This window comes from Cupressus sempervirens, chromosome 1, assembly GCF_028749045.1.
Source record: "Cupressus sempervirens isolate cs-2001-9-10 chromosome 1, ASM2874904v1, whole genome shotgun sequence".
In the NCBI taxonomy this organism is placed as follows: domain Eukaryota; kingdom Viridiplantae; phylum Streptophyta; class Pinopsida; order Cupressales; family Cupressaceae; genus Cupressus; species Cupressus sempervirens.
Genome location: NC_143118.1, coordinates 702,603,876 through 702,675,964, shown reverse-complemented (window position 1 = coordinate 702,675,964; position 72,089 = coordinate 702,603,876).

Sequence of the window (72,089 nt, the reverse complement as noted above, 5' to 3'; positions counted from 1 at the left end):
TATAATATATAATATGATCATTGGGACAAGCATGTATTGCTTCATACTCCATTCCAATATCTTTCATAACATCAGATAATTATCAATATGAGTGAGGTAGAATATTTGATGGTGGTAACAAAAACTTACCTATCAATCTACAACAAAAAATATAAGTTGTTAATATAAACAATATTAGTGGTACATTATTCACCCTTTTTCAACTATAAAGACATATATGTCATACCTTAACATACATGATATTGTTATGTTGGACAAACCATTCATAACCTTCAAGTTCAACAACAGTAATACATCAGAGAGAAGAGTTGTTTGGGAGTCTTTGTATAGGGGCTTGTATGCCTTCTCAAGTAGAGGTACATCGAGGCTATCATCATCATCATGATCAGATACGCTTGGACTATATGTGTCATGGATCAATGTATTTATACCATCATCTTCAATTGTGTTTTCTGGCACATGATCGTCATCTTCCATGGGATCATTATCTTCATCTTGGATATTCGCACCTCCATGTTCCTTCATTTCAAAAACCATATTCTTCGGATTGTTGTGGTTCATATCATGTACTTCCCTAGGGAGATCAACCTATATAAAATTTATTAACATAAATAAACCATGATCACCAACTAATCATCAAGTGATTTCATATGTATATAAACTATTAAGATGATATAATAAACAACTTACCAGTGGATGATAGTCATGCCCCCCTTCAATGTGAACATTCTCCCTACAATGTCTCTTAACTGTTTTGATTAGCAGTCTTCTATGGTTTAAGCCCTTACAAATTTTGCAAGGACAATAACATTTTCCATCACCTTTTCTTTTCAAGTTAGACCACAATCTATCAATTTTCTTCCTATTTTGTTCTTCACTTATATTATCTGACATGATTATTCTTCGCAGGAAGCAAAAATTGGGCTATCAAAACTTTGGTCTACAACTTTGACAAACTAAGAAAAACTGTCGAAAGTACACAAATCTTCTTAGACCTAGCTAAATATTTTAATATTTCAAAAATACTTTCTTTGACTTTATTCCTAAGACATTTGACCCAATCACCTTTTATAACATTCAGTCGATTGCTCTAGGGAAATTTGTGAATAAGATTATTTATAAAACTTTGACCAACCACCTAAAGGTCTTATTTCAAGAGACCTTACAACATTAAGCCACTAAAAAAAATTTCAAAACATATAAGCTAAAAGTCTAGTTAAAATATACATTAGATTAAAAATAATACAATTTTCATACTTGAGCGCATGGCTATAACTCATGCAACGGCCTTCTTGCTTAGCTGTAGAAGCTCTCCAGCAATCAAATTGTACAAGCTACAACGCCTAACAGTAATTTCAAAAGATATAAGCTACAAGGCAAGACATATTAAATGACATCATAGTGCTAGAGAGATCACAATTATATGAGTCAAACATAGTCATGAAAAAGCACATAAATTATTTGGTTATTGATTTGTTGACATATTGTTGTTCATAATGCTTTGTTATTATATGGTTAAGAGATTGGATATATACTCATTGCTACTATTTAAAAGCTATTTAAATTCATATATTTAATTACATTATTATTATGATGGTTTAAATGGTGGTTAGATATGAAATGGTCAATGTCCTAAAATTGAATATATAGGAATGATTACGCCGTCCAAATGCCCCTTTATTGGTTTCAATTTTTGGATTATTTGCACAGGTGCTTCGGCTATTTTATACGTATTTATTATTTAATGTCCGCTTCCAAGTGATCTTTAGCAGAGAAGAAATATCTAGCTTTTTCCATTCCCTAAGGCTAGAAAAGTGATTGAATAGTAAGGGAATGAGTGAATAATAAAATATTAGCCCAAAAAGCTAAAGTCTATTTGCAATATATTTAATTTAGCCAATAGGCTATTTGTGAAAGCTTTCCTCCCAAAATTTAAATAGTTGATGGAAAAGTTGTCAATATGCCAAAAATTTCTCAATTTTAAAATTTTTTGGTTGCTAAATCGATTAAATTTAATGCATGGTTAAACTTGAGTAAATCTTTTGTCTACTACATGCAATATTAATATTATAATTAATACTATAATTTTTCTCTGTGTAGAGAAGAGTCGACCATAAGATGACCAAAGTTCTCCTATCGACGAACTCATTGCATGCACAAAAGCATGCAACTGCTAGTTATTCATTATGTCTAATGATGAGGCCACGGTAATTAATAAATATGTAATTGAACCTTGGGAATTGTGCCTAGTTGCCATTCTGAATAATCTAGAAGAATTTAAACTTTTTCAAAGGGATGGGGTTATTATAAGAAATGTTGATACCTTAAAAGAATTATTCATTGATCATTAATGTTATTTTCTCTTCACCAGTAATTGAGTTCTCTGCAATTTTCAGTCTGTCACAGAACGAAACCCGTGTGAGCTGCCTGGATGTAGCCTCAGTAGCCTCAAAATTTAAAGGGCGGTGAATTATGCTAGGAGAGACCCAGATAGCCTTCCCAAGGTGAAAGTCTAAATTTTATAAAAGGGTTTAAGGCTGTCTGCTAATTGCTGGAGTCTTCTCAAAGGAAACTGTTGCACCCTTAATCTGCCATATTGTTCACAATGCAACCCAAAATCAGTTTGTTTTCTAACAACAATGATTCACAACACCATCAGGCCTTAAAAGAAATCACCTTCATCAGGGTGTGTTGATATAAATAAAGCTTTTATGAACTGAGAATTTAATTGTTACTAGATGCCTATTTGTATTAGTGCTTAAGGAAGAAGTTGGATTTGATTAGCATTTATATTGAAACAAAATCTTCATTATCTATGATAAGAAATTAATTTCTAGTTGCTTGTAGCTAAATCATTGGTTAAAAATTGTTTAATTGGTGAGCAACTACACTTAATGTGTGTTGTAGTGATGGCAAGTACCTGATATCAACTCCAACTAGCTTCATAGGTCTACCTATGTCTATATCCCCGACAGTGGTTAGAGGAGATAGTCACATTGGCCCTTCATAATCTATTGCTATTATCATTTCTATTTTGGTCAATGTATCTTTGTTTAACTAATTGCACCTCTGATTATTGTATATAGGTAAAGTCCATATCAGTTTTATTAATTTCTAAAACTAGTTTTAAGCCATGAATGGCATTTTATTAACACTGGATTTTTTGCATTGTGATATGTTATCCCCATGTGGAGCATTGGGTATAATTGTTGTGGAATTTTCATTTCAAGTGCATTGGGATATGAACTCTCAGTATAGAGGTCAATTGAGTGTGCATATGTGCATGATTGGACATTTGTCATTTTGAGGTTATATTCTTTGTGGTAATACACTTAAACTTTACATGTGCTATTATATGGCTATGTGATATGAAATGTACTTTGGATCACTTAGGGATTCATACTCTTGGCTGAGATGCCAATTGAGTATGCTTGTTGCACATTGCCTTTGCTTGTAAAAGGGGATCTATGCAATGTTGTAGATATTGTGATTTGGTATATTAATATATTGGGATATTTCGTGGTAATGTGAAATCTTATTGAGATTCACCCTCTTGGCATGTTGGCCAATGGAGTCATGTTATTATATTGTGTGATCATCTTGGGACCTGCACTCTTGGTGAAGAGAAATCAAGTCTTTTGAGTTTATATTGTTACCTTCTCTAAAAAAATTTAAGCCATAGGATTAGGTGCTTTGACTAGGTATGGAAAATAAAATAATAGAATCCATGAGCACGTTAGCACTTTCACAAGGCTATGATGACTTGTGAGGGTAGCTGTATGATTGAATCTACGAGCATGTCATGGGCAGTTTCTCTAGGCTGTGGATGACTTGTGAGGACAGTACGCATAATAGAATCCCCAAGCATGCCATACATGCTTTTACAAGGCTATGGGTGACTTCTAAGGGCAGTATGCATAATAGAATCCCCGAGCACACCATAAGCAATTTCTCAAGGCTATGGCTGAATTGTGAGGGTAGTTTCACAATTAAATCCCCAAGAATAACAAGAGTGCTACCTCAAGGCAATGGGTGACTTGTGAGGGTAGTTTCATAATTAATCCATGAGTATAATACCATGAGCACTTCCTGAACGCAATGGGTGACTTGTGACGATAGTTGACACATGTATGGGCATGTGATGACATTCCCTATGCACTGTACTCAACCACCGAAGTCCTAGTAGTATGAATAACACCTCTTGGGTATTGGTTGATTGAGTGTGTTTAGATATTGCATTGTGGCCATTGCTTCATGTTGTGTTGCTCCATGTTTTCTCTTAAATAAGCCTATGATTTATTTGCACTCTATATACATTGATTGGTGTGAGTATGCTTATACCTCCTTGTATGCCTTGTGTTCTTGTTTGGGCCATGTGACCATCTCCACAAGCATAGTGAGGTAGACCTGAGAGTACCACATGATTGAGTGGTGTGACAAGGCACTATTGGGGACCAGTGTACAAGTATTAAATCAGATTTAGTAGTACCTACATGATTTCCTTTTGCACCCCCCCCCCCCCCCCTCTCTCTCTCTCTCTCTCTCTCTCTCTCTCTCTCTCTCTCTCTCTCTCTCTCTTCCAATTTTAGTAAGAGTCATGTATGTATTCATGGATATTGTAATGTAGCAAATTGATGTATATGTATGTTGTTATACTCAAGTGATTTTGCCTTAACAATCATATTATTGGACCCTAACTGAAGAGGATGTTATGTATTCAGCCATATGTTGGACTTAGCACAGTCTTGGGTGAATATTAACTCAGCTTGTGGGAAAGTTTGCTAGATTAATGTCTCCACCAATATTTCAACACATACATTAATCAGTGCCTCCAACTGGTAATTAGCACCTTCATCCCTACTAGTCTGATAATAGGCCATTTGTGTTAGAAAAAACAATGGAATGTGGGAATTTCATTACAATTGTTTAGTAGAGTGTCAGGTGACCCTTAGAAGTGTGTCAAGACTTCTACTTGTGCACAAGCACAAAGTGATAGTGATTTTTTGTTCATATCTGTTCATGTTTTTAGCATTGTTGTCCTAATTTAAGTGTGTAATGATGCAATTTCTTTAACAAAATCCCCTGCATGTTTTACACTTAGTTCCAAGGGTTCCTTAGTAGGGCATTGCATAGCTAGTACAACCAAAATACTTTCAAATAGAAACTATTTAGTAACCAGGATAGAAAATTCTTCTAATAGAGAACACTACATAAAACCAGATCTAAGATACTATCATGCATAGAACTGAATGTTATGGTTGTGATCTTCTTTTCAAATCTATGTAGCACAGAACATTATACTTATGTGTATAGATTCACTTCTTGTATGTAATCCAAAGCTTGTATGTTATCAAGTATGTCTAATGATGGGGAGAGACCTTCGTCCAAGTAGAAGATCTGCAATGAAACAAAAGAAAAGCAATTTTTCTTATAGTAAGAACAATTTTGTTGTGCTGCATAGGGTACCAACAAAATAGTGTATAATATCTTTTTCTTTACCTGGCTTTCAATAAGGGCTATCAGTGGCAAGTAATCAAAGAGATCTATAAAATACTTCCATACATTTGCATTTCCATATTTTCTTAGAGATTCATCATAAAATCCATGCCTGAAATTGCAAGAAAACAAAATAATTCTTGAACACAGTCAAAAAATTAAGATAAATTACAAATAGATTGACAAATTTTGGACACCTTTCTAATCTCCCCATTCAGATACTAATATTTTGCCTCCCATAAATTAGATATAGCCTCAAATGGAAAATAATGTACATGTCTTCTTTAATCATGAGCATGAATGTCTTCTGACCTTAATTCCAATAAGCTACGTGGATTTAAGTTCTTCTCACATTGATGCCTTGTGCAGCACAAAAATTTTCTAGCTTCTAAGCCAAAGATCTTTCTTAAAAAATAAAGATTCCATTTGATTCGCAAAAGCCCTTAAAACTGCCAATGTCTAGAGATGTGGGGCATGGATTTCATTGATCACAGAATAATAATAATAATGATTGGAGAAAAAAGGATTCTAAGAGTAATGGGTTTTTTTGTTTTGCACCTTGCCATCATCCTCCTCTAAATGTTTCCTTGGCCCTTTCACCGCAAAGATCCCTGTGTCGATTTCAAATGAGCAATATTTTTTGGTTTTTTTTTTTTTTTCTCTTATATACCATTAGCATTGTAATTGCGATGTTTTCGAGTTATAATTGAAAAAAAAGGCCAAAAACACATAACATTTTTCACCATTGTAAACTTCCCTTGCAATTATCATCCAAATGTATTGGAGATAGCATCGCAATTGTGAGGTCATCAAGCTAAAATTGAAAAAAAAGAGCAAAAAACACATTAAATTTGCCTGGCGTTGCAAATTGACATCACAAATTGACCCCTATTGTATTAGTGTCACATCAGAAGAGTGAAAATTGGTAGCTAGTTACTTGGTGGTTTTTCCCATAGTGTGTTTCCATGTTAAATCTGGTGTCTCTTGTGTTGATGTTATTTCTTTATGCATGCATGTTAAATCTTTGTGAATGCTTAATAAGTTAACATACATCTACTAAGTTACAGTATTTGTCTGTGTGGCTACTGAGTGATAGTAGTAACTAAGTTTATAAGACATCTAAGGGATTTATGGATTTGTTTTTGTGGTAACTAATTCTCCCCTCCCCTCTTAGTTACTCTATCTATATTTCCAACAGTATATACCATATTTCATCTAATGCTCTTCCAAACCCACAAAGAACTTTATCTCTCCAAACATAGAGATTTTAAATTCTTCCTTCATTTCATTTGCAAAAACATTACATGAAGTATCTTGACCTCCAAATATGATATCATCAACAATAATTTTAGATAACAAAATACCTTTTCCTTTCTCTGTCTTTAAGTACATATTGCTTTTATCACCGGTCTTCTCAAATCCAATCTTCATAAGATAATTATGAAGTCTCTCATATGATGTGATTGGTGCTTACTTCAAACCATATAAAGTTTTGTGTAATTTGCATACCATGTTTCTATTGTTGGCATCAAAAAATCCTTCAGATTGTTCTATATAAACTTCTTCCTCTAATATGCCATTCAAAAATGTAGACTTAACATCCATTTGATAATCTTTTAAACCTTTGTATGCAGAGTAAGAAAGTAGAGTTCTTACTCCTTCCAAACTAACAATAGGGGAAAATGCTTCTCCATAGTCAATCCCTTCTTCTTGTGCATATCCTTTACAAACTAATCTTTCTTTGTTCCTTGTGACTTTACCAATTTCATCTAGCTTATTTCTATATAACCACTTAGCACCAATCACATTTTTGTCTTCTAGTCTAAGAAATAGAGTCCATGTCTTGTTCTTCTCAATTTGTTGAATCTCTTCTTCCATGGCTTTAATCTAGTCTACACCTTCTAAGGCATCTTTCACTATTTTGAGTTCTTTCATGCTCAGCAAACATGTATCATTTCTCAACTTGTTCCGTTTCATTGGTCTAGCATCTTTATCTCCAATGATTTGTGTAATAGGATGATGTCTTTGACATACTTAGCCAATCTTGGTTCAACTCTTGCTTCTACATTTGGTCTCTCAATTTATGAATCACTATGTACCTCTCTGTGAGATAGTTCAACATCTCTTTCATGTACACTAATATCAGAATTAGAATGTGCCTCCACTTTATTTTTTATCTTGGCACCTAAATGTAGCTAAACTCCTAAATGCAACTCAATATTCATTGTATGTGACTCAATAGTCACTAAAACTTGCTATTGGTTTGCAATTTGATTTATAGCATCTTGATTAGTATGCATACATTCATAAAAGTATACAATGATTTCTATTCTTTTGGTTCCTTCATAGGTTCAACCTCATATACTTCTATATATTCATCAAATTTCACATTTTCACTTTCCACAACTTTTTTAGTGTTAGTATTTAAACATTTATAAGATTTACTTCTTGTGGAATAACATAGAAATATACCTTTTTCACTTTTTGCATCTAGTTTACCTTTCCTGGGATCTTTGAGAATGTAACACTTGCTTCCAAATATAAAAAAATTATTTTAGATTGGGTGAGTATCCATACTATAGTTCAAAAGGTGTTGAATGAGTATCTTTCTTGACTTTTACATGGTTCATGGTATAAATAAATGTACTTATAGCTTCTATCTAGTATTTTAAAGTAACATTCTTCTCCATCATGAGTGTCCTAGCATTTTCAATTACAAACATGTTTCTCCTTTCGGAAATTCCATTTTGTGGAGAGGTTCTAGGAGTAGAGGTCATTACAAAACATCTCAAACTCATTTGATGCAAATTCTCCTCCTCTGTTAGATCTCATGTACTTCCAATTTTTACCTATTTCCTTTTCAACTGTTCCTAAGTACCACTTAAACATTTTGAAAGCATCAATTTTTGTTTCAAAAACATAACTATCATCATTCTAGAATAATCATCAACAAGAAGCATAAAGTACTTATTTCCTTTTTAGATTTGCACTTTAATTGATCCACACAAGATAGTATGAACAATCTCTAGTATTCCTTTAGAAGTATTAGTTTTACTTTTAAAATTTGACTTTATCATCTTGCCTAACTAACATTGTTTGCACATTATATTGTTAGGTTTCTTCAAATTAGGCAAGCCTCTAACTTTTTCATGTTATTGATACTAATTAGGAACTATGAAAATTAACATGACATAAACTCTTGTGTCATAGCCATGCATCATTAAATTCTACAACTAAACAAGTAGCATCCTCTATATCAAGGTAGAATAGATTACTTCTAGTTTGATCACCCTTTCTAATTATTTTTCCATCAGTGTCATATATTATATAACCATGTTTTCAAACTCAACCTTATATCCCAAATTATTTAGTTGTGACACACTCAACAAATTATAGTTAAGTCCTTCAACATAGTAAGTATTGTCCATTAAATTTACCTTTACTATTAGAATTTTTTAAGAATAACTAAGAGAGGGGGGGGTGTGAATCAGTTATTCAAGGTCCAAAATGTCCCATTCAACCATTCATTCATCTAAGCTTTAACTTTTCTAATCAGAAAGTTACTACAAATCAATATGCAAGTGTAACACACATGAAATCAACACATCCCATGGTGATTTACATGGAAACTCAATTTGGGAAAAACCAACAGTAACATGCTACTCAATTCTCACTCTCCTAAAGTGATGCCCTATGAAAGGCCTACCCTGTTAAAGGCTTACAACACACTGTTAAATGTGACCTTGTTAGAGGATTTAACAACCCTGTTAGAAGTGGGCCTAGTTAGAGGACTTTAGACCATTCACTTGGAATGCCACCCTGTTAAAACATTTACAAATGGCTATTAAACCAGCCTAATTCCCAAGGATTTTCATATCTAATACAATTGCTAGAGAGTATTAGAAAATCTTGACCTAACTACAACATACAACCTAACTTGCAGATCTTAGATCACTTCTTAGCTCATACCATTGCCTAGCCTTCATCCTCTACAACTCTTGATAGCTTTCCCTCATTTCAAGCTCAATCTCCTTGAGTCTCCATGCTCAATGTACCAGTGCAATCATCTCTTCATGATCACTTGTAGAAGAAGAGCCTCTGTGCTCTTCCTTCTCCTAGATTTCTTCTCCTTGGCAGACTTCTAAGCACTTTGCAATTTGGCACTTCAAAATAACACACTGTTAAAGGCTTACAACACACTGTTAAATGTGACCTTGTTAGAGGATTTAACCACCCTGTTAGAAGTGGGCCTAGTTAGAGGACTTTAGACCATTCACTTGAAATGCCACCCTATTATAAGATTTACAAATGACTATTAAACCAGCCTAAGTCCATAGGATTTTCATATCTAATACAATTGCTAGAGAGTATTAGAAAATCTTGACCTGACTACAACATACAACCTAACTTGCAGATCTCAGATCACTTCTCAGCTCATACCATTGCCTAGCCTTCATCCTCTACAAATCTTGATAGCTTTCCCTCATTTCAAGCTCAATCTCCTTGAGTCTCCATGCTCAATGTACCAGTGCAATCATCTCTTCATGATCACTTGTAGAAGCAAAGCCTCTATGCTCTTCCTTCTCCTAGATGTCTTCTCCTTGACACACTTCTAAGCACTTTGCAATTTGGCACTTCAAAATAACATCAGAATCATTTTCTTCTTGGTCTATGACTCCTTAAATAGAAGTCTTGGAGTTCTTTTTCCCAGTCGATTCTTCCATTCTTTAATTTAAATTTGTATGGATTAGGTAAGATTCATTGCATCTAACCCATATTTTGATTCTTCTAGAAAATTATTGAATAATCCTCTTGAATTTTCCTAAAAATGGTTTACATAGAATTATGTGCCACCAGCTCATCAACCTTATCTTCTAACTCATTCACAAAATTCAAGGTAACCACTTTGTCGGTTCAGATTTGGTGAATCTTCATCATTTGAAATAATGTAGTAGCTCAGCACTATTGAAATACTGGTGCTTGACACATACTATGTTACACGAGATCAACTATGTTTTTCCTGATGCTCGGCACCTGAAGATCACTCAGCACCAACTAATATTTTTAGGTGCTTGGTACTTGAACTTCACTCAACACCTAAAAATTAGTCAGCACACACTAGAATTTCTATTACTCAGCTCCAACTAAGAATTTTCTCAGTTTCAACTAACTTGCTCGGCACCCAGTAATAATCTTAGTTTAAGCTTTGCAGTCAACCTTGTTACAACTTCTTCCTTTAATGTTTCTAACTGTGACCAACCTTTGTATCCTTGAGTATGCTATTAGTACATCATTTAACCATTGTCTTTACTTATCCTTGTACTTCATTATAAAATCATAACTCAACCTTTCCCTTAGGTGCTCTTGTTACATCTTGTTGATCAAATTCTCTTCATCAATCAACTAACTGATAGTACTTGGATCTTATAAGAAAATTTCATTCCTACAAATAGTAGGTTTGACGTCAATGATAAAACAATGATTGAAAACAACAATCTTCTTACTTTGCAACAATCTCCCTCTTTGATCTTAAACAATGGGCTTTTCAATTAGATTTCCAAAAATCTCCCTCTTTGGCATTGATGGTAAACCAAACTAATCAACCATTAGACTAAACCATTTAACCATAAGTTAACTAAGTTAGAACAATAAATCAAATGCCAAAAAGTAATTGTAACTTCACATCTCCCTTTACTATTCTGATTGCCTCATTTTTGCTTCTCCCTCTTAGCTGTTGTACCCTTGTTCTTTGTCTTTCTCCCTCTGTATTGCTCATCTTCTATTGTTGTGATCAACTTTTGATTATTTCTATCAATTTCTCCCTCTATCTTCTTTCGGTCAGTATCTCCCTCATACTTCTGATTACTAGATCATTAGCATGTGATTAGTTTCTCACAACTTCTCCCTCTTTGACAACAATGCCAAAGACATATTAGCATCTTAGTATGCAAATGTAGCTTTTGTAGGTTTATTCAATTTCTCCCTTTGTCACCTTGCTCTATGACTGATTTGGGGATTTAGAAAATCTACTACTTCAAACATGAATCCTAAAGTAAACATCTTTTGCATCAATGTGTAAAATCTTTTAATAATTAGCTCATTTGATGAAGAGCAATCTTTCTTTTGCTTCAAGTAGCCCTAGCTAGGGGTATCACCGCTAATTTACCTCTAAGATACTCAAAAGCATCTTTAGGTAGTGCTTTGTGAAGATGTCAGAAATCTGTTCCTTTGAGCTAACATATTCCATCTTCATTTGTTTGTCTTCTACCAACTCTCTTACATAGTGATACTTGATTGCAATATGCTTAGTTTTAGCATGCATTATACGATTCTTTGATATGTTGATAGCACTTGTATTATCAGAATAGAGTATCACAGGCTCAGTTACCTCTTCCTCCATACCTTGTAGAAAATTTTTGATCCATACAATATTGATGCAATGTATAGTAGCTGCAACATATTCAACTTCAGCAATGGACCATGAGGTACAACTTTACTTTTTGCTGGTCCATGTAATCAACTTCTTTCCCAAGAAAAGTGCTCCTCCACTGGTTCTTTTTCTATCATCAATATTACCTCCCCAATTTTTTCACTCCTCTTGTAATATAAACCAAAGTTATAAATTCCTTTTAGGTATCTTAGTATTCTCTTTACTGCCATTAAGTGGTTTTCTCTTAGATTTTCAAAAAATCTTGCCACTATTCCAATAGCTAATGCAATGTCTGGCCTACTATGTACAACATATTACAGCTTTCCAATCATTGATCTATACAATGTCTGATTCACTTTAGCAGACTCATCATTCTTGGATAGCTTATATCCTACAACCATTAGTATGCTAACTGGTTTTGACTCTTCTAATCCAAATGTTTTAAGTATCTCCTTGATGTATTTGGATTGGGTCACAAATATGCCATGTTTCAATTGATGTACTTGTAATCCAACAAAGAGTTTGATTTCTCCAAACATTGACATCTCAAAATCATGTTTCATTTGATCAACAAAATCTTTGCATAGAACATCTTTTCCTCCAAATATTATATCATCAACAAAGATTTCCGATATCAAAATTTCTTTACCTTTTTCTTCTTTGATGTACAAGTTGTTGTTATCATATGTTCTCTCAAATCCTATCTTCACAAGATATTTGTGCAATCTCTCATACCATGCTCTAGGTGCTTGCATCAATCCATAAAGTGCTTTGTGCAGTTTGTAGACCATGTCCTTGTTCTTGTCATCTATAAATCCCTTTGGTTTTTCTATGTAGACTTCCTCTTCTAGTATACCATTTAGAGAAGTAGACTTCACATCCATTTGGTACACTTTGAGACCTTTGTATGCAGCATATGTAAGTAATGTTCTTAATCCTTACATTCTTGCAATAGGGGCAAATGTCTCCCCATAATCCAATCCTTCTTCTTGTGCATAGCCTTTGCAAACTAGTATGGCTTTGTTTCTTGTTATCTCACCATTCTCATCAAATTTTTTTTCTAAACACCCATTTGGTACCAATCACATTCTTATCAGCTGGTCTAGAAACTAGGGTCCATGTTTTGTTCTTCTCAATCTGATCTATCTCCTCTTCCATGGCTTTATACTAATCATCATCTTGTAGGGAATCTTTCATTGTTTTAGGTTCAACCTTGCTCAGTAGACCTGATTCATTCCTGAGTCTATTCCTTGGCATTGGTTTGGCATCCTTGTCACCAATGATTTTTTCTATAGGGTGATGTCTTCTCACATACTTGGCTAATCTTGTTATGTCCTTCTTTCCATTTTTGATCCTTCAGCTTCAGAGTCATTTTCTTCTTCTTCATCTAACACTTCATCATTTCTCTCATGTGCACTAATTTTAGAGTTAGAATGAGCATTCCCTACATTCTATAGCTCAGCTTCTAAATGCAACTTAGCATTCACTAGCTGTGACTTGGCAGATACTAAATTTTGTTGCTAATTCCCAACTTTATTTGCATCCTTGTCTTCAAAAGTCATTCCTTCATTAAAGTATACAAAGGATCTATAATCCTCTAATTTCTTGGACTCATCAACTTGAAGTTCTGCATGCTCATCAAAATTTACATTTGCACTCTCCACAATCTTTTTAGTGTTAGTGTTCAAACACTTATATCTTTGCTTCTAGTGGAGTGTCCAAGGAATATGCATTCATCACTTTTTGCATCAAACTAGCCATTTCTAGTATCTTTAATAATATAGCATTTAAAACCAAATATTTTAAAATATTTAACATTAGGTGAGTGACCATACCACAATTCAAAAGATGTTGCATTTATACCTTTCTTGACTTGGACTCTATTCAATGTGTAGACTGCAGTACTTACAACTTCTCTCTATTATTTTAGTGCAACATTTTTCTCCATCATCAAGGTTCTAGCACAATCAATTTCTGACCTATTCCTCCTTTCAACAATAAAATTCTATGGTGGAGTTCTTGGTGTTGATGTTTGGCTTTTGATGCCTTTGTCATTGCAGAATATTTAAAACTCTTTTGATGTGAACTCACCTCCTCTATTTGAACTTAAACATTTTAGGTTCTTTCCTATTTCCTTCTCAACTCTAGCCAAATACCACTTAAATATTTGGAATGCATCATATTTTTGCTTTAAAAACATAGCAATCATCATCTTGGAATAAATATTTACAAATAGCATTATGTATCTTTCTCCTAGATAGCTTTGCACTTCTATTGGACCACATAAGTCTATATGGACTAACTCTAGTACTTCTTTGAAAGTGTATGCTTTGCTTTTGAAACTAGACTTAGTCATCTTCCCTAGTTGACATTTTTTTCACATTGTGTCTTTAGGTTTCTTTATTTTTGGCAACCCTCTGACCTTCTTCTTCTTGGTAATGCTGATCAGATTATCAAGGTTAACATGACACAACCTTTTATGCCAAAACCACGCATCATCAAGTCTAACAACAAGAAATGTTGCATCTTCCATATCTAGTTAAAATAGATTACTCCTAGTTTGTTCACCTTTTCCTATCAGATTTCTATCAGTGTCATAGATCTTAACAGTTTTGTTTCCAAATTCAACTTTGCAACCTACATTGGCTAATTGTGATACACTCAACAGTTATAGTTCAGTCCTTTAACATAGTATGCATTATGAAATGAAATTTTATCTATGAGTTTAATAGAGCCTTTTCCTTTGATTTTACATGGAGCATCATTGCTAAATCTAACACTATTTCCATTATATTCAGTAAAGGTAATGAACTTACTTTTATCTCCTATCATGTGATGTGAGCATCCACTATCTATGATCCACTTTTCATTCTTGTTCACATAGGTAACCAATGTTGTTGCTTAATCTTCATCTTTATTTGATTCATCCTTCATGACCACATAGACTACTTCATCATCATTCTCATCAGAATCTTCTTCAACAATGTAGCATTTCTTGTCTTTTTCCTTGTAGTCTTCGCTATCATCTTCCCTCTTGTTCCTGTACTTGTTTCCTTCTTTATAGTTCTTCTTCTATGTACATCTTGCAGCAATATGACCTACTTCATTGCAATTGAAACATATGATTGGGAGCTTACCTTTGAATTTACCTTTACCTCTATGGAATCTCCTAGCCAGTAGTGCTTCTAACTATTCCACATCTTTCTCATTTGTGTTGCTATGACTGGATGCATATTTTCCTTTTCTTCTCTTCTTGTTTTATATCTCTTCCTTAGTGTCTTTTATTTTCATATTGGCCTTGAAAGTAGATTCAAGGTTCTTAGGTTTGTAGTTATCAAAATTTGACAATACAAATGCAGTAAGTCTTCCCACTATTCCTTCAAAGGTTAGTGTGTTTCCTTGTACAAACCTTAGCTCTTTGATGGTTGAAACTCTAATAGCATAGATAGGGAGCAGAGTTCTTAAGTATTTGCTGATGATATTTTCTTGTTCCCATTGACCACCTAGACTTCTTATTGCACTTACCACTTCTTTCATTCTTGCAGCATATTGAGCAGCATTTTCACCTTCCTCCATTTTCATCTCATCAAAATTTCCTCTTAAGCTTTCTCCTTTTACTCTCTATAAATTTTGATCTCCTCTATAGATATCTGATAAGGCTTTCCACATCTTGAATGTAATTTCACAATCTTTGTTGTCATCATATTCTTTATAATTAAGTGTAGAAGCAATCTCCAACATTTCTTGATTGTGCTCCTTTTTATTCAAATCATCTGCAGTAAGAGGTCCTACTAGATTTACATGTTTTGTTCCAATTAAGGTTTGTGCATAGTCACCTATTGATCCAAGGTGCAATTTTATCAGACTCTACCATGTAGCAAAGTTTTCTTTGTTAAGCTTGGGAACTTCTCTGTTGGACATCTTGATCTTCCTACTTCTAGTACCTTGAAATTAAATTAGCAGATGGCTCTTATAAAATTTGTTAGAAATGCTTTAGAAAAGGGGTTGGGGGGGGTGAGTGGGGGGGTGGGTGGTGAATTAGTTGTTCAAGGTCCAAAATGTCCTATTCAAAGTTTTCACTAAGTATAGTGGGCCCATTCAACCATTCATTCATCCAAGCTTTAACTTTTCTAATTAGCAAGTTACCATAAATTAATATGCAAGCATAACACACAAGAAATCAACACACAACATAGTGATTTATGTGAAAACCCAATTTGGGAAAACCACCAGTAACATCCTACTCAATTCTCACTCTTCTAAAGTGATGTCCTATAAAAGACCTGCGCTGTTAAAGGCTCACAACACATTGTTAAATGTGGCCTTGTTAGAGGATTTAACTACCCTATTAGAAATGGGCCTAGTTAGAGGACTTTAGACAATTCAATTGGAATGCTACCCTATTAAAGGTTTTATAAATGGCTATTAAACCAACCTAATTCCATAGGATTTTCATAGCTAATACAATTTCTATAGAGTATTAGAAAATCTTGACCTAACTACAACATACAACTTAACTTGCATATCTCAAATCAATTCTTAGCTCATAACATTGTCTGGCCTTTAATCTCTACAACTCTTCATAGCTTGCCCTCCTTTCAAGCTTAGTCTCCTTGAGTCTCCGTGCTTAATGTACTAGTGAAATTATCTTTTCATGATCACTTGTAGAAGTAGAGCCTCTATGCCCTTCCTTCTCCTAGATGTCTTCTCCTTGACACCCTTCTAAGCACTTCACAATTTGGCACTTCAACAACAATAGCATCAGCACCATTTTCTTCTTGTTCTATGACTCCTTAAATAGAATTCTTAGAGTTCCTTTTCTCACATGATTCTTCAATTCTTTAATTTCAATTCATATAGATTAGGTAGGATTCATTGCATCTAACCGATATTTAATTTCCTCTAGAAACTTCTTGAATAATCCTCTTGAATTTTCTTGAAAATGGTTTACATAGAATTTTGCACCACTAGCTCATCATCCTCATCTTCTAACTCATTCACAAAATTCAAGGTAACCACTTTGTTAGCTCAGATTTGGAAAATCTTCATCATTTGAAATAATGCAGTAGCTCGACACTATTGAAATATTGGTGCTTGGCACATAGTGTGTTACTCGACTTCAACTGTGTTTTTCCTAATGCTCGACACTTGAAGATCACTTAGCACCAACTAAGTTTTTCTGATGCTTGGCACCTGAACTTCACTCAGCACCATAAGATCACTTGGCACACACTAGAATCTATGTTACTTGGCTCCAACTAAGAATTTTTTTGGCTTCAACTAACTTGCTCGGCACCCACTAATGATCTTAGTTTAAGCGTTGTAGTCAACCTTGTTACAACTTCTTCCTCTATATCTTTGAGTATGTTATTAATACATCATTTAACCATTGTCTTTACTGATCCTTGTAGTTCATTACAACATCATAACTCAACCTTTCCCTTAGGTGCTCTTGTTACATCTTGTTGATCAAATCCTCTTCATCAATCAAATAACTAATAGTACTTGGATCTTATAAGAAAATGTCATTCCTAAAAATAGTAGGTTTGACATCAATGAAAAATCAATGATTGAAAAAAACAATCTCCCTCTTTGATCTTCAACAGTGAGCTTTTCAATCAGATTTCCAACATTTACCTCTGAGAAATCTCCTTGCCAGTAGTGCTTCAAGTTGATCTACATCTTCCTAATCTGCATCACTATCACTAGATACATATTTCTCCTTTTTATTTTTCCTCTTCTTCTTCTCACCAAGTTCCTTCAATGACAACTTAGCTTTGAAAGTAGATTCCATATTTTTAGGTTTATAATTATCAAAGTTAGAGAGCCCAAAAGTAGTGAGCCTACCTACTAGACATTCAAGACTTAGAGTATCCTCTAGTATACATCTCAATTCTTGTATTCCATAAACTCTAATAGCATATATAGGTAGTAGTGTTCTTGAAACTTTTCTTAGTACTTTATCATAATCTATTGTACTAGTAACTCCTCTTATTGCATTAACAACATATTTTATCCTCAAGAAATATTGAGTAATATTTTCACCTTCTTCCATTCTCATATCATCAGAATTGCTTCTAAGACTCTTAGATTTGACTCTTAAAAGATTCTTATCACCTCCATAGATAGTGTGTAGAGCATCCCACTTTCTTTTTTGCATTGTCAAGACTTTTAATATCATCAAACATAGCATAGCTTAGGGTAGAGAAAATCTCCATCATTGCTTGATTGTGTTCTTTCTTCTTTTTTAGATCTTCAGTAGGTTGGGCTCTAGTAGGATCAATATGTTCAATAGTAATGGTACATTGTGCATGATCTCCAAGTCCTCCAAGGTGTTTCTTCATCAAACTTTTCCATGCATGAAATTTATCTCTATTAAGCTTGAGTACTTATCTTTTTAACATCTTGATCTTTGTGCTTTTAATACCTTCAAACTAGTCCTCTTAAGAAGATGACTCTGATAGCAATTGTTGAAATTCTTTAGAATAACTAGGGGCGTGAATTAGTTATCCAAGTTCTAAATGTATAAATAAAACTTTTCATAGTTTAGTGAACTGATATCCACAAAAAAATTTCATCATGCATGCATCCATTAGATTATGCAATCAGTTAAAAATTGTAGGTTGTACTATCAAATCAATTTGTGGAAATGTAAACATGAAAAATAATATATTTAATAACACATTTGACATAATTATTTAATGTAGAAAGCCAATTTGGGAAAAACCACCAGTAACATGCTACTCATTCTCACTATTTTGAAGTGATGCCCTATGAAAGGCCAACATTGTTAAATGTTACAATGCACACTACTAGATGTGACTGGGTTAAAGGATTTCAATCACCCTATTTGGAGTGAGCCCTATTAGAGGACTTTAGATAATTCACTAGGAATTTCACCACGGTCAAAGGATTTACAAATGACTTACCCTAAATTAAAATAATTATTATAGAGTAACAGTAAGGATTAATTTGAGATCAACTTAGAACTCCATTTTCATATTATAGATCTTTATTCCAATCCTCCATTCTTCTTGGCTTTCAAACACTTAAGCTCTGATGGCTTTTTCACCCTTCAAGCATGCATAAGTTCTTAAGCCTTCTTACTTTGCTAGCCAATGTAGACTCTTATATTAGATCACTAAATGAAGCAATGCCCTAGACTCATTATCTTCCTTAGGTTCTCATGCATCACCAACCTTTCTTCTGACTAGCCATCTATATAAATAGTGAATTAAGATATTGTGTTGTTCATCCTCCATTGTTTAATTTAGGGTTAGGATAGATTAGGTATGATTCAATGAATCTACCCCTTATTTCATTTCATTCGCTTCTATAAACTTCTCCTTCAATCCTCTTTGAGTACACTTAAAATGGTTTACCATAAATTTTGTGCCACTAACTCATCAATTGTATCTTCCACATAGTTCACATAATCCAAGAAATCAAACTTGTCAACTCAAATTCATCAAATTCTCTATCTTTCTCATAATGTTGGCACTTGCCATGAACTAGCTTCTGATGCTCAACACAAATTGCATTGCTCAACATCCAATGTAAAATCACTTGCCATGAACTAAAGTTTACTAGTTCTCAACATCAACTAACCTTTACTTGGCATCAACTATTTCACTCAACTTACACTGAAACTGGCTTTGCTCACCTCCAACTAATTTTTTGCTTAGGTTGCACTAACTTTTCTTGGCATCTACTATCCACTTAGTTAAGCTTAGTAGACAAACTCCCTTTAACTTGTTCTTCTAAGCTTAATTAGTGTAATCAACCTTTGCAACCTCAAGTAGATTATTAGTGCACTATAATATCATTGTCTTAGTTGATTCTTGTACTCCTTTTCCATATCATAACTCAACCTTTCCTCTAGGTTCTATTATTACCCCATTTGACCAAACCCTCTTCATTAGTCAAATAAATGATAGTACTCAAATCATATGAGAAATTGTCTTACCAACAAATAATAGGCTTGACATCAATGACAAAAAAATGATTGAAACATATTTATCATACTTGTATCAATTTATTTTCAATAATTAGGGTTAAAATGTTTGACCATATCCAATGATCTATCATGTGAGGGTCTTCTCTGTGAAAATCTTTTAAGACTATTAGATCTCACCCTCTTATAGGATTTTACACTTATGACAAAGAAAGGACTCTATTAGGATATTTAAAAATATTTGTTAAGACCATTACATTAAGAGATTTACCATGACACAATCTATTAAAATTGATTCAGTACCTAATCCTTAGTCTACTCTAATAAGCTAATATTGGGTCTCCTTTTTCCAAACTGATTTGATCTCTTGATTTGTTATAAAATTTTTGTCTTTCACTACTTGCCTAGGTCACTTGCTCTATTTTGGAATACTATAACTCTTTGTCTCTTCTGCAATGTTCACACATTTACACTTGAATTAGATGAATAGCCTATTCACTCCTTCATATCCCCATATAGTTCATGATATAAAACTATGTCAAGTTGTATCCTATTTAAAGATTTCATAAAGAGTTTTCTAGATGGTTCCTTGTTTTGCCTCTCCATCTGATTGACTCATCGTAGAAAATAGGGATCTATGATCCATATCATAAAATATGTAAAATTTTCTATAAAAAACTCTACAAGTATTAAATATCATGTCCATATCAACCTAAAATAGTTTACCTCAAATTTTATATCATTCCTAACTTGAATATAAAATATCCATTACTTAACACTTACTATATCTGATACTTGACACTCACTATATATGTTGTTGACACTTGATCTCTACTATGCTCGACACCTTTTGTGTATCTTAGGTTCAATGTGTCGAATTTCTTTGTTAAAATTAGACTCAACTTATATTGAAAATACTCAATGAATATATACTTTCTCGGCTCCTATAGAGCTAGGTATATACATGTCTATATATTAAAAAGTATCTCATGACTTGGCCTTTATAGAATATCTTAGTCGTAGTGATGACTGTTTGATTCTATTTAGCATATGACTAAGTGTTTGGAATTATAAGACAACAAAAATTAGATATATCAGTGGGTTAATATAAATTATCATGGTCATTGTATGTTTTCTATCTATATTGCAATTATTGATCAATAAAGACTAAATTACTAATGCTCAACACTTCATAGCAAAACATATTTCATTGCCCAATACTTTTTTCAAATTTTTCCTAATGCATCTTGATTCATATTGATATGTAATTTTAACCATTTTATTGTTAAGAATTAATGTATAATATTTCATTAAGTATATAGTCTCTTACATACCTTCTTTTGTTCAGTTAGATGAGGTGTGATCACCTGATCCATTAGATTTGGTGATCTCAACTTTGCATTCTTCACTACTTCTAGCTTCTATTATCTCTTTCCATGTTTTCTTTACCTCGAATTTCCCTTTCCCTTTATTGTTTCCATTGTTTGATGCTAGTACATAGGTCTTACAATTCTCACTAACATTTCCAACCTTAAGACAACTAAAACAAACTAGGTTTCCTTTCAACCATTTTTTATAGTTATGTCTGAAATGTGTCTTTATGGAATTCTTTGGAATGTGCCCATAGTCTCCACAATAATAACAATTATACCATTTTTTGTAATCCCAATTGTAAGAATTTACTTTCTTATGTAAATGTGTTTGATTAAATTTAGATGTCTAGTTAGATTTTTCCTTGGACCTGCATTCATGAGCTCTATGTCCATATTTTTTACAGTTATAACAATATCCTTCAAATCTAGGTGTAGTGGGCACATCACTTTTCTTTGTTCAACATTCCTATGCTTGGTGAACTTGCTTCTTGTAATTAAAATTGTCACCAATAAACTTAGGTTTAGGGTTTCTCATACCATTTTTTCTCATGCATACAATATCAGTGTGTCTAAGTTTACCAAAATGATGACAAGTATGTTTTCCTTTGGATTATTCATTTCTTTTCTCTCCATTATTTGATGACTTTCCTTCTTTAGTAGATGAAGAGTGCTTGTCATGTCCTAGACCAAAAGTATCATTGGATGACCTTGGTCATCTTATCAGTTATTCAGAGTATATGATAGCTTCACTTGGTTTGTTCATTCTTTCTGATAGTTATTTCTCAGATCTTAACTCATTTCTTAGTTGGTCACTTTGTAATCTCAGATTTGTGATCTCCATGTCCTTTCTATTCAATTCCTAATTTGTAATTAAGAACTAATTCATCATGTCTAAGCGATCGTTTGATAGATTTTGTACCTCAAGTGATCTTTCTTGAAGTTTGGTAGCTATTTTTTCTTTTGTCTTCTTCAACCATTACTTCATCTTCTTCTACTTTCTTTTTTTTTTTAGTCACTTTTCATAATCTTACTAACTAAATTTCTTGCACTCTCTTGAGTTCTTTGACTTCATTGTTCAGAATGTTGCTCTTCTCTAGTAGATATGCTACTACCTAATCCATCTCATATCTCAGATCTAATACCATGTATACATAAACATGTAATGTTAAAATGAAATATATCTAAGCTTCCTATCTATAAATATCATCAACCCATAACATAATGCTTTTGGTTACCCAAAAACACTTCAATATGAAGGTAAAAATTGGGTGGGGATGAAACTTACAAATCTGCATTGTTACAACAACAAAGTTAACCTTTTAGGTTTATAATTTGAAAATATAAGATAATCTACCATATGAATGATCTTCTTTGTAAAAAGTGTTTAAGACTTATAGATCTTACCCTAATAAAGGATTTTACACTTACAATAAATTAAGGACTCTATTAGGAGATTTTAAATAGGCTTGTTAGAACCACCCAATTAAGAGATTTTCCCTGACTCAATATGTTAAAACTGATTGAGTAACTAACCCTTCAGTTTAATCTAAAAGCTTATTATAGATTTCCTCTCTTCAAAATCCCAATTTAATTTCCTTATCTAATATCTTTGTTTTATCCTTCATTACTCTAGTTGCACTATTTGAAGTTCTTCACTCTATAGTTAGCTTGTTCACTCCTTCACTTCACTTCTCTTCACATACATGCTCCTTGTTATAAACCTAGGGTATTAACCCTTCTTAAATAGATAATTCTATAAAGTTCTAGATTAGGATCAATAATCCATATTTCATCCCTTTGTCATTTTCCATTATAATTTTCTAATTAGTTAATTTTCACATCTAGGGATTGATTCCATCTAACAAAATGTGTGATCTCCTCCTTTATTGTCTCTTCAGTCTTTAAATTTCATGTAGATTTCATCCAAATGATTTACATAAGTTTTTGTGTAATTAAAAACTTCTATGTCAATACTATTTTACTCGACACTTGAATATTCTAATGCTCAGTCATAACTAACATTCATGCTATCACTCAGCTTCTACTCACTCAATAGATTTTGTTCACTCATCAATAACTAACTTTTTTCTTGATGGGTCTCAATTGTATTACTTAGGTTATATGCTTGTTCACTATGTGATGACAAATAAATACTTTCTTTGTAGTTCATCCTTTTCTGGATGGATCACTCACAATGATGACCCTCTAATGCTACCTTGGAAATGACTAAGTGTTAGACACTATTAGTCAACTTAGTCTTAAAGATCAATAAATGGATATAGTAGGAGAAATTTATATACTACAAATAATAAAAGGTCACAAAAATATTACACCTTTGATATATTATATGAAATTGTAGACACTTAACCAATTGACTACAAGGCATCTTCCAATTGAGGCTCCTTGACTACCTTGGTAACTATCAAGTAATGAAAATATTGAACAATTATCAACAATTAAAAATGAGGTTGATTTAATAAATTAAATCTTTGGGGGCGGGGGGGGTGGGGTGGTGGTGGGTGAATTAGTGTTCCACACAATTTCACCCAACTATGGACACTATTAAAATTATTTAAGCATGCATAAGTGATCAAACTAAAAATTAAACATAGCCATAATGAAATGCAAAACATAATACCATTTTTTGTTAAGTGGGGAAATGTTGTCCAAGGGAAAAATCCATTGGGCATGGTACCCATAAAATAATCCACTAATCAAAAGTATGTTGGGAAAGATATTGACTATGTTAGGAGTATATTACATTTTTATAGTGTATATAGACTTCTTAGAAGCCTCAACCATGTTAGAATTTGGTATTACAACTTAAAAATTATAAATATGAGACCACTACACAAATATGCATATGCAATAGTATAATCTTTATAAAAGTGTATAGATACTAAAACCTTTATAACTATGTTGATATCTTCAATATCTCATTTTTTTTTTGTATATATTCAAAAAATTATTTATGTACTTGTACAATATTGTACTATCATTAGTTTTGTATCAATACTAATTATACAAAGTGTGCATCACAACATTATAACATTAAATTACTGATGCAAGAACAAGTCTTGCTCCTTATCCCTAGCTTCTCCTAGGGTGTACTCTAGGCCTCTCCTCTAGCCTTTCAGGGTTCTTAGACTAGCCCTAACTTAGGAGGATCACAGTTATAATCCCTTCTCCTTTCAACTTTCCTACACCAATGTAAAAATTAACATCAACCAATTACTACTCCTCAAAGGCCCCACTAGATCATCTACACCAAACACCCACATATGGTCACAAACTATTCATAATGGAGAGAGAGGATTTTTCCTAGGGTTTTGAGTCCATTCCAATACTCATCCAACAAAAAACCATTGAAATGCCTATCTCTTTCAAGAAATTGCTCCAATTTAGGCCTAGAAATATTTAGGCCTCCAAACTCACATTTTGACACTTACAAAAAGGATTAATGGGGTGGAAATATAACTTTGTATCGTGATACCCTTTTTGAAGACCTTCAAGATTCACCTAATCTCACATCCTTAACCTATCCATGTAGTGGGATGTTGATCTTAAGCATAAATTTAAGGGTTTATAGATTTGTCGACAAGATTCATAAGGGTTTGATCAAATCCCTATCTAGGCATGTCACCAAGATTCTTCTTTGGTAAAAAAAATCTCCACTCTTATGTCCATATTCCCATATAGTTAGACTAAACCATTCATTGCAATTGATCCCATTCAATGATATTTCAAACAAAATGATCCCTAACCATGCACACTTGGCTTGCCTAGGGCATCACTACAAAAATAGCCAAACTAAATTTCCATAATCTCTTCCGTGTTTATATTCCAAGGATTCACCTCACACATTCCAAGGTGGTGTAGAGCATCTAACTCTCATTCATCTATATGTTTTTAATAAGGTCTAGAGATAGATCTAATGATCTCTGTATGATCCATCAATTTTTGTAAAGGACACAAGACCCCTTGGTGTGATTATAAACCTTGGGCATCATTTGGTCCTAATGGGTGATATTTTAATCATTTTATGTATTTTAGGGTGTTTCTAGGAGTTTTGAAGCCAAATAAGGTTCCTAAGAGTCAATAAAGTCCAATTGCAACATTTCTTGCAAGTTTTGCAACATTTCTTGCATTTGCACAAAAATTGCTAAAAGTTGTTAGCAACTTTTAGCAATTTTTGTGCTAATGCAAGAAATGTTGCAATTGGACTTTATTGACTCTTAGGAACCTTATTAGGCTTCAAAACTCCTAGAAACACCCTAAAAGACATCAACAAATTTTATAATTTTGCTAAGAAACTTTTTGTTTAGGAAGTCCAATAGTCCAAACCATTTGGTACTTGGGTAAAGTGGATGGAAAAAACCTATATAGGCTTAAGGCATTCAAAAATGGATTAGAGAAGATGATCCAATTGTTATCTTGTTTTCAAACCAATAAAATATTGTTGTTTAAGTGCAATTTTCTAATATTTAGCAAGTACAGTATGGAAACTAAGGGTTGAAGGATGAAATTTGTGAATTGAAAGGTTGATCCTATTTGTTTGAGGGATTTTGGTCATCATTTGAAGTTCCCATCTTTTCTCTTTCAAAAGAAATCAAATTTTCTAACCTACTAGTCTGAGAAATCCCCAATCCTAGGGTTTGGGCATTTAAATGACCCTAACTTGTTAATCCATTGGAGGATTTTCTTCTCCATTATCATGGAGGAAGTTAGGGATGTATATTACAAGATTTTCTTAGTTTTGGGATAAGATTTGAAGGTATGGAATTTTGGAAGCAAGCCCTAGGTAAAATATTACCATGTATTTGACCTAGTTTTGAAGAAATCAGTTCAGTTAGGGAGATGGAGATCAAACAAAGTGCACTTGTTAGAGCTAGTTGAACATCCTAGAGTGGATTTTTGATTCTATGCACCCATTCTTAACCACTTTCTTTGAAACCCAAGCCTAACCTAACTAATTAGGCCCGTGGACTTGGTTAGGGTTATGATATGCTGGAGTGGAGTCAATCTCTACAACTTTGGGGTTTGAAAGGACTTCGAAAAGGGAATTTGAAACTATAATTTTTTCTTCAAATCCCTTGGAAGGTTTTGAAGTTATTAGCAAAAAATAGAGTTTGGAGACCTAATAGGATTCTAGGTCTATTCTTGCAAATTGTGTTATGGGTTGTTTGGAGTGCAACCAATGGTGGATTTGGCTTATTTGGCTGAAGACTAAGTAGTTTGTAGCCTTTTTTAAGAGTAGTAAGGCCTAGAACCATAAACTCCCTATTCTATCCAATTTAAGGAAATTTTTCCTTAAGACTTGATTTGGAATCAAGTCACCTTGTGTTTTACTTGTGTGTTAGAAGTCTTGGAACCTTCTTAGTGGTTTATAGGAGGGATAGACACTTTTAGTAGAAGAAAAAACCATATGATTCAAGCCTTGAAATATCTTCAGTGTTGTTAGGGAATTGGGCCTTTGTATATATGTTTTCATTGTTGTGCTCTCTGCATCACAATGTACCATATGGGTTCCATGGTGTAAAGGTGAGTTATGATCCCATTTTCACAAACTGCCTAGTTTAGGACAACAAAAATTCTCAAACCAAAATATTTATGAAAAGGAAATGAAATAAATTCTACAACCTATCTAGTCACACATAGAACTAGCTAAAAACATATACCAACACATGAAAAAGGTAAAATATATAACTCAATACATCCAATACCCTCAAGAAGCATAAAACCTATACTGTGGTAAAATTAACACTCAAATTGCTCATTACACAAAGTTGTTCCATAAGGCCATCCAACCCTTGTGGAAGGTTAAGGGAGACCTTATATAGGTCTATCATACATGATCCAACCAGCTAGATGTGGTTACACAACCACTTGATTGAATTTGTACATTTTACAATAAAAATTGTCATGACAACTTTTGTAATTTTACAAAATTATCAAGCAACTTTACTTGGTAATTTTTGCCCTAGCTAAGACAGAATTGGTCCAAACCCCATGAAACTCCACCAAGTGCCTAGATATGTCACTTATGACATGAAAACATCATTCCACCCCTTAGTTGACTAATATAGCCCTCTATAAGTAAAATTTCCATTCTTAGCAATAATTGTGCACTAATTTGAACATCACTTACCTACTATAGATGAGTAGATAGTAATGAAAACCTCATTAGACATCCTAATGGCTAATTCCTACTCTAGGACTCTCTATCCCTATTTATTTTACTAGTGTCTTGGCTAAGGCCAATACATGCCGAAACTCAAACAAGAGCCCTAGGTTGTTAGGTACCCTTACCTAGGTGCTCTTGCACCAATTACAATGCCACACTTCTTACAAAAAAAAACATTCTTGCTTTATACTAAATTATTTCATCTTGTTGACCTTGCTTCTTGATAACTCTCTAAATAATTTTATTTAACTTTTTCTAAGAGAGGGTTAAAATCTAGGATTTCATCCTAACCTTGTTAATTCATTGTTTTTGTAAACCAAAATAATCCTTTAACCAATATTCCAATACTTTATTATCTTCTCTCTTCTACCTATATACCTTGTACCTATAAAACTTTCAATAATGGTATTTTTATAATGAATATTCATAACTTCTTTTAGCCATGTGCATATTAAAACATATTCTTCCTTCCCTCAACTGTGCATAACCTCAACTTGTTCTAGTAAACTTTGCAAAATAAAATAATTAAATTGTTCACTATTTTCCTAAATCATACTTAGACAAGCATCCAAAACTTTATATAGTATATTTTCTTCTCCATTTTAGTTATATGTTTCCATAAATTACTACCCTATATCACATGTACATGTCCTCCTATCTAAGTTTTGAACAATATTCCACTTTGACATTCATGAAAACATTAGGGAAATTTGGCTAAGTCACCAAAGTCTTAAAAAAATTAAAATGTGTGAATATTTTCACATGGCCAAATATATTTTGCAAATTGCTAATAACTTAATTTATTTACCATATTTACATCTTATATTAATAATTTACTCAACATTTAACTATACTTTTTCCTAGTTATAACTCCTTACAACAAAATATACAATTTTCCTTAATAATCTCCCCCTTTAACATTAATGCAAAATGTAAATCAAAATTTACATACATATCAAAATTTTGTTACCATTTTCTTAATCAAACTTACTAATTGTTAATAAGTTCCATGCACTTTCGAAATTTCCTCTCCAAGCTAGTGAATTGTTTGTCCCATTTATCATTGACTAGTTTTAATATGTTGATTAGCTTGCATAAGTCATATGATGTCAATTATAATATATTGAGATTAGAAATGAAAAATTAGGAAAGGAATCATGTGGGTTTGTATGCTCCTGAAGTTGCCTCTATACATACTTAATGGTCAAGGTAAGGTGTTCCCTTAATGTGAAATTTTATTTATGGTCCTCTCCTTCCTCAACTCATTTATCCTAAGGTTGTCATGAATATTGTTGATCATTTCTTCTAGATCTATTATTTGTGCATTGTGGTTTCATAATTCATCAACAATACTCTTCAATTTAGATCTATTTTCCTTGATCTCATTTTCAATATCCTTTCTGTACTCAAATGACAAAGTACATTTACCATACAAGTCTTGAACTTCTTGAAAAATATTTCAAATAATGCTAAATAGGTTAGCATCATGAATATCTTGATTCTTTTTTATTGCAACCTATACCAATGTAGAGAAGGTCTTGTAAAAATCATCTATTGTCTTTACTACTCTCTTCTTTGTATTTAATTCATTATTCTATACTTGAATAACATATTGCATGTTTTATGTCATCTTCTCAAGTGTAACCAACCAACTCTTACTCATTATTTGAGATTCTTGTGCTATCATATAATATGAAAATGTCACTACTTATAGATACTTTTGAATATCCATGGTACCATCAAATATATTAGTATCATCTTGTGGTACATCCTCTCTATCCATAGAAGTATACCCATGTAGTTCATCTTCTACTACCATTATTCTTGCTACTAGAGTAGACTCTTTCATAACTTTATTATTGCCCCACTATAACCTTGATTACTTCATCATTTACATCTCCCTTTAAAAACATTATTCTCTTTCTATTTCTTAGTAATGGTGTCATCCTTTTTAGTATATCTTTTATTTCTTCATAACTCTAAATGTCACAGAGCTTCCTAAGTACATTCTCTCTTATTTTCTTATCCTATTCCTTTCTTCTAGGCTTCTTCTCAATCTATCTATTATACAAGTCCTTCAAAATTTTCCCATGTATATTTGTAAAAAATTTCTTTAATTTTATTATATATCTAATGACTACATTATTCAACTACATCTTCTACAAAGGATCATATAGATCATAATACTTGTTTAACTTTAGGTTCCCATCTTTAATTATCATTTGATTCATTCTAGGAATATGCACTAGGATGCTATGCAAAATACGGGACACCATGAAAAAAATTCAAAGTACATGTAACACAATTGTTTTGTGTAGCTTTCATCAAATTTCAAAATGGGTTTTGGCTCCATAACGAGCCAAGAAAAAGCATGAAAATTTTTAACTGAGTATTATTTATTACTGTGAACCATACATAAGAAAGTAATAAAGTAACACTACATAGTAATAATAATCATGTAGAAAGATAACTCATAACACCATATTTTGTTAACTAGGGAAACCTTGGCCAAGGGAAAACCCCAGTGGGGATGATACCCACTATATTTTATGTGTGTGTGTGTGTGTGTGTGTGTGTGTGTGTGTGTGTGTGTGTTCCTTGTTTGAGGATGGACCCTATTATGAGTCAATGCAAAAATTTGGTAGAAAGAGTCCCTATCAGGAGACTTTGAATCCCTATTAGGAGATCCCAACCCTATTAGGAGTTGTAGTATAGTAGATGCAAGATGAGCCACTACCTAAACATGTACTTCCAATTACAAGAAGAGTTCACTACCCAAACAAGTAATCAATCTTCAAGAATATAGATGATGTAACTTCTTTCTTGACTAATCTTTGATCTTTAGCTCAATCTTGGATCACAAAAAATAACTTCTCAAAACTTCACATATATCGCTTTCACAGAAAGTTCACATATCACAATATATCACAAACTACTACACTTCTCTTTGCAAGATTTCCTTTACATAAATACCATGCCTTTTCAAAAATTGCTACTAGGTTAGCTAAGACCATAATTTACTTTCCAAAATTAGAGTAAACTTCTAGGATGTAATGCCTAAGTGGTCAAGTAATTATTTTCTAAACAACATAATTCCTCTCCTTTAATTTTGTTATCCAATTTCACTGGTAAAACTCTAATATCTCTTTTCCTTACAATCTATATAGATGTTTGAAGTTATACACATCATCATTAATATGTATACTATCTCCATCTAACTTTGCTAATTATAATATGATGTGAGTAACAAGTTACATACACAACAATACATTGATATAAACCAAATTCATAATTAGACAATTTTATTAGTACCAAAAGCTAGGTATCTTTATTTTTTATTTTTTTTGCAAGGATGCGCATCATGTGTTTTCATAAATGACAACAATATATCCTCATTAGAGAATTGTCAAAAAACTATCCCTTTGGCATTGATGGTACCAAAATAGGGAGAATTGGCTAAGTATCAAAAACTTATCAAAAATAATAGAGTAATATTACATTAATCATCTATTACACATGCCCATCTTACATATACTCCCCTTACAATATGATTTCATATATATTACAATTTTATCTTATCTGCTTCACCTTTTTTACAATTTTCTTATGCATCTTCTTCCTCTTTGACATCAATGACAAAGGTCAAAAACTATCAAAACTATTATCAAAAACTCGATAAACATCTACCTTAAATTTATAGTATCTTCGTATAGTCATCAAAACTTTCCTTAAGATTGTTCATACCTTTAGTCCATGTATTATTGGCTGATTTAGCAAAGGTGAGAATTGCACATAGGCCATGTGATGTAATCTCAACTACATTAAGATCAGAATACAAAAAGTTTGACTAGGTGTCGTTGGATTTGACACACTCCTCCAACTATCTCTTTGCAATAGATATTTTTAGAGAAATAGATTCTTTGAAATCAAAAAATATTTTCAAAAGTTGTTATTTATGAAGTTCTAACTTTTCCTTCAAAGTTATCAATTTTTCTGAAAGGTTGTTGTGTCTTGTTAGATAGAGCCTCTAGCTCACTCCACTTACCTTCAATATTACTATCAAGATCCTTAGTCAACTTATGAGATAGGGTACACTTAATGTACAATATCTAGCCATCCTATTAATATTTTGAAGTTCCTTGATACAAATATTAAGACTTATCAAATCATTCTTGATATTTTGAAAAATAGTGCTAAATAGATTAGTATCATGTGAAATGTTGGTCTTTGACTCTAACACATTTTTAAAAAAATTAAATTCTTCATCGAAAGACTTCAACACTTCTTGTGCCCTCTATTCAAGATCTACCTCTGTATGTTAGATAGCTAGAGTATTGTGTAATCTATTAGTAACCTCCATCAAGCTTCTTTGTAGGCTCTTCACTTTCTCGTTATTTTCAATAAGCTTGGTTAGAGATGAGATCAAGTCAGTTTGATCATCATCATCACTTGTTAGGATAGTAAGAAAAAGCAGAGTATATGAACTAGATGGTTTAGATTCATCTTTCATTTGTTTCTTCTTAGCTGCCTATTTGACTCTTATATCTTCCTTCTCTTTCTCTTCCTTATCTTTTGTTTTAGTTATTCTTGAATATCCTTCGATGAGATCTAGGCTATTCTAAACTCTGAAAAGGATTACTAGCATCAATGTTAATAGTAACATTGGTTTGATCTATTTGCATTTTGTCACCACTTACTAACACTTTTGAGGTTCTAGATGTAGGTGAACGTGCTACCCTAGACTCTCATCATCTGACTAATAGCTGCAATTATTTCTCTTCTAATCTTATCATTCTCACCCACCATAAAATGAACTGGTCTCATGTTGTATCTCAAGTAAGGTGCTAGACTTCTCAACAAGTTCTTGACTTTTTCTTTTTCATCAACCTTTCTTATGGTCCTTATCATAGACTTCCAAGGTTCTATGTCCTCTTCTCAAGCTAGTTACTACTTTATAATGAGTTTTCCATAGACTTTCTCATTATCGTGTCTTCAATATCTTTGATTTTCAAATTATTAGCTATTATATATCTCATAGTAGAGATATCGATCTGATCTTTCTCAATATTATTATAGAAGTCATTAAAAAAATTTGTTTGAAGGGTAAGTGCACTAAGTTGTGGTGCTAAAATGGGGGTATAAGTGGACAATTTTTTTTTTCTAAAATTAGCAATTTTTAAACTTCAACAAGAATTTGAAGATAGTTATGCTCAAAATTAAAAGATATGACCAAAAAAAAAGTAGTAGTCCTTTGAATCTAGTTTCTAAACTACTAATTGTTTTTTTAAATAGTTTTTTTTAGGTCCTCAAAAAAGGGGGCCATAGAAAGTGCTATTAATTATTAAGAAAAAATATAACACAGTACAAAGTGTGGCCCCCCTAAAATTTTAACCTTTTTTTTGAAATTCTTTAATCGATCTAGTCAAAAGTTATCGAACATTGTGCAGTTTATCCTAGATTTTTTGGCTAATTTTATAATGTGTATTTTTTTAATGAATTTTTTAATTGGACACATCCCAAAAATGTGAAATATCTATGTCCTTCCCCTAGAAATCATTGAAAACTAATCTAAAATCAAAACTTCTTTTTTTCAAAGTCTGTAGAATGAAGTCTAGTTTCTAAAAAACTAGGTTGTTGTAAAATTTGATGAACTAGCTAAAATCTACCCCGGAATTAGTACATGTTGGTTTTTGACAAAAAATGGACATACATTCAAAAGAAATTATAGTTGAAAGGCTTGAAATAGTTCAAATAAAAAATAAATTATATTGTTATATAGCTAACATAGAGACCTACAATGTCATGTAACTTGATTTTATCAATGCTCAGCCAAGAGGAAACTTGAAGGAGAGCACACAAGAAAAATCAATCATTTTTTGTATGTTTGCAACCAAAACATGTCTTAGACTAGTTTAGAGACTCCAAACCTTTGGGTTGGATCCGCAAGGCAAAAACCAAGCCTTATGCTTGGTAGAATGCAAAGTTTTAAATAGCATGTGCACACTATAGTGTGTGAGCACTATAGCGTACATGTGCTATTTAAATATTTTTAAAATTTGGGTCTTAATAACACGTGTGCACTTTAGTGCATACACACTTTAGTGTTCACACACTATTAAGACCTAAATTTCAATAGAGAGGAAAGGAGAGAGGTAGAGCAAGAGTGAGAGAGAGAGTAGAGGGGGGATGGGATTGTGTTTGTGTGTGTGTGTGTGTGTGTGAGAGAGAGAGAGAGAGAGGGGGCAGGGGGGGAGAGAGAGAGTAGGGGATTTGAGAGAGAGGAAGTGAGAGAGAGAGAGAGTAGGGGGTGGCCGAGAGAGAGATGGTAGGGGATGGAAAAGAGAGAGTGTGAGAGTAGGGGATGGGAGAGAGAGAGAGGCAAAGAGTAGATAGTGAGAGAGAGAGTGAGAGAGAGTAGGTGGTGGGAGAGGGAGAGGGGGAGAGAGAGCAAGAAAGAGAGAGGGGGGATGGGAGTGTGTGAGAGAGAGAGTAGGCTATGGGAGAGGGAGTAGAACAAGGAGAGAGAGGGGGGATGGGAGTGTGTGTAAGAGAGAAAGAGTAGGGGATGGGAGAGAGTGTGAGAGTGTGAGAGAGAGTAGGGGATGGGAGACAGAGAGTAGAGAGGGAGATTGAGAGAGAGAGAGAGAGAGAGAGAGAGAGAGAGAGAGAGAGAGAGAGAGAGAGAGAGTAGGTAGTGGGAGAGGGAGTGGGACAGGGAGAGACAAAGGGGGGATGGGAGTGTGTGTGAGAGATCTAGAGAGTAGGGAATGGGAGAGGAGAGAGAAGGGGCAATGGGAGTGTGTATGTGTAAAGGAGAGAGAGTAGTGGATGGGAGAGGGGAGAGAGAGTAGCCCAAGAGAGAGAGAGGAGGGAATTGATGAGAGAGTGTGAGAGAGAGTAGGAAATGGGATACAGAGTGGGAGAGGGAGAGAGAGGGGGATGGGAGTGTAAGAGAGAGAGTAGGGGATGTGATAGAGTGTGAGAGTGTGAGAGAGAGAGAGAGTAGGGGGTGGCAGAGAGAGAGTGCAGGATGGAAGAGAAAGAGTGAGAGTAGGGGATGGGAGAGAGAGAGTAGGTAGTGGGAGAGGAAGAGTGAGAGAAAAAGAGAGAGGAGGATGAGAGTGTGTGTGATAGAGAGAGTAGGGGATGGGAGAGGAGAGAGAGGGGGGATGGGAGTGTGTGTGTGTGTGTGTGTGTGTGTGTGTGAAAGAGGGAGAGTAGGGCATGGAAAAGGGAGAGAGAGAGAGAGAGAGAGAGAGAGAGAGAGAGAGAGAGAGAGAGAGAGAGTAGCCTGAGAGTAATTAGGGGATGGGAGGGAGAGAGTAGGTAGTGGGAGAGGGAGTGGGAGAGGGGGGGATGGGAGTGTGTGTAAGAGAGAGAGATAGTAGGGGATGAGAGAGAGTGTGAGAGTGTGTGTGAGAGAGTAGGGGGTGGCACATAGAGAGAGTATAGGATAGGAGAGAGAGAATGAGAGTAGGCGATGGGAGAGCGAGAGAGTAGAGAGGGAGAGAGTGAGAGTAGAGAATGGGAGAGAGTGAGTGAGAGAGAGAGTAGGCGATGGGAGAGAGAGTGGGAGAGGGAGAGCAAGTGAGAGAGAGAGGGAGTCAGAAAGGGGGAGTGAGAGAGAGTAGGGGATGAGAGAGAGTGAGAGAGAGTAGGTGGCAAGAAAGGGAGTGGGATAGGGAGACTCTGTGTGTGTGTGTGTGTGTGTGTGTGTGTGTGTGTGTGTGAGAGAGAGAGAGAGAGAGAGAGTAGGGGATGGGAGAGAGAGTAGGCAATGGGAGAGAAAGTCGAAGAGGGAGATAGATAGAGAGAGAGTAGCAGTGGGAGTGACAGTGGGATATGGAGAGAGAGGGGGGGATGGGAGTGTGTGTAAGAGATAGAGAGTAGGGGATGGGAGAGAGAGTGAGAGAGAGAGAGTAGGTGGTGGGAGAGGGAGTGGGAGAGGGAGAGAGAGAGAGTATGAGATGGGAGAGATAGTAGGTGATGGGAGAGGGAGTGGGAGAGGGAGAGGGGGAGAGAGAGGGGGGTGCGTTATTTGGGGATATTTTCATAAAAAATTGAAGTATCTCCAAAACTTCAATAATCAGCACCATGCTAGAGTTCTCAAAATTCTTGATCCAATGCAATTCGAATGAGCAAAAATGGGGTTCATATGCTTGAGTTATGGCTAGTAAAAGGTTGGAAAAATCTTAGTTTAGAGGCTATTAGAAAGAAAATAAAATGGACTAGTCAGAATTGGTCAAAGTCAGCATTAGATCGAAGGTCTTGTTGAGAGCTTTCTGACGGTGTTTGTTTCATCGAAAACAAAGCCTGTATGCAAAAGATATGCCCAATCAATGTTTGGGATGATGATGTGGTAAAAAAATTACTAATAAAAAATAAAATTCAAAAAAAAATATATATGTCATGGAAAAATATGTTTTGGTGGTTGGCAAGGTTGAACCTGTGACCTCTGACCCCTAAAACCCAACTGGTGACCCAATGATCTTCACACATAAAATGCTACACTTCTAACTAAACAATTACCTATCATTGATGGATGTATAGAGGGCCACCAACAGCATTGGAACCCCAAACTGACACCCTTACAAAATTTTCAACCACTAATGCACTATTTTAGTGCTTAACAATATATATTTGACATGTTCTATTTAACTTTAAACTTACCTACCAACCTTATTAAATTAAGGTTATTTGTTATGATTTGTACCTCAAATTGGTTATAAAGCCAAAGGTAAAAATGGTTATAGGGGGTTATTTTGAATGTGAATTAGTTAAAGGGCCTATTGTTGAAATGTTTTGCTATAGCCTTATTTTAGCTAATTTTTATTATAACAAGGGGGGTTAGGGACCTTTCTAGGGAGGAAGCGGATGATTCAAAAATTTTGAAAGTTGGAGATTTTTCTATGAGGAAATTTTTTCAGTCCCATACATCAGAGTGATGTTGTTGTACTTTTGAGGGAGTGATTTTTAACACTATACCTAATTTTTGAGTTAATCAAATTGGTCCCTCTATTGGAGCAAGACCTGGAGATGTAGTCCATACCAAACAAACTTTGAGATCAAATGTGTTACGTCCCTATCCCTCATTTCTCATTCTATCATTTAATTTTCTTTTGTTCTTTCTATTCCATTCTATTAATTCGATTCATTGAAAGTTTTAAATTAACTTAATGTAATTAGTTAGGATTCCACTGTAATAGTCCTAGATCCTTAATCAAATCAGGATGGGAGTGTGTGTAAGAGGGAGAGAGTAGGGGATGGGGGGAGGGGCAGAGAGAGAGAGAGAGAGAGAGAGAGAGAGAGAGAGAGAGAGAGAGAGAGAGAGAGAGAGAGAGAGAGAGAGAGAGAGAGTAGGTGGTGGGAGAGGGAGTGGGAGAGGGAGAGTGAGGGAGTGGGAGAGGGAGAGGGGGAGGGGGACAAAGAGAGAGAGAGAGAGAGAGAGTAAGGGGTGAGATAATGAGAGAGAGAGAGATTAGCGGATGGGAGAGAGAGTGAGAGAGAGAATAAACATTGGCAGAGGGGGAGAGAGAGAGAGTAGGGGATGGGGGAGAGAGAGAGAGAGGGAGAGTAGGTAGTCATAGTAAGAGTGGGAGAGGGAGAGAGAGAGAGAGAGAGAGAGAGACTGGGGGGATGGGAGTGTGTGTGTGTGTGTGTTTGTGAGAGAGAGAGACTAGGGGATGGGAGAGAGAGTGAGAGAGAGATAGTAGGTGGTCAAAGAGGGAGTGAGAGAGGGAGAGTGAGAGAAAGTGGGGAGATGGGTGTATGTGTAAGAGAGAGAGAGTGAGAGAGAGTAGGTGGTGGGAGAGTGAGTGGGAGAGGGAGAGTGAGAGAGAGGGTGAATGGAAGTGTTTGTTTGCATGAGAGAGTAGGGGATGGGAGAGTGGAGATAGAGAGAAAGATAGAGATAGTAGGGGATGGGAGATAGATTTTGAGAGAGAGTAGGTGGTGGGAGAGGGAGAGAGAGAGAGAGAGAGAGTAGGCAGTGGGAGAGGGAGAGCGAGAGAGAGTAGGGGATGGGAGAGAGAGTGAGAGCGAGAGTAGGTGGTGGGAGATGGAGTGGGACAGAGAGTAGGTGGTGGGAGATGGAGTGGGAGAGGGAGATAGATAAAGAGAGTAGCCTGAGAGAGAGAAAGAGTAGGGAATTCGAGAGGACAGAGAGCGAGAGAGAGTAGAGGATGGGAGAGGAGAGAATGAGAGAGAGAGAGTAGGGGATGGAAGAGAGAGAGTGAGAGAAAGTAGGAAATAGGAGACAGAGATAGATAGATAGAGATTAGGGGATGGGAGATGAGAGAGAGCAAGAGAGAGTAGGGGATGGGAGAGGAGAGAGAGTGAGAGAGAGTAGGTAGAGAGAGAGAGAGAGAGACTAGGAGATGGGGGACGGTGGGATAGGGAGATGCTGGGATAGAGAGAGATTATTTTTTACATAGTACATATGCACTATATGAAAACACCAAAAAATGGTCATAACGAAAGTTTGGGTCCTTGTTGATCCATATTTTACTTTTTTTCTATTGTGTATTATATTGTTCCAAAAAAACATAGGTTTCAAGTTGTTGGAAGCTAGCAAACACTATTTGAAGTTTTTTGAACATTCTTTCATTCTATCAATCATTGGACACACTATTTGAAAGCTTTTTGAATATTTTTTCTATAGAAAAGGTTAGTATAGTCCTTTTTAAATATTCTTTTTTATTATATAGAGACAAATTTGATTATAATTTGAGATTTTGTTTAATATATAGTTAATTCATTGAAATTTGTATGTTTGAATGAATTATTATTTTGAAATCATTAGAAATTTGACAAGTTTAATATATATTGTGTATTCATTGAAATAATTGTTATTTGTATATGTATTTGAATGATTTTTAATTTACAAATTATAAGTAATTCAGATGTTTTGAATAATTTGACATATAGAAATCGTCATCATGCCAAGGAAGAAACCAAAACCTTAAATGAAAAAAGAGAGGGAGAGAGATTTGGCAATTAAAGGAGATAAAATGAAACTACTACATGAACAAAGGAAATTGCAAAGCAATAATGAAGAATTGACTTTCGAAGAGGAACAAGAACCACTGATACAAAGAAACAAAGAGGAAGAACTGGAAAGACAAAGAGAATGAATGAGATTGCTACACTCAAGAAGACAATTGAATTGTGAAGCTACACCATCTTCCAATGTTGGAATCATATCATCATCTCATGTTGAAGAGACACTAGTTTGTAGATCTGATGATGTACATACTCCATCATGTCATGTTGAAGGCATATCATTAACATATCGAGTAGGTGATAGTCCATCTTTTGCATCTTATTGCCAAGGCACATCATCTTTGGTTCAAGGTACACAAAGCACTCAGGCTTATGTTGATGCTCAAAATGTTGAGGGAATGAAAGAGATTATAGCACCACCTAGAATTTGTTTTAGAAGACCAAAACATTTGATTGATATTGATACTAACATTTTGAAATCAATGCCTAACAAGATTAGCAAACATACTTGTCAAAGAAAAGTTAATCATATGTGGAGATTATTCTTTGAACAATTAAATATTATAGGTCAATGCCAATTATTTGTTGAAATGATAAAGAATTTGAAATTTAGGCCTAACAGGAAGATTCTTGGGCTAAGAACAATGGAGAATTCAAATGAAAAAAAAATTGTAAAGAATCTAATGAGTGCTTATGACAAAGTGGGTTCTAAATCACGCACCAAAGATAGTAATATCACAAGACGAGTACTTACATCAACAATAGTAATTACCCAAATGAAGAAAGCTTGACTCATGAGAAAGAAAGGTAAAAAATTGAAAATTGATAGAGGTGCTCTAAGGAGAGCCATGCTAAGGCATGAGAGATTGAAAGATCCAACAAAAAATGATTTATGATAATTTAGCAATGAACTACCATGAAATGATAAAAAAATTAGTGAAGCTTTGAAATCATTGATCAAAGATTTTTGGACAAATAACACATGTCTTTCCCCTAATCAAAGAGATGTTGTAAGAAGGAGGATTGGTAGCCAAAATCGTGACCCGCATGTGAAACATTTTTTGGGCTCAACTCAGACACAATTTTTTGCAAAGTTTATTGGTAGGTATCCTCAAATTTGAATAAGTCAAAGATTTTTTGAGATGGGTAAACCTTTTTATGTGAAAATAAATCACACACACAAAATTGTTTTTGTAGGATACATATTTAATTTTCTAACCATTTTGATTTTTTTAGGCATATATGTGTGTTTTTTGCATTCTAAATTTATTTTGCAGGATTGTGACATGAATGAACCACCTAGATCTTCAATGGAATTCATATCCAATATTTTATGTGAAATGGGGATGACCAAAAATTTTACAAGACATCATGCTTGGATGGTACATGCTTATTTTGTGGTTCTTTACAACTTTTATCAACTTGTGAACATATGGATAGTACACATGAAATTGGAAATGAAATAGTAGATTATAAAAAATATAAGATAGTGACACATACACTAAAAGATGGGAAATAGGGTAAATGATGTCATTTAGTCATTGAAAAGATTCATGTGTATGATTTCATGAAGATTTTTAATGAAAAGATTATTTACAAGTATGCAAGGCATACCCATAGAGCTCGATGGGTGGATTTGCAATTCTAGTTGTGCAAGGATACATTTCCACTAGATACCATTATTTTGGTTGTAGATTTCACAGAGAACTACACACTACAAGCACAAAATGAGATGCAAGAAAAGTATTATAATTCTCAATAGGTTTCCATATTTGTTCACCTAACATTCATGCATTCACCACAAGTATAGAGGATGACAAGAAGATTTTGTGGGAGTATCATTTTTACATTAGCAATGATTGATCATATTCTATGGAGTTTGTACATTGTTGTTTCCAACTATTTTATGGAGATTTGGCTAATAGGGGCATACTATATCGTCAGCACATTATTTGGTCAGACAATTGTGCATCTCAATTCAACAATGCACAGATGTTCTATTGGTTAAGCACGATGCACAGGTTGTCTAGAATTCAATATATGTCAAATTTTATAGAGGCTAGTCATGGAAAGGGAGCACGATGGTGCAAGAAAATGCATCAAAAGAGCCTTAGCTTGTGAGGAATTAATGTACAAAGATGGAGCAATATTGACAAATGCAAAATCCATTGTCTAGTGGTGTAATACTATAATGGGTCTAGGTAAGGAAGATGAGTTTGTGGTTTGTACATTTTTTTGGCTAATAGATAATACCAACATTGCACCATATAAGGATTGTTGCACACTAATAGGATCAAGTGAATTGCACTCTTTTAGAAGCTCTAATGAAGGTTCATTGAGTATCCACACACAAAAAATGGCATGCTATTGTCCATCATGTGCAGAGGAAAATTAGGATGATTGTGAGTTGACTAAATGGGTGGACAAATGGGATATACGGGTTTTGGACCTAATTGACACATATTGTCCCCCACAAGCATCGAAAATGGTAGACATGGATTTTTCCTTTGAATTTGATGACTTGTTTGATCTAGTGCAACCTAGTTATATATATATATATATAATTTTAATATGTAAGTTTATAAATTTTACCTAAATATTTTTTGAATTAATGACCACTTTTTGTACAGTTATTACTACAGGCCATGTTTTTATTGTTATTGCACCTAAAGACAATGAAGAAGGGATAGATTGTTTCTTTTTTTGTTGTGTCCAAGCCAAACAAAAATTGGATGACTCAGTTATAGATGGTGAAGGTTTAGAGTACCATATTGGTGCGATGGTTGTAACTGATACATGGCTTAGACAATATTCTATGAAGAAATTTTGAAATTTTTGCAATATGCTGATTTTGCAAGAAATTGTGTATTTTTGTTTTAAAACATGACGGAGGTGGATGCAAACTATAAGGATGAAGGGGAAAGACCTAGGAGGATATATAAAGACTTTCCAAACCTTAAAGTAAGAGAGGTTAATATCGTTGTGTATGGTCAGCATGTTATAGCATGATATTTGAAGTCAAAATTACTAAGTTTTTGAATTTTAAGGTATTTTTGACATTATATTTTTAGATTGTACTATTTTCCATGGTAGATTGGGTTGTTTAGAATAATTTTTTTTTAGGAAGTTTTGTTTGATTGTCTTTCTTTTCACAGTTGCTCAAAATTTTGCTTAAAAAGTTGCTTGACAACTTTTCAGCAACTTCTTAAAAAGTTGTTAAACATTCAAAAAATCTTCCCCAAAGGGCTATTCAGTTAAAAAAAACCTTATAACCATTGGGGAAAACCTATATTAGTTCTTATAGATGGGTGATATGTATGATGTACTTATTATGGCAAGAAATCAATTAAATAACCTTTTTTTTTTGAAAATTTTGTGTTTCAGAGTGTTGTACAGACTGGTACAGATGTTGTGACATGTGCCAATGACCCCAAGAGTTAGAGGGGTGATTTGCCTTTCATTTTCACTTGGTTTCATGTTTTTATACTTTGTAGTTTTCAAGTTATTCAAGTTTTGTTGTAGGTGCCAAGAAATCAGCATTAAACCAAGGATTTCACCTAGGGCCTTGTTGTTTTCGCACTTTCCACCATGGGAATTTGATGCCCCTTAGTGGAATGCAAGCCCTATCAGTTTACTTCATGATTTTTTAGGTTTTATAGATGGCCAAGCAAGGAATAAATTTTTCCACCATACCTTAGGTGTATGGCTCCATACATGTACCAATCAACATTTCACCATAGTCAGTATAACATTTTCTCTAGAGTGCTCCAAGGTCTACAACTTTGGATTTGGACTTGTTTCACATGCCCCTAGATGTTCAAATAAATTTTTTATAGATTGGAATGTGTGAAAGAGTACCTATAGTCTAACTGCAACCTAATCAGTCCTATCAACACTTTCCAAATGTTGCAACAACAATGGCTTCTAGTCTCTTCTAGTTTGTGAGGTTTACATTTTTTTTATGTCCAAAAAGGGTGTTTTTAGGTGGGGTTTTTCAATATTATGTTTATTTTATAGTTTGAAGGGCTACTAGCCTTTTCAATGACAAACTACTATAATTGTATATCAATGTCTTTTAGACACAACAAAATCACTTTATCCACTATATATAGACCTTAATAGGTATAAGTTCTATTTGTATTCCATTCCATGGTCATTTTTCTCTTTTCATTCATGTTTGGGGGTATGTTCCCTTATTAGGCTTTTGAACAATCCTTATGTTTTAGTGCTTTTGAGCTTAGGCAAACCTAGTGATTAGGTTCCCTACCTTGTTCGAGTTGTGATTACCTGTGATAAGTTCATTATTGGTGCTTGTGATAAGTTTCCTATCACTAAACCCTCTTGTTGGGAAATTTGAATGATTCCAAACTTGTCTAATTGCCTAGTGGCTTGCCTTTTAGAAGCTTCCACTATCCATTGCTGCATCACAACCTATCCTAAGTGAACTATCTAGTATCCTTAGGTGCCTTCTTTGATGAGTCTAGAATGGGTGCTCTTGCACAAGTCATCTACTTGACTAGAACATGTTTGGGAACTAACAATCTCCATTTAAACTCAAGTCTCCATTTAAAAGTGACAATGAGCTTTTTGACATTTTGTTAAGGTCATTAATATATTTCGATGAGAACTTTGAGGGATCATGTCTAGATTGAGTATCCTAGCTTCCCAAATCTTATAAATGAAAGGCCATTGATGAATAGGCATTTCTATTTGAAACATCTATGGTTTTGGAATGAAGTGCATGACTAGATTCTTTGCCCACTAATAAGCCAATTTGCGGCTTCACTTCACATTGCTCTTTGGAAAATTCTATAGCACTTGTTACTTCTCTATCTTATGTCCACTCTTTCCTAGTAGCTGTAGGTTTTTTACTTTCATCCTAAGTAATTGGCATACACTGGATGTCACTAAGATAACCATTTTCTTTTGAAATGCCCTTTTCTTTCAGCTTAATCTCTCTATCAAGCAAGTTTTCTATATCTTCCTTTCTATATATTTCTTTGTATATTAAGCTTTGCTCTATAGGAATGAGAAGACATGGGGAGTGAGGCCAACTATTGCTCACTATATCAAAAAGGTAGTTCTTTCCCATACCACTGATGGGAATCATTTCAATCTTATTTTCAGAATCTGTACCTATTGAAATATCTGTAGCTAGTAGCCAATTGTTTATTCATTTCCTTTGAATATTCATGGGAAACTAAGGAATTTGGTTACCTAATAGGTACTAGGAATATTAACTAGGGTCCAAGAATAGTCCTAGATGGACCCATTTGACCTAAATATGTAAAGAGCAAAAATTGCTCAAAAGTTACAATGTTGCTCAAAAAGTTGCTTGAGCAACTTTTGCATTTTTTGCATTTTTTGCAAAAAAGTTGCAAATGGAAGTTTGGGAAGTTGTAATTATCCATGCTTAGGTATATGAGCATGGGAAAAAAAATTTAAAGGTTAAAAGGTTTCTAATCAAATTTGCATTTTTAAGTAGCTTTTTCAACTTTTGCAAATTTTGCACAAAAAGTGTAATTTTTGCAAAGTTCACTAGATTTCAATTCTAGGACTTGAAAAAGTTTCCAAACTATTAAAAAAACATAAAAACACCTAATCGTAGGCTATTTTGACCAAAAAATCAAAAAGACCCAACTTTTCCTAATTAGAAACTTTTGCTCATATCTTGCACAAAGTGGCCTAGGCACACATGTGTTGCTCATATCTCTCTCACCATTGGTCATGGGATCACATTGTCTATTCTATTAGCTCCAGGTGGCTAGGTAAACCTTAGCCCCAATATCATCCCTATTAGGATTAAACCACAAATAGAAATAACAATTAAATGCAAATATAACCAATAACAGAAAATAATAGATCACATAGAAAAGATCACAAGGCACAAAGATTTAACGTTGTTCACCTAATCCTTGGGCTATGTCCACCAAACAATAAGTTTGATATTATTATAATCTAGTGATTACAACCTTATTACAATGTGTAATCCCTTATAGCTCAATACTACTATAAGAACCAATTTTGCATCACCACTGTGAAAATAATCCCTAACCCTAATCCCTTTTATACAAGTATTTTTATGTTGCTTTAGGGTTACAACATGTCGACCATATGTTAGCCATACATTAGCCAACATAATTTCCCAAAGAATTTATAAAGTATGTATAGTACTTCCCTAATCAATCACCACAAACTAATAGTCCCATCCCATTGAGTGCTCAAACATTCTCAGGCACACTAAATCAAAATGTCCCTCAGAGTCACTAAATGCTATAGGGTAGTGATCTTTGACGAGACATATCTCAAAGTTCATGTAAAGTATGGATGCGATTGTGAGTGTTGTAGGACCATATTGAAGAGACCAAAAATGACCTCTCTCTCTTTTTGGAGATCTTATTTTGTTTTGATTTTGTGATGTCATCTCAAGTGATGCTGACACTTATAGTGTTTGCCAGTATAAAGTTGCCAATGGCTGAATCTCTATCACCATTCATCATGGGATCAAATTTTCAATTCTATTATCTCTAAGTGGCTAGGTAAAACCTAGCCCCAAGCTTTTCCTATCCCGTTGAGCACTCAAACATTCTCAGGCATGTTGAATTGAAACATCCCTAAGAGTCACTAAATGCAATAAGGAAGTGACCTTTGATGGGGCATATCTCATAGCTTGTGCAATGTATGGATGCAATTTTGGGTGATATAGGATCGCGTTGTGAGGACATACAATAACCTCTCTCACTTTTTGGATATCTTATTCTATTTTGGTTCTGGAATGCCATCTCTTATGATGTTGAAACTTGTAGTGTTGGCCAGTACAAAGTTGTCAATTGCCAAATCTCTCTGACCTTTCATCATGGGATCAAACTATATATTTCATTAGCTCCAAGTGACTAAGTAAACACTAGCCCCAATCTCCTCCCATCCCATTGAGTGCTCAAACATTCATGGACATGCCAAACCGAATTGTCCCTAAGAGTCACTAAATGCCATAGGGAAATGATCTTTGATGGGGTATTCTTGGAGCTTGTGCAAGGTATAGATGCAATTCTAGGTGCTATAGGACCATGTTGTGGATACCTACAATAACCTCTCTCACTTTTTTGAGATCTTATTTCATTTTGATTTTGCAATGCCATCTTAGGTGATGCTGAAACTTGTAGTGTTGGCTAGTACAAAGTTGCCAACTACTGAATCTCCCTCACCATTTGATGTGGGATCAAACTATCTATTCTTTTAGCTCCAGGTGACCATGTAAACACTAGCCCCAATTTTCTCCTATCTTGTTGAGCAATCAAACATTCTTGGCCACGACAAACTGTATCATCCTTAAGAGTCACTAAATGACATAGGGTAGTGATCTTTCACGAGGCATATCTTGGAGCTCATGCAATGTATGGATTCAATTTTAGGTATTATAGGACCATGTTGTAGAGACTTATAATAATATATCTCACTTTTTGGAGATCTTCAGGTGATGTTAAAACTTGTAGTGTTGCCTAGTACAAAGTTGCCAACAACTAAATCTATCTCACCTTTCATTGTGAGATCAAACTGTCTATTTCATTAGCTCTGGGTGGCTGGGTAAACACTAGCCACAAGATCTTCCCATCTTCTTGAGTGCTTGAACATTCTTAGGTACGCCAAAATGAATCATTCCTAAGAGTCACTAAATGCCATAGGGCAACGATCTTTGATTATGGCAACTAGATATGACATCTCATCCAATGATGTAGACTCAAGATAGAAGGTAAAAGGGTGATCATAAACCTCATTTTGAACATGTTTTTTTTTTAATGGTAATAAGGCAATCCTTGTTTTTAAGGTCAAGGAACTTGAGGTCACCTATAAACCCAAGTTTCCGTAGTCCTAATGATTTCACTTTTTTGTTGTTTTTGTTAATAAGTTGATTCAATAAGTCTTTTGAGAGTCATTACACCTTATATAGGTCCTATGTGTTACCAAAATCCACTTGGTTAAGTTCTAGGAAGAGTTAGTGCAAAAATTGCATTTTATAATAGAAGTTGCTAAGAACTTTTTGGCAGTTTTAGCATTTTTTTGGAAAATCTTGTAATTAACCTTGTAACCAATCAAACTAACTAGTAATCAGTTGGAATGGATGTAAAATGATGAAAATACCCTCTATGAATTTAGAGGAGGCATAAAGTTTTGGTGATTATTAAGTTTTTTTTATATGGAAAGCAATCATTGGTAATGTTAAACTTGTATATAGGATCATTGAGTTATTGTCAAATATCATTACTTCATATTTGGAATAATAAACTCATACTTTGTCAGAATAAAACACCACTTTAGCTACATGTTATCACTGAATGGAGTTAGTGGAAGATGTTAAGGATCTTCTTGGTTATCTTAATAGCCATTTCATGGGTTTGAAACATAATCACTTCCCTTTGTGAAGAGTTGTCCAAAAATCAAAAAATTATATGTTGTTGCAAAGAAAATACAGTCAAAGGATGTTGAAGAATCTCTTGGAAGGATGGAATAGATGATAGAATAAAGTTTTTGAGATAATTATTAGGTGTTCCTTGAAGTGTCTAAGATGTTAGTTTGAAGCAAGAAGTTGATTATGATCCATTTCTCAAATTTTTTCATTTTCCTTTATTGCTTCCCAAGTCTTGAATAGGGAAAGTGATCAAGTATTTTTATGAAGTTGGGTAGAAGTTTTTTCAATTTTGTAACCAAGTTGGAAAGAGTCTTTGAGGACACTTACAAAGTTTGTAAAGGTAGTTTACCTTAAAAGTGTTCTTGCTAGGAATCCACTAGCTTTTGATGTGAGCACCATGCATCATTTTGGATGAAATTTACATTAAAATGAAATACATGAAATGTACTTAAAATGTAAACAAGCAAAACAAGATATATATTATGATAACCAATAATGTCATACATGAACAAACATATAAAATATTATGATACCCAATAATGTCATACATGAATGAACATATAATATATTATGATAACCAATAATGTCATATATGAAAAAACATGTAATAAATTATGATAACCAATAATGTCATACATTAACAAACATACAATATATTATGATAACCAATAATGTCATACATGAACAAACATATCATATATTAACCAATAATGTTATAAGTCTAATAATGTCATGCATCAAATATATGTCATAAATCAAATATAAAATATCATATATACATCAAACATATATTGAATATGTCCACTGATAGAAAATCCAACATATATATTTACTAATGCCTATACATGTGTGTCTATCAACTATATCTTCTCCTTCCCATAAAGGGAAGGGAACAAATCCCTAGAGGTCTTTGTTCATCATGTGGAAGGAGATAATGGGGATGATAGGGTCTTCCTCACATGCTCGCTCGTCCTCTTGTTTAGGCTTTTCTCTAACTCAAGCTGACACAAAAAAAGTAGATATGAATCAATAATTACTATACATTGAAATCAAATTTATGTACACACAAAATTAAATTTTTTTTACCACCATCAAATAGTCACTCTATATGTCCACCTCAAAGGCTCATAGATGATTAGGTGTAATAAGGCCCTACAAAATTCAATCAATATAATCACTTATAAATAACAATAGAAATTTTGATACTAGCTATTATAAAAATCTAAAACCAAGAAAATTCTTTCATACCTTAGTCAATGGCTCTGAACTAGCCGTTGCTGCAACAACTCCACGATCGATGGACTGGCAAAGATGAGGACGAGTCTTAGACATCAATAGTTACATGCCATATAATACAATTTACATGAAACAAATATAATCAAATGAATTAAATCAACATGAAATAAATGAACCTACACAAAGCTCGTATCATGCCTAGGCTTGAAGTCCCTTGTGAATATTGATGGTCCAATAGAGAACTAATGCACATGCATAAATTTTTTTTGTCAATCCTTCATATGCTTACTTAATAAATTTATGTATTAATTTAAATGATTAAATCTATACATACCTCTCGACTCATCAACGAGATGAAAAATGAGGCTAGGGAAACTATACTAGGGTCAACACTCTTACCCTAAATTTTGAACAATGTCAATATATGCTAATTAATTAGCCATTCACTATACATATTAAATGTGATCAAAATAGTTTATTATAATTGTAATTTACTTGTGTGTCAATGCCAAATATTCACTCAAGAACTCATCAGTGACTAGCCCATCATCAATACTGTCTCTAGCATGATTGCCAAATGTGCATAAGGATCCACATGATGTGCACATGTGACCATGATGCACAGAAGCCTCCTCCTCAACTAATGAACTTTTACAATGAATGAGGGTCTGTATCAAAGTATTAATAGTCCCTAGAATGCTGATCTCTACATATTCCTTCATAGCTAAAGGAATAATCACATGCTCACCCTATGGCTTGACAACAAATTCCCTGACTACATTAGCTTCATGATGTGCCCCCAATATCTCAAATGATGACCCCCCACCTCTACCTTAAGATTCTAATATATCAAAATAATTGGGGATCCCTCCAGGGACAAATTCACAATACAATTTATTTAAGAAATATATTGGAACCTTGTGATTTTTGCATGGAGGTACATTAAAGAACATCCACCATCTATCCCAAAATTTATTTCTAATACCATCATGTATGCAAAAATGGGTGGGGAACCTTTTACTTGTATGTTTAATAGTTTCTTGTTCTCCAGGCTTTTTAAGCAATGCACAAATACTACCTTTTTCTTCTTCATTTTTTTTTTAACATTCTTATATGATAATTTGTTTGCATAATATCTTCTATTTTCATCCCTCTTAACACACCAAATATCCAACTGACCACTAATTGAAGCTACATGGGTCATAATGGACTCGAGGGAGGATGCCAATTATGCTCTCATTGGATTGGTTTGTCCACAATATTCCAACCTACCAATGAGTGCTTATAATTCATTTTTCTCTCTTTTTATTTCATTCATTATGTTGTCTTGGGTGCCAGGAGGAGGTCTTCCAATCAGTGCAGGTCATAGAATTTCTTGCTCTTTTTGTGGAGGGTTTTGATTTTCATCTTATGGAGGGATTGATTTAGATCTTGTGGATGGTTTTCATTTTGATTTTGTTGATCTAGTTGGGGATTTGGCAGTTCATTATTCATATTTCTTGAAAGGAAACCAATTACAATCAAAATGAATAAACAAATTTAAAAGCAAAATTGAAAAAAAAACTAGAAAATAAAACAATGCAAAAACATATAAAAAAATGCAAAAACAAGAGTAGAAAATATACGACGTGATCCCAATCTTCAACCTCAGTTGTGAGGAGGCATTTTAAGGAGGTGGGTGACAAACTTCTTCAATTTCTTTAATCCATGTGCGAGATGTGAGGAAAAATGCAAAAAGAATAAAATGGGTTGTGGCTTTGTAGCCCATTTATAAAATTTCTTACTTTTAAAAAGCACATGCCTGCTATAACATGTACACACTTTTGAAAATTTTATAAAAAAAACTTTATGTGTCATGTTTTTTGCACCACATTTTGGTGCACATACCCTGAACAAAGTTCCCTTCATTAGCAATGGCTAAATTTATCTTCTCTATCTTGAGCTTCCAGGGTTGTCGAGATTTACCTACTAAATATTTAGAAGTAGTTACTTTCTCTATGTATTTAGCATCTTGTTCTTGTTCTTCACTAGATTCAACAATTGTCAACAATGTCTTTTATCTTTTTCCTGGTCCACTGGCTTGTTGCTTCACCCTTCTTGTCATGGTGGTCACAACTTCCAGGAATCTTTCTAATTTCCTCTTTGGCTCAATTTGTTGAACATCTAATAGTGTTGCATATGGAATTTTTTATTCTGACAATGTATCTACAATAGACACTGACAAAGGCTGAACATACATTATGCCTTACTTCATAGTCTGTCTAATTGCTCATGACTCAATTTCAGTCATATTGGCCTCTAATAAAGCTTTCTTCATTATTTTTTCTATCTTCTTGTGAAATGCATTCTCAAAGTATGCCTAATGAACTGATTAGGTAATCTCATCATAAGTTCCAAATATGTACTTAGCTTGGTCCTTCTCAAAGTTCAACAATAAATCAATGTATCCAATTGGTATATCATCACTCAATTCAAAAGCTAAGGGATCAAGGAATGTTTCCCAAGGTTATACTACTTGAATATAAGTAAAACTCGTATCAACCATAATACCTATGTCATCTTTTAATCTTTCTACAATTGTAGCTGCAATTCTAAATATTTGTCTCATTTCATTATGAAATGCTTTCATTGTTAGATTCCTTATATCCAAGATTTAATCTATTGGATGTTTTCTACATACATCTATGATATTCTCTATTGTGCACCTCTCACTGTTCATAATCTCTGTGACTGAAAAATATGAAAATCTCTTAAGTACATGAAAAAAATAAATGATTGATCAGTGAATAAAATCTAAATACAACATTATTAGTCCTCTTGATTTTCTTCAAGTTCTCAAAAACTTGCATTCTTAGAATTTCACTAAGGTTAACTTGCTCCTTCTCAACACATATCTTGTATGCTACATAGATGAATCAGGTTGACAATTCATCAATCCTAGAACTTGCACATATGGAGTAGGCAATGTTTCTACTTAGGAATCTTACATCATCTTGTTTAATGGTGTTGATTAACATAGCCTTTCTATTATAAATTTCTTTTGTGTAACTCTCAACCTTCTTCTTAACAAGTTTATCACCTGTAAGTACACTGCCTTGTTTGCTAAGACTAGTTACCTCATGAATAAGGTTAGTTGAATTATCAACAACAATATCTTCCATCCACAATTTTCCATCATGAATTCTACTTAGTATGATCTAGGTCCATTCATCTATGTCCAAATCTCAGTAGAAATGATATTTGAACAACTCTAGTTCTTTTAAATGTTCAAATTTGGCCTTCATAGTCATATCATGGTTAAAGACTATTTCCATATCTTTATTCATATACTCACTCCCAATAGATTAAAACTTGTTGTTAAGATAATTTCCTACATCTTCCAAATACACTACCTTATTTGGTGTAATCGATGATATTGAATTAGGGATTCCTTCTATGGGTTTTAGGGAAACAACCTTCAATTTTTGTTTCTCCTTATTCACAAAATGATGTATTACAAAAATATCCATGGTTCTATCAAATATAAACTTTATCAAAGAATTTATGCAAATAAATGATAAAATAACTCTTTTCAAAATTAAGGTTTACTTCAAAATCACCTTATCAAGTCGCTTTTGAGAACTCTATTCTTTAGATGTAATCGCAATGAAGTGGTAATCAAGTTTGTACTCCATTTTTTTTCATCAATTCAAACATTAATTGCATACTTTGCAAACATGAAAAATCTGTCAATTACATTTTGAAATCAAATATTTTCTCAACATCTTCTATCTAATCATCAAATGCTATCTGAGGTTTACCATAGCTTCCTTCCATCATGATAGTGCTCCACAAAACTTCACTCCATGAAATTCTCTATAAAAATATATTTTTCATCTTCTGTTATAGAATTAACTTTCTCTGTAATAACAATAACTCTTAATTCCTTTGTAACAAGTTTTGATAAGCTCCAAATTTCAACAAAGCTTAAATATCATCCAAACTTATCCCAATACACCTTTTCCCAACTTTTCTACCCATAATTTGATCTCTGGGTGAAGTTTCAAATTTAGGTGTTGTAAACAAGCATAATTCAACTTAGTTGAATCAAACTCAATTATTGATATTGGTCTTCCTGTATCACCATCATCTACTTATCTTATGAGATGTCTAATCCTTTTACAAATTCCTCATTAACTTCTTATCAAAGTTTTCTGACTACATTTCTTTGTTCATCGTTGTCTTTCTTAGTTCCAGATATCCTTTCATGGTTCCTTCTATCTTCAAAGTTTTTGTCCATTCTATAATACTTTATTTTATGTCTAAAGTTGTTACACTTATAACACACAATATGTCTTCTTTCTTCATAAGGTCTTCTTTCTATTGATGTCCTCTTATTAGAGCTTCCTCTATCTGTAGGGTTATATTTCCAGACATTCTGCTATTCCTTTTATCATTATCATATTTAAGTTTCCTACAATGAATTGCTTTATGACCCATACCATGACAATTATGACAAAAAAATATCCTTAACATGATTAAATGACTTATTTGTACAATCTCTTTTCATACATGACCTATTTCATTAGATGGAAAACACTTACCTCTAAATTCATACCTAGTTTCATTAGGAGATTCCACTTGCTTTGGTTCATCCAAAATCTCAACTTCCTTGTCTTGTCCAACTTCTTTAAGTTTATTATAATATTGACTAGATTCAATCTTATCATCAAATTTAGCTTTTTCTTTTGGATCTGATCTATTCTCTAGTTTCTTTGCAAACATGTTAAATAGATAACCAAGACTAGTCTTATCATAGGAAAGTTTTTGTATTGACATAGAATCATAAAGATTTTCTTTGCTAGAATAAAGCTTCTCAAGTTTCTATTTGCATTGAGTTAATTCACCTTTCACAATAATGTTGTACTTAAGAAGTTCTTCATGATCTTTTAATGTTTCAAATTCAAATGTCTTCTTCACCAGACTCACTCTAAGATCTATATTCTCAGTCTTCAAATCAGATTTGACTTTGTTAGGATCATTCCTCAAAGTCAACTTTAGATTGGTAATCTCCAATTCATGCTTCAAGATCTTGTACTTTGTCTTTAGTTTTGAATAATCATCATCACTAGTTTTAAATTCTATAAATTTGGGCTTGGATTTGAGATGTTCAATCTTGTCCTTCAATTGTCCAATATATACTTTAGAGTCCTCATATGTATCCTTCGAATTATTTCTTTCTTTAGTAAGGAGATCAATTTTTTCAAATGAACCTTTAATTTTCTTCATCAACTATTCCATATCCATAGGGATCTTACTCAAGTTGTTAAGCCTCTTCTGAGTAATTATTCTCTAATACCAATTGTTAGAAATATAAATTACTGAGAGAGGGGAGGGTGAATTAGTAATTTACAAACTTTAGTCATCAATTGAATATTATTTATTACTTTGAACCATACATAAGAAATTAATAAAGTAATGTTGAACAATAATAGTAACCATGCACAAAGATAACTCATAATATCATATTTTATTAACTAGGGAAGCCCTGGCCAAGGGAAAAACTTGATGGGGATGATAGCCACTAGGTAATATATTGATATATGTTCCTTATTAGAGGATGGACCCTAATAGGAGCCAATGAGAAAATTGAGTATAGAGAGTCCCAGTTAGGAGACTTTGAATCCCTATTAGGAGATTCCATCCCTTTTAGGAGTTGTAGTACAGTAGATGCAAGATGAGTCCACTACCCAAACATGCACTTCCAATTACAAGAAGAGATCACTTCCCAAACAAGTAATCGATCTTTAGGAATATGGCTGTTGTAACTTCTTTCTTCACTAATCTATGCTCTTCAGCTTGATCATGGATCACAAAAAATAACTTCTCAAAATGTCACATATATTGCTTTCACAGAAAGTTCACATATCACAATATATCAAAAAATACTACACTTCTCTTTGCAAGATATTTTTTACATAAATGCCATGCCTTTTTACAAATTGCTGCTAGGTTGGCTAAGACCATAATATAATTTTCCAAATTAGACTAAACATATAGGATGATATAGGATGTTTTCCCTAATTGGTCAAGTAATTACTTTGTAAACAAAATAATTCCTTTCATTTAATTATGTTTTCCTATTTCACTAGTAAAACACAAATATCTATTTTTTGTACAATCTGTACTAATGTTTTGGGTTATACACATCATCAACATTTATACTATCTCCATCTAACTTCACTAGTCATAATATTATGTGAGTAACAAGTTATATACACAACAATACATTGTTGTAAACCAAATTTATACCTAGACAATTCTTTGAGTACCAAAAGCTAAGTATCTTTATTTTTGAGGTTTCATGCAAGCATGTACATCATGTGTTGCCATAAATGACAACAATTACATATCTTCATTAACCAATTGTAAACAAGAGAGGTGGGGAATGATAGAGTTTTCATTGCTTATGGATAATTCCACAACACTTGTCACTTCTCTGTCTGAAAACTTTGTTTTAGAGTGGATGTACACTGAAGACCTTCTATCACTCCTTGAGTGACTATTAGATGGTGATTATTCATCATCATCATCATTTGAGATAGGCTCACATGCATATTTTCCTTTTTTCCTTTATTTCTTTCTACTTTCTAGCTCTTCAAGTCATTAATTGTAACTTTTGTCATGGGTCCAAGAAGTTCTTTAGGTCATTACATTCTCACTCTTATCCATTAACCATGTGATATTTTTCTCTTAATCCTAAGTAATTGGTCAATAATTTCATTCTTAATAGAATTCATAACTAGATTCTCCATAGATAGTTTTCTTCTTCATTGATGCAATATTTTCTCCTCAACTAAAATTTTTGTAATAAGTTGACATATAATCATAGTTTCCTCTTGGCCAATACTTTAGGAATATAATTGAGCCTTTAGATCTACAAAGGAGTTGAAATTTAGATCTGGTAGAAGAATAGTATTTGATCTCCAATTTTAAAACTTTATCAATGAATAAATTTAAAGTTTGAATGACACCATTTGATATTTTTTTTTACCACCAAAAACTTCTAAACCAATAATAATTCTAAGGAAGACATCCTCAATCATCCTCATAAGATCAAGATTGTAAGTGCTTTTTGGTTGTTATTTATCCAATGATTCTAAAGGGAATAACATTCTTACCAATAAATTTAGTTGTGAAGCACATATTTTCCTTTTGTTTGTGTGGATCATATTTTAGTATCAAAATTCACTTGATTTCTTATTCCCAATGTACATGGGAATGCATATTCCAATAGAAGTACAAAGTTGTGTCACCTATTAGACTAATTTATTAGAATGACTAAATTTGAGTATTTGTATCAAAAAATCAATTTTCTTCAAACATGTGATCTAGATAAATTCATTCTAGCTAAGTTATATATGCTCTCACACATTCCAATTAAAAATGACTATTAATTGAATGTTTTATAGTAGTTTGTGTCCATTTACTAAAGAAATAAAAATATTTCAGAAAAATGTTGTTTCAATAACTCTTACTATTTTTAATGATATTTTTTTAATAATATATAAACACCAATTTATAGAGCTCAGAGTCAAGAGTATTATCATATATATATATATATATATATATATATATATATATATATATATATATATATATATATATATATATATATATATATATATATATATAGAATAGAATTTTAATTGGATATAGTATATTATTAAAAAATACTACAAGTATGTATATTAACACTGAAGAAGATGTTAGCTAATCACTTTAGGCATGATGTGAGGATCAATTTCCCCTTTCATTTGAGGCAATCTCTGAGAATCTCCATCTAGGAAATTCAAAATGATCCAAATGGAGAACATGTGTGTCATGAGGGCCTAATGGTTCTTGTTATGAATGTGATAAAATCCAAAATGGATATGAAACCTAGGGGCATCTTGAAGGCAGTGGAATATGACATGGAGGGAAGTCTCCCAAAGAAAGGCTATGACTCAGATACTCAAGATTATGTAGGGGGTAACAAGAGTCTAAAAAGAGATTTTGGGTGTAGCTTGAAGAAGAAGAAGAATATTGTTGAAAGGTGTGACTCTGAGTGTGAAAGTGATTTGATGGAGGAAATAGTGAGAGATTGCAAACATAAGAGTAGTGGGGGTAATGGAAAGGCTTTCAAGGGTCACAATGATGGTACAACTTTTTCCCCATTTGATGATGAACCTCTTTCTCATAGAATGGAGAGGAGATAAAAATATTTGAGGCTTCAAGGGGAGAAGATTCAAAATTCTATGAAGAATGTCGAGCCAGAGAAAGAGGATGAGGGGGATCAGGAGCAAAATCTAGATTTTGATGTCAAAATAGAGGGTTGATTGGTACTTTCAAAGGTTTTTTGGGAAACCCAAGGACCATTTTGAAGGATATTGGAATCCTAAAACAACAAATGTATTTTATTGGTAAGGAAGTGGACCAGGTTAGCAAACTAGCTAGAGGAGAGCATACCTTAGGACAACATATTGACTGGCTCTTAGAGGTAATTTGAAATATTGAAGAGGTTAACAACCTTATGCACAAGATTCCATAGCTAAAAGTTAAAAATAGGGTGTTGGAGAAGGCTAAAAGTGATAATCAAGGGAAGGTTATTAGAATGGAAGCCAAACTAAACAATATTGAAAAGATGACCAAGAAAATGGCAAACAATAATAGCAATTCTCTAAAGGATATGGCTAATAAGGTGGGTAATCTTCTAAAAAAGTTTGAGCAAGACCAAGAACAATATTCCCCTTCAGTGATAGAGAACTAGGGTCCTAGTAAACACATTCCCGCTCACTCTAAGAAGAATGAGGAAGTGAACTAGATGGAAGAGGTGAAGGCCACTATGGAGAATATGCACACTCTTGCAAACTAGGCTACTGGCCTAATAAAGACTATCTAGCTGGTTGGGTGATGGTCTTTTGTTGTCTTTTTGTTGTCCTTCACAGCTTGGTTTTTGGTTGGCCTGTTGTTTTCTCTTCTTAGAGGCCTATCTTTTGTTGATCTGTGCTTTTATACTCTGTTGTTAGCTTTTTTCTTATCTTTTTAAGACTTCTTCTTTTATGTATAAGGTTTCAGGTCCTTTAAAACTTGTTTTTACTTAATCAAAACACTCAAGAAGATGTTGAATTTGAGAGAGAAAAAAGTAACAACTCATATTCAGAAAATAAAAAAGCATATGACATTCTAGAGGAGATATACCTCTTCTAGAATGTATAATTTTTCTTTTTGTTAGAATAGATTTTCTTTGAAAAATGTGGTAGAAGATGAAAACTATGAATTTTAGGTGCATTGAAATTTGAATTGATATAGAAGAAAAAGTCTAGCTCAAAATCAATATATTTTTATTGATCTAGTTATATATGGCATCTATTAAATAACTCGAGATCAAAGGGAAAAAAATGTTTATTTTCATGTAGGTTTGAGGTGGCAGTTAGAACCCTTATATTGAACCATTTTTATTAATTTAAAAAATCAACCTTAAAATTTAAGAAAATATATCAATTCTTATGATATATAATCATTAAAAATAATAATCCTAAACTTCATCCATTTCTATACATTTCATTAGTTTACTTCATTTCCACATTCTAAATAATAATTTTAGATTCATGTCATTGAAGCTGAATAGTTATACATTTGTTAGGCTTTTATTTTATAAAAGGGTGAAACAATTTTATTCTTTTATTATGTAATGTGTAATGTCTTATCATCTTTAGTTATTATTGTTAGAATGTACATAAATGTAAAGAGTTTTTCATGTTCACAAGCTATAGACTCCAAAAAAAATCTAATAATTTGATGCCTTCTATTTGCCAATAATTTGAATGATGGATAGGAAAGTAATCTAGAAATATCTTTGGTTGCCTACCAATCTTGCATGTTGGTGTGGTTTGACCTTAGAGTTGGAGGACTTGATCAATATTTAGTTTCTCATTATTGTTGTGTTAGCTGAGTGACTTGGTTAATGAAGGCATTCAATGATGCTTGGAGCACTCAGTATATAGTGTGGCTCAATTTGTACTAGGATTCGACAATAGTGTTTCTTGAGTTGGCTTAGTCAATGAGGGAGCTAGGTTATACTTAGTGGAAAGCTGATGCTAGGTGGTGGTTTCTAACACTGAGTTTGATATTGGTCTCTGTGGCTCCTAGGTTGTCTGTGAGCTAAATTTTGGCATTTAATTTGTGTTGTAGATAGTTAATGAGTGTTGCAACCAACTTGTGGCTTATGCAAATATATAATGTAAGGGTTTACTTTAATTTGTAATGGGCTAGGCCAACATTTAGTTTGGTTGGGTATAAGTAGGAATTTTTTGTGGAGTGTTAAGTCATAGTCATCTATCTTAGAGAAGAGGATGATGTATAGGAGAAAATTTTGAGAAGTGCTAGTATTTGAGGCTTGACAAACTAGGAGATTGCTTGGTAGGCTTGCGAGCACAAATTGAGATTTCCTTGGTCTTTTATACCTAAGTGTGGATCTAGACTAGTTCATATTAGGATTGAGTTTGATTTAGAAACATCTTACAAAACTATTTTTGTAATTTCTTTTTCTATTTGGCCCAAATCCAAAAGGCCTTACAACTAGACATATTGCATGTAAATAGTTATTTTATGAATAAGTTCTTCAGAATTGGTATCAAATCTTGCATTATTATTGTCTTTCCACTTTATGATTATTTTTGGGGATCCAAATTACTTCCAGTAGGGGTACCCTTAGATTTGTGTTGTATCAAGTAGTATTAGAGATCAATTATTCCTAAGTGTGTAGAATAAGAACCAAATTTGAGGTAGTTTGCACTAGGACTTAGGTAAAGGCTAGAAGAGAATGTTGATCTTGTGGAGCTGATTGAACTTCTAGACTAGTGGAATTATTGCTTTGGGTTTGCAAAGGATCTTGGAAGATGCCTCCAAGAAGATTGGACCCTAGGGTGATTGATGATTTTAGTGATGTTTTAGAATAAAGAATCCCTGAGAATATTAAAGAAAAATTCAGATATGAGATTACATCGATGAAGAGTGACATGGTTGCTGAAATTGTGAGTACTTTGGGTGCGGTACCTAGGCATGTGGGTACTAAAGATGGCTATGAGGAAATTTTTGAAGACTTTGAAGCTACTAGATCAAGTGGTGAGGAAAATATTGACCATGTGGAGAGACCTATGGGAAATAGGGCTAGTCAGTTGGCTCGGCTTAGATCTCAGTTGAGGTTGAGGCATAAGATGGAGGTTTCTAATTTCTTAGGTACTTTGAATCCTTAAAATCTAATTGGTTGGATTGGTGTATTTGAAGACTACTTTGAGCATGAAAATATTGAGGATCCACTTATAGTAAGGTTTGCATAAACTAAGTTGAAAGAACATGTTGCTCTTTGGTGGAAAGAAGAACAAAGAGACAAAAAGGGGGAAGGTGAAATGATGATCAATAGGCAAAGGTTGATAGTAAATAAGTTGGAGGCTAAGTTCATTCCTAATAATTATGAAATTTATTTATTCAAGAGGATACAAAATTTGAAATAGAAAGATATGACCATGAAAGATTATACGAAGGAGTTCTATAAGTTGACTATTTGGTTTAGGCAAAGAGAATTATCAAAGGAGAAAGTAGCTCAGTACATTAATGGTTTGAGATTAAATATCCAAGATGAGGTTGGCATATTGAAGATTAATTTGGTTGAGGATGCTTATCATTATTCCTTGAATGTAGAAGATAAATTGAAGAGGAAAAGTTAGGGTCATTCAAGTAGGATGGCTTCGAAAAAGCTAAACAAGCTAAACCAAGTGTTTATGATGATCTAAAACCTATTGAAAAAAACAAAATGATAATTATAGGTGAGTTTAACTATACTTTATGTAGATGTGGTCAAGTAGGACATAGATCTTATGAATGTCCTAAGATTTGTGATAGAAGAGTTGCTTGTATGAATGAGGTTAATGATCATGATAGTCAACTTCATAAAGGAGAGAGTTTACTAGCTTGATGACTACTAATTGGTTAGAGGACACTAGAATCTTCTCAAAGGACTAGATTATTCAAGACATGTTGTAAGTCTGGTGGTAAATTTTGCAAGGCGATTGTAGTTGGTCATATTAATGACAACCTTTTTGCTGAGGAGATGGTTTAGAAACTTGGTTTGAGAAGAATGAGACATCCTTATCCTTAAATGATTTTTTGGTTGTAAGATGAGCATGCTTTAGAATTGAGAGAGTAGTGCCTTGTTGATTTCCAAATTTTCACGTATAAAGATCAAGTGTTATGTGATATTGTAGACATGAAAAATAGTCATTTTTTGCTTGGTGTTACAAAGCATTCCCTGATTCCTTTGTAGAATGAAGGGCATGCTAGGAGGAACTTGAGTATTGGAAACTGACTTGAGTTGAAGCATTTTGAGAGGGTTATAGATTAGTGTGAAAGGAATACCTATGTGAGACTAAGGATGGATGTGAAGAAGTAGAAGAAGATCAATGGAAAGAGTGTATAAGTTGAATACTTCAAGGATATTTATGTGAAAAACTAATTTGGGATTTATGTCTTGAATCCTAGAAGATTTTCTTCTAGTTACTAAGAACATCTTTTTGAACTTGGAGTGTTTAACATAGTAGCATTTTTGGTTGGCTAGCAATCTTGCATGTTGGTGTGGTTTGACCTTGGAGTTGGAGGACTCGGTCGAAGGAAATGGTGGTACTCAGTTGATACTGAGTTGCTCATGGTTGTTGTGTTAATTGAGGGACTCAATTATTAAAGGCATTTGATGATGCTTGGGGCATTCAACATATACTGTGGCTTCATTTTCATTGGGACTCGATAGTAGTGTTTCTTGAGTTAGCTTACTAAATGATGGAGATAGATTATGCTTGGTGGAATGTTGATGCTTAGTGGTGATTTTTGACACTTGGTATGGTCTTGGTATTTGTAGTGCCTAAGTTGATTGTGAGTTGACTTTAGGAATTTAATTTGGGTCATGGGTAGTTAATGAGTGTTGCAGCTGACTTGTGGCTTATGCAAATATTTATTGTAAGGGTTTATTCTAATTTGTAATGGGATAGGATAACTTGTTCTTAGTTGAGTATAAGTAGGGGTGTTTTATGGAGTCTTAAGTCATAGTCATCCAGCTTGGAGAAGAGGATGAAGTGTAGGAGAAAATTTTGATAAGACCTAGTAGCTAAGGCTTGGAAAACAAGGAGATTGTGTGGTGGCTTTGCAAGCACAAGTTGATATGTCCTTTAGGTTTTCAACCAAAGTGTGGATCTGGAGTAATTGGCATTAGGATTGAGTTGGATCTTGAGAGATCTTGCAAAACTTCTTTTGTAATACTTTTTGTATTTGGCCCAAACCTAGAAGGCCTTGAAATCAGGCATAATGCATGTAAACAATTATTTTATGAGTAGAGTCTTCAGAATTTCTATCAGATCTTGCATTTTTATTGTGTTTCCATTGTGTGGTTTTTTTAGGGATCTAGATTAACTCTAGTAGAGGTACCCTTGAATTCTCATTGCATCAAAAAGAGATAGAGGATAATCATATATAGGTCCTTTTTAAAACAAACTTCTGCTTCTGATAGTATGTGTAAATAAATGAGAGTTGAGTGGGGCACTCGATATATATTGTGGCTTCATTTGCATTGAGACTTGATAGTAGTGTTTCCTGAGTTGGCTTAGTCAATGGGGGAGATCGATTATGCTTGGTGGAATGTTGATGCCTAGTGGTGGTTTCTGACATTTGATTTGGTCTTGGTCAAGTTGTAGTGTTTGAGTTGACCATGAGTTGACTTTTGGCATTTAATTTGGGTTGTGGGTAATTAATGAGTGTTGCAGCTAACTTGTGGCTTATGCAAATATTTAATGTAAGGGTTTATTCTAATCTGTAATGGGCTAGGATGACTTGTTCTTAGTTGGGTACAAGTAGGGTTGTTTTATGGAGTCTTAAGTTAGAGTCATCTATCTTAGAGAAGAGGATGAATTGTAGGAGCAAGTTTTGATAAGACCTAGTAGTTGAGGCTTGGCAAACTAGGAGATTGTGTGGTGGGTTTGCAAGCACAAGTTGATATGTCCTTGGCCTTTTCAACCAAATTGTGGATCTGAAGTAGCTGGAATTAGGATTGAGTTGGATCTAGAGAGATCTTGCAAAAAAAAAATGTAATTCTTTTTGCATTTGGCCCTAACCCAGAAGGCCTTACAACGGTGCATAATGCATGTAAACAGTTATTTTGTGAATAGAGTGTTGAGAATTACTATCAGATATTGGATTTTTTTTTGTGTTTCCATTGTGTGGTTATTTTTAGGGATCTAGATTACATCTAGTAGAGGGATCCTAGAATTCTCACTGCATCAAAAAGATATCCATGGATAATCATATACAGGCCTTTTTTGAACAAACCTTCTCCTTTTGAAAGCATGTACAAATAAATCAGAGTTTAATGGACATGTAAGAGCATAGATCTATATCACCTTTTAGGATATGAAAACCTATTTTGGTCAAATCACATTTCTCTATCAAAACTCAATTTTTAAAAGAAGGTAAAAATACCCTTTTATAGATCTTAGATTCAATATCATAATTATATAAATTTAATAGTGTTTTAATTAGTTATAATATGTTACAATTTCAAAATATCATAAGTTGGTATTTTAATCTTTCAGAAGATGCTCCCTTAAAAAAGGAAATAAAATAGTAAATCATATAAAAAATATTAAAAATTTATATTTATCTCAAGAGGAGGGAGTCCTCTTTAGGAATATGTAATTTATTTTTAAAAAGGTGTAGATTTGATAGGGAAGCTTTAACAGGAGGAAAAAATTGTTGGATTGTGATAAGGTCGACCTTGAGTACTTGTAACAAAGAAAATATACATAAAAAATAATTACTTCTTTTTTTTCCCAAGAAACACATTCCATCTATAAGATATTTTCAAATCAAAACAAAATAAGATGATTTTCATATACTTGTTTGATGGGAACTACACCCTATATATTTTACAGTTAAAAAAGGTACTTCAAAATTTTAAAAAGTGAATGAATTCTTACTCAAAAAATAAAATAAAATTATAGGCATAAAATTCATCCAATTCTACAAATTTCAACAATCAACATCATCTTCATATTCTAAACACAAATACCATTTGTTATTTCATTAAAATTGAACAGTTGCACTCTAATATCCTTTTTCTTTATAAAAGGTGACATAGGTTTATGCTTTTATCCAGTCCACACCTCCTTCTTTTCTATTTTTTGTGATAGTTTTCAAGCTCCAAGAGTCTCATACATTAATATTCTCTAATGATTTCTTCAATTGTTGACATTGGAAGGAGCTAGTTAACATTCACCTTGGTTGCAAGTAACACATAATATACTTGTGATCCTAAATGTTAGATGATGATATTGAATACTCACCATCAACTAGTAGCTCAAGTAGTGACAAATGGTATTTAGTGCACTTGTACTTAGAAACAATATTTTAAGGGGTCTTAATATCCCTTTCAAAACACTATGACCTCTCATGACTAGGTTGAAAACATTAGACCCCACCATTTTGTTCTTGTTAGATTGCTTTTGCCACTAAATAATTTTGTGAATTATTATTCAATGGTTTTTAAGAAGATTAATGAGAAATTGAAATAAAATATTTATTTCATAGAAAAAATAATATTTACCCCATACTTGATGCATTTCTATTCCCTCCAAATATGGTGGTCGTGGCATATGTTAACAGGCTTTGATAATTCCTAAGATTCTTGAGACTAGGAATAACTAGTTAGCATTCACCTTGCTTTTAGTTAACACATGAAATGCATCTTAGCCTTTGTCAAATGATGATGATGATGATGATGATGAATACTCAACATCTACTAGTAGCTCATGTAGTGACAAAAAGGTCTTTAGTGCAGATTTACTTAGAAACTATATTGTATTATGTTTTGTAAGATTGTTGAGATTGAAAAGACCTAGTTAACTTTCAACTTGGTTGTACTTTTAACATAGTATATGCATGTGAACCTATGTCAGATGATGATGATGTTGAATACTCACGATCTAGTAGTAGCTCAATTAGTGATAGATATTGATACCACTTGTAATATATGCAATATGGATTCCACAGATCAGCCAACTTCATAAAACAAGAATGAAAACATCCCACCATAGAAGTAGAATACAAACGTGACTAAAAATCATATATTGTGAAAGATTGATTTTGATGGCATATGTTGTTGATGATGATGAATACTCATCATCTACTATTAGTTGAAGTCAGGATATAGTGTCTTTAGTGTGTGCATGTACTTAGATTTTTTTTTAGAAATATCTTATGGGATCTTAAGTGATCCTAAAGTCTGTTTTGACATGCTAGCACCCCTTATGACATCTTTTCACACATTGGAGCCAAAATTTCTATGGAAGTACTTATATTTGTCAATAGAGGATATACACCCATTGGATTTGTAATAATCTTAGATATCTCACCTCAATTGATGCCATATCAATTTTAAAGCTTTCTACCAACTCAACCTTCTTGTCATTTTATAATACCTAGATGAAACTAGAATCTAAAGTTTGATGATAAGCTCTATAGATACCTTGAAAAATAAGGTGCACTCTAACATAGCTTAACATCATCTTATAAAAAAATATAGGAGTGAAGACAACATATAAATAATTCTAGTTATCAAAAACTATATCAAACCTTCCTTGATTCAAAAAATTTATTCTTATCTTGACGTGATACTTTTGTTCATCTCTGCTAGTCTGTTCTTGTTCTTTCTCTTTTCACTCTAAAGAATTTTGTGAATTAGGATTCAATATTTGTACATAAGGGTCATGAGAAATCGAAAAGAAATATTTGATTCTCATCAATAACTATATTTAACCCATTCTACATACCCCATTAACATGCAAAGTCATAACTAGATACTTAAACCCAAATAATTATACAAGAATTTTTAATAATGGAAACAAGTTCATGTTCACAAGTGAAAAAATGAATGAAACATATGAAATTAGTTCTATCACATATGATAATGATAGCTACATGTTCACGCCCTCCAAATTTGGTGGTGGTGGCATATTAACAAGCTTTGATGGTTATTGAGATTATTGAAACTAGGAAGATCTAGTTAACATTCACCTTTGCTGCACCTAATAAGTGATATGAATGTGAGCCTATTTTAGATGATGATGATGAATAATCACCATCTACTAGTATCTCAAGTACTGAGAGAAGGTCTTTAGTGCACGTGTACTTAGACAACATATGATGAAGATAACACCTGCAACTAATGGACTATCATGGAAAACTTGTGATGAAGATGGTACTCACAACTAATATATTGTCATGAAAAAATTCTAATGAAGATGAAAACTCCAAATACTATTATATGATAGAAATTTTTTGAAGAATATGACACCTGAATTTAGCTGAATGCTTATCAACATGTTTCATTATTTCATAATCCACATTGAATTAGATATTAATGTCAAGCATAAAAGTTTCTTTCATTGTGCCAAGAGATCCAATAATTTTAAGTGGGGTGGGGGGTGGAGGTTAGAAATTTTATTCCCTATAAGAAATTAATAGAGTAAATATAAACTATAAACTCATAAATATCAAAACCTACATTCATTCACTAGCCAATGAGTTGCACAAAATGTCTTGAAATGAAGAATGCTAGGTTGCACACATGATGAAATTGTTTTTGAGGTAGAACAAAGTTAGTCTATAGAAAATATCACAATAAAATTATGTGAGATTAATGTTAGTTTGAGACATATCTCATTTAAAATGTCTTTCGATTTATACCTATCCACATCATGTTTACAATTTTTTCTGGTTAAAAGAGAAACAAAAGTTATGATGGTAATATGAAAAAATGATAAGTCAATTCATTACCTTTCTTTCTAGATTATATCCTTTTCCATTGTATTACATAAAATTCACTCTTCTATTTTCTTTCTGCAACTAAGAAAATATTCCATAAACTATTGTTTAGAAAAACAATCCTTGAGTTGAAATTAGAACAATATAGACCCCAAACAAAGAGATCTTATAACTTAAATTGAATATTAGGGTTCCTTAGGAATCAAATGTAGCTATATAGATATTGCTAAATATAGTTTAAATTCACAATGATTCAAATGAACTACAAATAACCTCATGAACAATTTAATGCCTCGTTCATGCCAAGATTTTGAGATAAAGAAAAAATAATTAGCCTTTATCATCATGAATATCCATAAGGCCAATAACTTTAGTATAATAATTATAATTTCCCAATAATCAGCATGGCTGTGTAAATCTTGTTGGCTTCATAATGGCTCAAATGAGTCATAGAGAATCTCATGGGACAAGCTTTGGAGGCCAAGGAGAATAATTTACAAGAAATTATCATCATAAAAGTTATGTTAGGTTAAGATTAGTTTGAGGAAATCTTGGTGAGTTGCAAGATACATTTCCAATTTATCATTTAATTCTTCCATCATGTAAGGACTTTAAGGTGAGGAGGTCACAAATTTAATTCTCTATATAGTTTGGGCCTCTTATGTTTAGAGATAATTATTCTACCAAGGACCTCTATCAATTTAATGAAAAGATAGGGATAGGGGGTGTCCCCTTGTCCCAAGATGTGACAAGAACTAGATGAGCCCCAAGGACTTTCATTAATAATGATAGAGAAATGCACGATTTCTATCATGACTTTGACCAAAAAAATACCCATGACATTGAAACTAATTTTATCTAGCACCACAATAATTAAGTACCATGGAATTCTATCACAGGCTTTAGATATATCCAATTTAAGGTCTGTATGAGCACTCTTACTTTTTTTATAGAGTGGATAATCTCATCAGTTGAGATAGAAACATCAAGGATTTGTCAAGCAAGACAAAATCCTTTTTGGGAGGGGATAAAAATTTTATTTAGGAGGGGCTTAATGTGGTTATTTAAAACTTTCAAGAATACTTTGTAAATGTTATTGTACAAAGTGTTATAGCTTTGATATCTTCCAGCTACTTGTGCTCCTGGATTATTGGTACCAGCACAATCAAGGTATTGTTGAGACTATTAATAATGTTCCTAGTCTTGAAGAAGTCCTCGGAAGATATAATTAAATCATCTTTAATCATCTCCTGGAAATCCTAAAAGAATGTAGGCAAAAAATCATTTGAACTTGGATATTTGCTTGCTTTCATGGAAAACTAGCCTTCTTAATTTCCTCATATGTGATCAAGAACAAACCCACCTTGTTATCTTCATTAGATAACATATTGGGGAGGGGACCATAAAAATTTTCTATACCTACATATAGAAAATTATATTAGGTTTGGAGAGAGTATATTTGAATAATTAGGTTGCCCACTTTCCAATGGCATCTAGATCAATTAGTTAAACATTGATAGCATCAAGGAGGGAGATAGTAGTGTTCCTCCTATTCTATTTAAAGACATAGCTATGGAAAAAAAGAAATATGAGTCTCATTTTGAGATCTATTGAATTCTTAATGTTTGCTTCTAAAAAACATCCTCCCTAGGCATATTCTTGATCTATTTCTTCCTCCATAATTCCTCCTCAAGGTGATCTTTAGTTGAAGAATTGAGCTTTTCCAAAATTTTATGTAGCTATTTTAGCTTATCTTAAATAACCTACTATTGATTGAAAACATTCCCAAAGGAAGACTTCTTCCATCTAGAGATCTCCCTTCTAATGTTCTCCACTTTCTTATTGATTTTGAATATAGAAGTTCCAAACCAAACTATCATGTAATCCTTAAATTTTGGGTGATAATGCCACATAATTTTGAAGTTAAATAGGTATAACCCAATCTAGAGTATGTCCTTATAATGAAAGAAGGTTAAGGAATGGTCTAAAGTAGAATAAGGGAGATCATGGAAGGTTGAAAAGGAGGAAAGGTTCAAGCCAGAAGAGCAAAGGAGCCTATAAATCTTGAGTTGAATAAGATAATAACCATTCTTATTTTTTAACCAAGCAAAAGGAGACACAAGAAGATTAAAATCTAGGAGGCAATGCATGATGTCATTGAAATTAGAAGTACCTGCCAATTTATCTAAATGGAATATAGGGGTATTGATGTCTCCTAAATAAAGAAACTTGGTATTAAAATTAGCAAGTTCATGAAGTTCAATATTTTCTCTCAGCCTAGGAGTCTCTTAATTCTAATATTATGATAATGAATATTTTACAGGTAAAATTAGATATGATTATTTTTCATAAAATAGCCAAGAAATAGTTAGAAAAGATTTATATATTTTCAAATAACTTTTTGAGATTATAAAGTGTAGAAATATTTCCAAAAGCCCCAAATTACTCACTATTGTACAAACAAACCCCCATACTAACATGGGGAGATGTGAGTGACTAAGGCCAATCAGCACACTCAGCTACCCAAACCACCTTGCAAGAGCTAAAATAACAGAAGTAAACACAAAAGAGAATAGCACCATAGATAGAGAGGACAACATTATTTATTGATTCATGAAAATATCACAATAAATGCCCAGCTATGAGGCCTTCTAGGTTATGGCCAGATACAAAATACATTCAACCCAAGATCTATCTTCAAGTTCAAATTTCCTAACACATATGCAAACTTCTACTGCCAAGTTGCTCCACCCAAGACTCTTCTACTAAAATTATCACCAAGACCCTACCCAAGATCACCTACTTCTAAAATTATAAGCCAGAAGTTGGCCTAAAATTCTAAAAATTAAATAAACCCAACATTAAATACTTGAAGAGCCACAAGTCGGCCTCCAATAGAAATTAAATGTCTAAAAATTGATACCCAAGAAAAATTGCAATATCTCCTACCTCCTATTGAATTAGAACTTGTGCATCAAAAAAAAGGTAATAATTTAGGTCCTCTATAACCCATTAATCTCTTTATGGATTATTCATTAAGGATATCTTCAGATTCATCTCAGAAGTCATGCATAGAAACTAGTCGCACAAACTGCCAAAAATTGATACTCCAAGAGAATTGCCATATCTCCCAACTTATAATGAATTAGGACTTGAGACCTTAATTAGAGATAGTACTCTATGCTCTCTTCAATTTTTTACATTTGTATCCTTTAAATCATTGTCAAAAATTAGTTAAATAGCTTGCAATAGGCACCCAAAAACTAGAAAAACACAGTTCCAGTAGCAAGGTCAAATGGCTCAAGAACTAAAAATATGTAGGATAGCAGTACAACCTAGGATTCTCCTACATCAGACAACTTGGGTTAAAAGAAATGATTCTCCTAAATCATGCAAGTGTCACAACTTTATTTGAATCGAACTCTGACTAAGAAATTTGTGTAGCATCTTCAACTGGTCTATTCTTCCACTTCACCAAATATTCATAATAGTTTTTTCCTCTTGTGCTTTTACCAACTCTCTAATCCAATATTTGTTTAACATCTTCAATATGCTTCTTAGGATAATCATCAGGTACAAGAACTTCATTTTTTGACTCGTGGTACTTATATGGATCAACAAAATTGATTATAGGAGATATATCCATGTCATTAGGTAACTCAACTTCATAAGCATTTCCACTACCAAACTTCCTCATGATCTTACAAGGTCCAAACTTCTTCATCTTCAACTTACTACATGTTCCAACTAAAAATCTTCCTTTTCTCAAGTAAACCATCACCACTTCACCAACTTCAAAAACATGATGTCTTCTAGACTTATCAACATTCTCCTTCTACTTTTGATTACTTTGTTCCAACTTTAGCTTCACTTCTTTATGCAAGGACTCGATAAAATTAGAAAATTCTTATCTTGCAACACTTCTCTTCTCTTCACCAACAAAATCTCTTAAATATGATACTCCTCTAGGCTTCATTCTAGTAACAATCTCAAAAGCTACCTTTCGTGTACTTCTATTCAAAGAATTATTATATGCAAATTTAGCTTATGCCAATATCATCTCCCAATCTTCTATCCACAATCTCTATCTATCCATTAGTCTGTGGATGGAATGTAGAACTAAATTTCAACTCAGTACCCATCTTCTTCCATAAAGTCTTCCAAAAATAACCAACAAAATTACTGTCTTTATCAGAAATAATACTTCTTGGTAATCAATGCAATCTAATGATCTCTTTCAATAAAATTTCAGCAACATGCTCAACATCTGACGTCTTCTTACATTGTATGAAATGAGCCATCTTAGAAAATCTATCCACTGCAACAAATATGGAAACATACTTATTCACTATTTTAGGCAATCCAAGAACAAAATCCATACTGATGTCACTCCAAGGTTTCTCAAGAACAACAATAGGTGTATACAAACCACTATTCTGACTTACTCCTTTTTCAACTTGAAAAACTCCACAAATCTTTACAAATTTTGAAACATCCTTATACATTTGCAGCCAATAATACTTATTTTTCAACAAACTCAATGTCTTATCAATTCCAAATTTCTAGCTAATCCACCACTATGCTTTTCCTTAATCAAATTCAACCTCATAGAGCTTCTAGGAATACACAACTAAATACCTCTCGAGAACATACCTTCTTGAATAAAATATTCATCATACTTACTTATACGATCTATTAGATTTGGTTCTCTACACTCTTTCCACACCATAGAAAAATTAGGGTTGGTATTCATACAAATCTTTCATTCCTCAAAACCAAGAACTTTAACCTTCATTTTAGTTAACAGGGAATGTGTTCTGCTCAATGCATCAACAACTCTATTAGTAACTCCACTCTTATTCTTAATCACAAATGTAAAACTCTACAAATATTCAACCCACTTCATAAGTCTCTGATTCAATTTATGTTGACTTCCTAAGTATTTAAAGCTTTGTGATCAGTATACAACACAAACTCCTTAGGAATCAAATAATGTCTCCACTACTTCAATACATGAACAATGGCATAAAATTCTTGATCATACACAAAATACTTATTTTTAGCATCATTCAACTTTTCACTAAAGAAAGAAACATGTTTAGCTTCTTGACTTAATATAGATCCTATTGCATTACCACTTGCATCACTTTCAACTTGAAATACCTTATTGAAATTAGGTAAAGCTAATACAGTTAACTTAGCAACCTTTTGTTTCAATGTCTCAAAACTCTTATCAGTTCCATGTGTCCACTTGAATTCCTTTTTATTTCCCCTCATTGTCTCAGTCATAGCATTACAAACTGAATTTAAATTCCTTATAAAGTTCCTGTAAACACTAGCCAAACAATGAAATGATCTTACCTCACCCACATTCTCAAGTGTTGACCACTCCAAAATTGCTTTAGCCTTCTCAACATCCATCTTTCAACAATTAGTTGAAATCAAAAATCCCAAATACACAATCTCCTCTTGCATAAAAGAACACTTTTTCAAATTAATTGGCAACTTTTCCTCTTTCAACCTCTACAATACTTGTCTAATATGATCTTGAGATGTTCTTCTTTAGTCTTGTTGAAGATCAAAATATTATCCAAATAAACAATCAAAAACTAACCTAAGAATTTTTTAGAACTTCATTCATCAACCTCATAAAAGTACTAGGTGCATTAGTCAAACCAAAAGGCATAACCAACCACTCATACAAACCATCTTTTGTTTTGAAAGTAGTCTTCCATTCAATACCTTCTCTGATTTTGATCTGATAATAGCCACTCTTCAAATCAATCATGGTAAACTACTTTTCTCTACTTAAACAATCTATTATGTCATCCATCATTGGCATTGAAAACCTATATTTCACTGTAATCTTGTTAACAGCTTTGGAATCACTATAGATTCTCCATTCTCCATTCTTTTTAGGTTCTAATATAGTAGGTACAACATGTGGACTCAAACTCTCTCTAATCAAACCTTTCTATAAGAATTCATGCACTTTTCTATTAAGTTCTTCATTCTCTATAGGTGTCAATGTATATGGTGCTTTGTTTGGAAAACTAGCTCCAAAAATTAGATCCATACAATAACTTATACTTCTTACTGACAGTAACCCATCAAGAATATCCTCA